Below are 72089 nucleotides of genomic sequence, written 5' to 3' on the forward strand. Positions count from 1 at the left end.
AGTGAGTACCCCTGCCACCACTATACATGAGACAAGAAAGCGAACGACCACCCCCGTCCATTTACCGAACCAAGCTTCCAACCAGTCCGTGAGGCCAGAGTCGATGCCCGAGTTTTCGGCCAGTTCGTCCGCCAATGTGGTGAGTCCATCCAGGGCGCGGGTGATGGACCCATCAGGGGCTGTGTTGTTGGGGATGAACGTGCAGCACTGAGTGCCTATCATGACACAAACACCCCCCTTCTCTGCCAACATCATGTCTAAAGCCAACCTATTTTCCCACGCCATCCTACTAGTGGCGTCCAGTTGTTCTGCTATTCCTTTCACTGCAGCCCGGGTATAATTAATGAACCTCTGCTGTTTGTAGTAAATATAATTAATCCAATCCAAAATCTTATTGATAGTCACCCACCAGAACAGTGACGACTCAAAACCCGCCGCTATCTGGTTCCTAGCCTTGTATTCGTCAGGAACACCCCTGGGGACCCCTATGGCATCTAAATATATGTTATCATCGAAAGAGGTCTCCAAAGCGCTCTCAGTTCTTCCACTAGAACGGGGTTGCTCTTGTTTTTCGAATGCCAGGGTGAATGGGATGGCCAATTGAACGATCGCACAAGTGCCCGTCCATTTTTGGGGCAGGGTCGGTCGCAGAACCCTCCCACCACAGTACCACCAGAGGTCTGCCCTAGGTACATGAATGTGGGAGTAATTCCCGCCCCCGGTAGTTTCATTGACCAGCCGGATTGATCCGCTGCACTTGTCAAATGTCCCCACATCGTCGTCCCACTGTAGTCCCGTCCGAGAGACGCAGGCCTGGTGTGTACCCGTTACCCCTGAGAATGATGGCGGGCGGGGCGCCCCCTCAGACCTGACGGGGGGAAACTTCAAACTCAAGGGTCGACAAGTGGGGTCGTTCCAGGCCTCTCGGTCCTGGTACAGCCTTATCATGCAGTCCATGGCTCGTGGGTGTTTCTCCCATCCCAGCGGGAATGGGACCACCTGAGGGTTAGGGCGGGCACTCGTGCATGCGTAGCAATCACTCTTTTTCATGCTCCTCACAGTATATTTGACCCATTCCATCCAGGCATTCGCCTCCCCGTATCCCGTTTCTATTTCAAAGGTCTTTTCCAAATCCGTTGTCTCAATTATTCGAATCTTTTCCTGCTTAACAGTGGTGGATGAGCCCCCAGACTCAGCTTCAATGACCGTGATATACGTGCAGCACAGCTGCATTCCCCCCCCCATCCTGCCTGGTCCCCAACTCTAATACCCAGTATTGTTCTATTAAGTCTCGCCTCGTTCTTTTCCAAGTTCTTTATGGTCAGATAAAGCGGATTGCACCGATTATGCCCACAATCTCGTCCAGGGGTGATGGGATCACGGACAACTGACACCATAGCCTGGACCCCGGGGGCTGGAAGCCTACTTAGGCCTTCCCTACCATACAATTGTAATACTAACGTCTGACCCTGGAATCCCCTTTCTCTCTCTAGATTCTGCTTAGTTTGATTCAGTTGACTTTTAGTCCTACAGGGCACCAACTCACATAGGTCTAAGCTAAGTGTCTGTGTTGATTGGTTGGCAAGCACGGAGATGGTGAACCACTGACGGTCCTCTATTTGTTTCATCCGGAGGCCAAATTGGGTAACACGCACACTATGACCCCGCCCAAGGAGAATGGCATAGCAAGTTAACAATACGATTGACCGCATTTTGTCGCGACACCCATAGCCCGAGGGCACAGTTTCTTTAGACTCGCCAAAGTCCGATTAGTTCGTTCTCAGAGTCTCTGTTCCTTCGATGCCTTTGTCAGAGAGGTTCGTTCGTCCTCCGTCGTTGTGGCACTGGTCCCTTGACTCGAGTGTAATGTGTCCAGCCCTTTTCGGCCGTACGGACAGCCGTTTCGGTCGTCAAAAGTACCAGGAAGGGACCGTCCCAAGTTGGTTCGAGAGTACGTTGCTTCCAGCTTTTAATCAGGACCCACTGACCCGGCTTGACGGTGTGCACCGCAAACTCGAGGGGCGGCGTCTGTGCCAAAAGTCCCTGTTGGCGTAAACGCGATAGAGCAGACCCCAGAGCCACCACATATTTTTGCACAAACATATCCCGAGACTCAAATACAGGAGGTTCCCCCTTCGGCCCATGGAACGGGAGGCCAAATAACATTTCGAAAGGGGAGACGCCCAAATCCCGCCTTGGCTGGGTGCTAATTTGCAACAGGGCAAGGGGTAGGCATTTGGTCCAAGGCAGGCCGATTTCACTAGTGAGCTTGGTTAGCTGCTTTTTGATGGTCTGGTTCATTCTTTCGACCTTGCCCGAGGAGGAGGGATGCCCGGGGGTGTGCAAATCCCAGTCAATCCCCATTGCTTGCACTACATTCTGGAGGACGGTCGAGGTGAAGTGGCTCCCCTAGTCAGAGTCAATAGCGCGGGGTAGCCCAAATCGTGGGATGATTTGCTCGAGTAGAATCTTGCTAACCTGAGTTGCCGTTGCCGTGGTAGTGGGGAAAGCTTCCACCCATCCTGTCAGGTGATCTACCACTACTAATAGATACTTCAGACGACCTATGGGGGGAGCTCAGTGTAATCTACCTGAACATACTCAAACGGCCTATAGGCCGGACTCCTACCCCCTTGTCCTGCATGCTGCCGCAGCCCCCTTTTGTTAATCTTTCGACATGTTATACAATTTCCTGTGACCTGCTTGGCTACCGTGTACAGACCAGGGTGAGCATATCGGCGCAGGAAGGCATCACACAGTGCCTGGGAGCCCCAGTGACCCCCTTGGTGTAAACGGGCAATAATGCCCCGCGTCAACGGTCGATTTAGTAGCTGGCGGCCATCGGGTAAGGTCCACTTGCCTTCCCTATCCTTTGTACCGCCCAGAGACGCGAGAAGAGTTTCTTCTTTGTCAGTAAACGTGGGCACTTCGGTAATTTCGGATATCTGTGGAATCCTTACCAGGCAGTTTATTACTTCTTTCCCCATCCCAGCCAATTTTGCCTGTTCATCTGCCAATTGTTTCCCCAGGGTCTCTATTTTATCGTCTTTCTGGTGTCCTTTCACGTGTACTACAGCAATCTCTTGTGGCAGCAACAAATCCTCCAAGATCATGGCTACTAGTTCCTCGTGGACCAACTCCTTTCCTCTACTATTTATCATTCCCCTTTCTTTCCAGATCTTCCCAAAGGTGTGTACTACCCCAAAGGCATACTTAGAGTCAGTGTAGATTGTCCCGGCTATTCCCTTTAAATTCCTCAGAGCCTGGTGCAAGGCGTACAATTCGCACGTTTGTGCGGACCAGGCATTCGGTAGCCGTCCACTTTCCACTAATTCCCAACCAGTCTCACTAATGACTGCATAACCGTTGTGTCTCTTCCCATCTATCACTCGAGAGGACCCATCAATGTACCACCGCCTACCTGCATGTAAGGGGGTATCCATCAGATCTTCCCTCACTTTACTCTGGTACTCTATTATGTCTGAACAGCAGTGTTCCAGTTCCTCCTCCCCTTCCCCTTTCCAAAGAAAGTCCGCCGGGTTCTGGCAGCCCCCGACTTCTATTCGGAGGTCTTCTCGGTCTAACAATATGGCTTCATATTTCAGAAATCTCGAGTCAGTCAGCCACCTCCCGGCCTTCTGATTCAGGATAGTTCTAACCTGGTGGGGAGTAGTGACTGTCAAGGGGGCCCCGAAAGTCAACTTCCTGCTTTCCTCTACCAGCTTTGCCGTGGCTGCCACCGCTTGGACACACTCCGGCCACCCTCGGGAGACTGGATCCAGAATTTTTGACAGGAAAGCCACGGGCTTCCTTTTACCCCCCCAGTCCTGGGTCAATACTCCAAGAGCGGTTCCCTTTCTGGAGTTCACAAAGAGGCGAAATGTCTTACTAAAATCCGGCAAGCTTAAAACAGGTGCGGCCATCAATTTTCCTTTTAGGATTTCAATTAACTTTTTCTCCTCCTTCTCCCATTTTATTCTGTTGGGTGCCTCCTCAATGAGTTTTAGGTACAAGTCTTTAGTAAGGGGGGCATAGTCGTCTATCCATAACCGACAATAGCCTAAGAGTCCCAAGAACTTCCGCAACTCCCTCTTGGTCGTTGGGAGGCCTCGTTCGATTATTGCCCGCACTCTTTCCGGACTTATTCGTTTCTCTCCCTGGCTTATCAAGTGTCCTAGGTACTTAACCTCTTTCTCGACATATTGGAGCTTCTTCTGACTCACTCTTAACCCCTTCTCAGCTAGGTAATTTAATAGGGCATTAGTCCCAAGTAGGACGTCCTCCTCCGCCGGTCCGGATAAAAGGAGATCGTCCACGTATTGTATAAGCTTAAGGGCCGGGGACAAGGTTCGTCCCTCCAATAATTGTTCCAGAATCTGCCCAAACAGAGTCGGGGACTCAGTGAATTCTTGGGGGAGTACGGTCCACCTGTACTGTTGTTTTCTGCCAGTATCAGGATCCTCCCATTCAAAAGCAAAAAGATCCCTACTGTCCTTGTCCAGGGGACACGCCCAGAAGGCATCCTTTAAGTCTATAACACTAAACCAGCCGTGGTCCGGGGCGATTCGCCCCAGAATAGTGTATGGGTTCGGTACCACAGGGTGCCGTAATTGGACAATTTTATTTACTTCCCTTAGGTCTTGGACCATTCGGTAGCTCCCATCCGACTTCCGGACCGGCAGGATGGGGGAATTGTATCGTGACATACAGGGCTCTACCAATCCATCTTTTATTAGGTCTTCCATAACTGTGTTCAGGCCCTGCCTCCCTTCCCAAGAGATGGGGTATTGGCGCACTCTGACGTCGGGGCTCTGGGGCTTTAATTTTACCTCCACAGGTCGAATTGCGAGTCCCCCCCGGTTCCCTTTGGCGACCCAAACCCTTGGGTCTATCTCTGTCAATCGGGACTCACTAAGGTATGACATGGTAACGGCTAATTCTTCCTCTCTCACTTCTGCCCCGTCTCGCTTCTCTCCCTCTCCAACTTTTCTTCGACGTTCCTCTTTCCACCCCATAATCTCCCTCCCCCATTCCGGTGGACTTACAAGCTTCCCGTATGGCTGCCACCATCATTTTTGTCTTATGTTTCTCCCTTATTACATCCCTCTGAACGTACACCTTCTGTGCTTCCCGTAATAATTCTGCAACATCCTTTTCAGCCCAATCCTCCACTTTCTGTAATTTCTTCTGAATGTCAGGCCATGACTTAGTCACAAAGTGCACCTTAAGCATGCTCTTGCCTATTTCCCCATCGGGGTCTAAACCTGAATACTTTCGCATGGACTCCCGCAAACGGTCGAAAAACTCACTCGGGGATTCATCCTTTTTCTGTCCAACTTCAAATGCTTTTGCTAAATTCCGCTGTTTGGGCACGCAGGTTTGGATTCCCCTGATTATAAGGCTTCTGAGGTCTGTCATATTGGCCCTTCCCCCCGCGTCGTTATGATCCCACCGGGGGTCCTCTAAGGGGTACTTCTGCTCTCCACGCTGAGGGCCGTCCTGATGCTCCCTATCCCAAATGGCCATTGCACTATTCCGGATCATAACAATTTCATCGTAATTAAATAGTATTCTCATCATGGCCTGCAGTTCAGCCCATGTGTATATACTGGGCCCCAGAAATTGGTCCAGTTGTATTCCCACACTGACGGGGTCGTCCAGTAGACGGGGTAGTTCATTACGGAGTTGCCGGATATCCCCATAATTTAAAGGTTGTACTACGAACCCGGTCCGTTCGTTCCCAAACAGCAGCTCTCGTAAGGGGTTCAGCTGTTCAATATTGTCACTCCTCCCAGCTCTCAATCCCTCTTCTCGACCTCTCCGCATCTCGAGTCGAACTGATTTCCTAGTGCCTGGGGTGAGTTCTGTGCCCCCTCCTGTGCCCCCCACCAGCAGTCCCTTCCTCACTGGTCGTAGCCTGCTGGGACTCGGAATTATCCGTCGCAGGAGGGAGGTCCGCGCTGGACGCCTGGTCGTGCGCGGGTGGTATATACGGGGGTGGGGAAGACGGTGGCAAACCGTCGGTGAGGATGTCCCAAGACTTCTGGGGCTTCCTCGGGTCTGTTTGGGGAATCAGAGGATAGAGACGCGTGGGACTCTCGCCGTCTCCCGCCAACCAGGCGGCGGCATATTTGCTCTCCTCTGGGTCAAACGGTTGTTTTCTGTTAGCATATACATTTAGGATTTGACACACCCAGTCTTCATCAGACCCATACTCGGGCCAAACTACCGAGGGGGCGCGGATAGGTTCTTTGGTCCATATAAAACAACAATATTTTATCATGGTCTCTTTCTTTAAGTCCTTCGTTCTACTACTGTCCGTCCATAGACTTAACTTCCGACCTAATGGACTATCGGGGGGTATTTCTTTCCCATTTGCAGTCTTCCCTGACTTTTCCTTAGTAAATCTAGAAGTCTGATTTCCCATGGTTTATCTTCGGTCCTGGTCTTAAACGCCCAAAGCGTTTTCACAGATGACCGTCAAAACCACAATTTCCCGTGGTTTATCTTCAGTCCTGGTCTTAAACGCCCAAAGCGTTTTCACAGATGACCGTCAAAACCACGCGGCCAACAAGGAAGAACAAAAGAATCTCTTACCTTGATCCGTGCACGGAGTTGTCTGGCCTTTTTAAATGTGTGTACCCCGTGTATAGTCACTAACCGGTCGTCCCAGCACTCGTCCGTGTGTTCCTTTTCCAGGATTCAAAATTATTTTTAAATGAGCCGGGTCACATCGTCTCTTGGCCGACGGCCAACGGACCAAGCCGATAAGTGAGAAGTATAAATATTTACTAGACGCGTCTTTGTTGTAATCAGGCTTGATCCGTGAGCCGAAGAGACTGCCCCCCCGGCAATAATTATTTCATCCCGGAGGAGCCCCCAATTGTGCGAGATAAGTGGCTATCCAGCCCCATCTACGGCACTTTTTTATTTCCCTTCCCAGGAACAAAGACACGGAGGAGTCTGTCTAAAACTTTTTCATTCAACTTTGCAAAGTCGGGTGCTGTTCCCAAAGGTACACACACACAAGCATAGTAATCTCCACACATTATATACATGTATATGTGGGCTGGGTTTACTACTGCTGCCTTGACCAACGAGTGCTCGGATTCCCCACTGTTTTCCTTATTTGGGTTCTGGTGCCTGCGATTCTTTTATCATTCACTTGGCCAATCAGTGTTTGAGCTTCCCGTTCTTTCCTTATATGGATGATGTTGTACAACTGTGGTTAAGGGCGGCCTCTCAACTATCGAGGAAAGCTGTTACAACTGTTTCATTCATATAAACGTGGGGGAGGTCCGGCAACAGTTGAGTGTCTGCTTGTGTTTACTATGAGGTAGAAAAGACTAAAAGGCAGCTAACCGTTTAAAAATTACACTACCCCCTACAAGCTCAGTGTTGAAATTTGTTGGAGAAAACATCAGATTCTATAGAGATGGCACGAATCCAATTGCAAATGCAGCAGTTTGAGTTAGAGGTGAGAGATAATGAAAGGACAGCGGAAATGAAACAGTTTGAGTTATGATTGAAAGCAGAAGACAGGAAAAAGGATAGAACAGCAGAAGTGAGAGAATAAGAGAGAGCAGCACAAGAAAATGAATAGAGTAAGCAGCAGAACAGAGAACAAAACAGAGCATTTAAACTTCCGAAAGTGGCACTTAAAAAGGAATTTTAGCTTAAAAGGCTGGAGATAAAGGCTGCAGATATCCTTTTCGAGGAAGTAGTAAGAAATCATATGGAAGAGCAGAGAGTTAAAACGGCAAGGTTAGCAGCTGAAGTAGCTGATAATTATGAGCTGGTCTATAAAACACGGTTTGGTTTCCAGAATCAATATCAGTCCATGATGGATAGAAATGGGGGCAAAGAGAAATCCAAAAGTGGAAAGGTAAAGGAAGTTATCAGTTAAGATTGGAAGGATAACTTACCACAGGGTAAAAAAGAAAACCGTGAGGGTGTCAAAGAAGTTAAAAAGCTCTGGTGTTTTCATTTTAATAAAGTGGGCAACACAAAATCAGTGTTGGTAGACTAGGAGAAATCCAGAGGTAGGAACACCGGACAAGTCTAGAAGTTTTGTTGAATTAATAACAAAGAGCAGAGCGGAAGCTAGACAAAAGCCTCAGAGTGTACGAAATGATCAGAGGATGATTAAGGAGGAAGTGCCAGGTTTGCTTAAAAAGTCTACTGGTGCATGCAATGGTAAAGTTTAGGAGTCACAGGTAAAGAGGTTACAATATTAAGGGATCATCTCAGTCTCTAATGTTGAAGGACGAGGGGACATACACTCCTGAGGGACATTCACCAGAAAATGTTATTGGTAACAGAAATTCATGGTGAGGCAAAAAAGTGCTCAATTATGTAAAATGAGGCGACAGAAAACAGAGAAAATTGGACTTCGATCTTATTGATTTACAGCAGAAAAAATGAAAAGTTAAAACAGTTGGATCAAAATGCAAACACAGAGAAGAAGAGTGACTGCATCCCTGTGTGTTATTTTTAACAAATTATGTCTTAATGAGGAGGTGGAGACTTGCAATAGGGTTAGTGTTGAGTGATTCATTAGGAGAGTATAAAGGCAGTAGAAATATTCTTAAGAGGAAAAGCAGGAGGACAAAAAGGGGACACGAGACAGCTTTGGCAAATAGAGTTAAGGAGAATCCAAAGGATATTTACAAATACATTAAGACAAATGGGTAACTGGGGAGAGAATAGGGCCCTTCAACGATCAGCAAGGTGGCCTTTGTGTGGAGCCGCAAAAAATGGGAGAGATACTAAATGAGTATTTTGCATCAGTATTTACTATGGAAAAGGATATGGAAGATATAAACTGTAGGGAAACAGATGGTGACATCTTGCAAAATGCCCAAATTAGTGAAGAGGAAGTGCTGGATGTGTGAAACGATTTAAGATGGATAAACCCCAGAGCCTGATCAGGTGTACCTGAGGACTCTGTGGGAAGCTAGAGAAGTGATTGCTGGGCCTCTTGCTGAGATATTTGCATCATTGATAGTCACATGTGAGGTTCTGGAAGGCTGGAGGTTGGCTAATGTGGTGTCACACTTTAAGAAGAATGTAAGGACTAGCCAGGGAACTACAGACCAGTGAGCCTGACGTCGGTGGTGGGCAAATTTTGGAGGGAATCCTGAGGGACAGGATGTACATGTATTTGGAAAGGCAAGGACTGATTCGGGATAGTCAACATGGCTTTGTGCGTGGGAAATCATGTCTCACAAACTTGATTGAGTTTTATGAAGAAGTAACAAAGAGGATTGATGCGTACAGAGCAGGAGATATGATCGAGATGAACTTCAATAGGGTATTCGACAAGGTTCCACATTGGAGACTGATTAGCAAGGTTAGATGTCACGGAATGAAAGAGAACTAGCCATTTGTATACAGAACTGGCTCAAAGGTAGAAGACAGAGGGTGGTGGTGGAGGATTGTTTTTCAGACTGGAGGCCTGTGACCAGTGGAGTGCCACAAGGATCGGTGCTGGGTCCTCTAATTTTTGTCATTTACATAAATGATTTGGATGCAAGCATAAGAGGTACAGCTAGTAAGTTTGCAGATGACACCAAAATTGTAGGTGTAGTGGATAGCCAAGAGGGATACCTCAGATTACAAAAGGATCTTGACGAGTTGGCAAAAGGGCTGAGAAGTGGCAGATGGCCTTGAAGGCCACCTTAATTCAGATAAATACGAGGTGCTGCATTTTTTGAAAGCAAATCTTAGCAGGACGTATATACTTAATGTTAAGGTCCTTGGAAGTGTTGCTGAACAAAGAGACCTTGGAGTGCAGGTTCATAGTTCCTTGAAAGTGGCGTCGCAGCTCGATAGGAGAGTAAATAAGGTGTTTGGTATGCTTTCCTTTATTGGTTATATCATTTGAGTACAGGACTTGGGAGGTCATGTTGCGGCTGTCCAGGACATTGGTTAGACCACTGTTGGAATATTACGTGCAATTCTGGTCCCCTTCCTATTGGAAAGATGTTGTGAAACTTGAAAGGGTTCAGAAAAAAATTACAAGGATGTTGCTAGGGTTGGAGAATTTGAGCTATAAGGAGAGGCTGAACAGACTGGGGCTGTTTTCCCTGGAGCGTCGGAGGCAGAGGGGTGACCTTATAGAGGTTTACAAAATTATGAGGGGCAAGGATGGGGTAAATAGACAAAGTCATTTCCCTGGTTTCGGGGAGTCCAGAACTAGAGGGCATAGATTTAGGGTGAGAGGGGAAAGATATATAAGTGACCTAAGGGGCAACTGTTTCACACAGAGGGTAGTACATGTATGGAATGAGCTGCCAGAGGAAGTGGTGGAGGTTGGTACATTTGCAATATTTAAGAGGCATTTGGATGGGTACATGAATAGGAAGGGTTTGGAATGATATGGACCGGTTGCCAGCAGGTGGGACTAGGTTGGTTTCGGATATTTGGTTGGCATGGACGGGTTTGACCGAAGTGTCTGTTTCCATGCTGTACATCTCTATGACTCTAAATAGTTTTGCCGATAGGGCATTGAAAGAAGGTGCTGCGAATGGTGCATGTGTCACCACTTGGAGGTCAATTAGGGGAAAACACTAGCTAAAATACTAATCTGTTTTGACTGGCCTGGACTACACAAGAACGTAATTGAATTTTGCTTGACCTGTCATGCGTGTTTGCTAATCGAAAATCCATATGCAGTAATAAAACCCTCATCTTTAATACATATTCCGGCATTTGTGGAACCTTTCACAAGAGTCCTGATTGATTGCATTGGTCCCCTGTATCAAACAAGAAGTGGTAATAATTATTTATTAACAATGGTGGATGTATCAATGAGATTTTCAGAGTCAATCCTGTTGCTCAACATCACAGTTAAATGGATTGTAAAAGAGTCACTTTATTAATACAGATTACCAATAGAGATCCAGTCAAATCAAGGATCAAACGTCACATCCAAACTATCCAAGGAGATTATAGATAACATGCGCCTAAAGGTATTCAAATCGACTGCTTACCATGCAGAATCGCAGAGTGCATAACAGAAATGGCATCAAACACGAATGACCACGTTGAAGGCATAGGTTCTGGATTATGACGATGATTGTTATAAGGGGGTTCCGTTTCATTTTTTTTGCGATCAGAGATACGCCAAATTAATTGCCAAATTCGGTCCATTTGAAGTAATCTTGGGCATGAGGTTAGAGGACTATTAAAATTTATTACAGAGAAAATGATAAGTCAGAATTCAGACACATTTGGAATAAGTGTCAAGTTTTATAGAACGATTGAACAGAGCTGGAGCGTTGGATGGACATAATTTTGAAGTATCACAGCATACAATGAAACAGCAAGTGGAGAGGAAACCAGAAATTCCCAGTTTTGTAGTTGGTCTTAAGTTATTGGTGTTACTTCCAGAAACAGGTGAGCTTTTAAAAGCAATGTTTCGTTGCCAAAATAAAATCGAGAGGAAATTGAGTGACGTGAACTACTTAACAATGACCCCAGACAGGAAGAAATCTCACTGAGTGTGCCATGTGAATATGCTCAAAAACTATTTTGAAAGTGAAGGAAAGCAAGAGGAGATGAGGTAAATGCTTACAGCACAGAAGGAAGAACCAACTTCAGAGGATTCTGAATTGGACATACCTCAAATAAAATTGGGCAATGAGGAAGTTGTCAAAATTGGGATAAACTATTGAGTTCCATTTCAGAAGAAAATCAAAATGACCTGAAAGAGATATGTGGAAATAAACTTAAAAGTATTTCCGTCATTTTGTATGCTGTAGAGATCGAAGATGATGTTCAGATTAAGCAATATTCTTTCTGGGCATAACCGTTTAAACTTTCGCACAGGTCCAGAAGGAGATAGAGGGAATGCTCCCAGAATGCAGAATCGAAGTGTGGTACAGTGATTGGAGCTCACCCATAGTCATGGTGCGAAATCAAGTTGCTGCCCAATGGTTACATGTGGACTATCACAAAGTCAAGACAATTTCACAGGCAGATGCATATTTAATTTCCCGGTTGGAAGACTGTGTCAAAACCGTGGAACAAGCAATTAACCTTTCTAAGTTAGACTTGCTCATACGATACTGGCAAGTACCTGCCAGAGACAGCAAAGGCGATTTTGGTTTTCGGATAGCCAAATGAACTGTATCAGTTCAAAGTCATGGCATTTGGTCCGTAAACCGTTCCAGCTATATTTCAGAGACTGACTAATAAGGTCATTGCCTGGTGACCCCATTGTGTTATTTACAGTCATGACCCGGTGATTTTTAGTATCTTGAGAAAGGTACATTTACATCATTTGTCGAACTTGCTCGATCGACTTCGGAAGGCAGACTTGCTGGTAAATCTAGCTAAAAGTGAATTAGCCAAAGCTCAAGTCACCTTTCTGGATCATGGTATTGGACATGGACAAATGGCCCCAAGGGATGCCTAAACTAATGTAATTGCGGAATTTCCTACACAGTCGCAGAAAAACACAATATTACGGTTCCTGGGATTGTGTGGGGTTTTCCCAGAAGTTTGTACTGAATGTTGACATTGGCTGGTCTGCTCAGTGAATTGTTAAAATAAGGGCATGAAGTTTCAGTGGACAGCGAACTGTCAGAACGCATTTGACAATCTGAACAATGTGTTAACCACTGCCCAATTATTAAGCCACTCCTGATGACATGAAGCCTTTCAAAGTGGCTATCAATGCCAGTGATGTAGGTGTCGATGCGGTGCTCCTGCAGGAGGATGACATGGGGTTAGAAAGACTCATCGGGTATTTTTCCAGAAAGTTGATCATTCATCAACAGGAATATTCAACTGTGGAGAGACATACTTTAATAGTGATGATGCGATTATGACATTTCACTGTTTATGTTACCAGCAATTCTTCATTTTTGGGAAATATTTAAGAACAAAAATGCCAGACTGTGAAATGGTGAGCTTGTTGCGGCCATACAATTTGACAATTGTGCATATGGCAGTTTTGGAAAATGTGATTGCTGGTGTGTTACTGAGACTCAAATGAGATACGGGAGCATTTGGTGGCAGGTGTGCCACGGCCTGAATTCGCATGTGATTGTGCATGTTTGCATGTGTATCGTTAATAGAGCGTACATGTGCGTTTTAGATTACTAACCATTTTGTTTTTAAAGGTTTTAAAAATGAAGCCATTTTTTGATATTGGTTGTTCTTTTTTTGAAGAGGGGAGATGTCGCTAAGCCGGTCTAAATTGTCAAAGCTGTTCTTCTCTCAAGGACACTGCGTGGTTGACTTTTTCAGGGGTTAATTAAACCTTCCTGTCTCTGACGTGTTTAGTTTGGCACAGAGATTAAAAAAGGATTTTGAGAGACCTTTTGTTTATATGCAGATAGACTAGACTTCTAGCCAAAGTGGTCATGTTTTAGCAGAGACCTGTATAATGAAAGGGATGTGGTCATTTTTCTATGTTAGCAATTCTGTTCAGAGCTAGTTAGGATGTCAGCTGTGTGGAAACAGGTTGTGAAAGTCTCTCTGTCTCTCCAGCTAGTCTTCGAAATTCAATCTAGAAAAATTTGTTCTATTTTCAAAGTTTATTTTCACAGGATTTACTTATTGGCAATGTTCTATAGATTGAGAACAGCAGAATTAAGTTCACTTTGCATAAATCCAGTTCTGTAGGGGTTCTTTATTCTGTTCTTCGTGTTTCATTTTGTGACTTTGTGAATAGAGTTTTGTCCGTTTTAAAACCTGGTAGTCAAAACAGCTAACTTACTCCAGGTAATTTTCACTGCACATCTGCCGAAACAATTTATCAAGTTATTCTCTGGGGTGCCTGCTTATGCATTATTCAAGTGGTTCGGCCCAGTCCATAACAAGGCAAATATAGAAAGTAGGCTGATTGAGAAAGATAGTGATGATGGGCAAATCCAACTTTTTAAATATATCCAAAAATTGCCTTATTTTGATGACAAAAATTTCGAAGACGTTTCGAAGACAGTTGCTAAATGAATAAAGTGTCCAGTGATCATGTGAGTATTGCGATCCGACAAACGTGGTAGTTAGTGCGATTGAGGTATTTGCATCACTATCAGGAGGAAACTTGGTCAAACGAATATTGAGTTTGAAAGAATAAAACAAACGTTTTCATTGGCAGAAAAGGGTATTGAAGACAAATTAAACGTATGACATTGTTCACAAGATGATATTTTGGAGGAGTTCAAAAATTCGCTTCCTGAGATAATGAGAACTCATGTGGAAGAGCAGAGAGTGAAACCGGTTAGACTGGCAGTTGAAATTACTGATGACTGATGAAATTTTGCCTTCCAATATCAATTTCAATGTTTATTGGGCAGAAATTGGGAATTGAAAAATTACAGGTAGTGAGGGAAAAGTAGATCACAGTGAAGATAATAAAGATCACTTGCAACAGGGTAACAAGAAAACTCATAAAGGCGAAAGAGAAGATAAAGGCTCAGGTGGTTTCACTGAAATAAAGTAGGCCACATGAAGTCAAGGTGTTGGCTTTAAGAAAAATGGCACAGGGAAGACAAATGTAAGAAAACAGGATAAACCAGTGAATTTCATTAAAATCGTAAAGGAATCACAGTGGGAGTTCAACAGCTCCACCAGAATGTACTGCCTGATCGGAGGCTGGTTCAGGTGAAGTGTCATACCTTCTGAAAACATTTCTTTCCGAAGGTAAGGCTTATACACTGAGGTGAAGAGCAACAGGTCAAGAAGATACAATATTAACAGATCCTGGATCATGTCAATATTTGATGATGACAGATGAGGACACATTTAACTCAGAAAGAGTATCAGCAGAAAAAATAAATGCAGCTAAGTTTAATTCATATCTGCTCCAGGAATATAGTTTATATTTTGTAACAATATAGCTAGATCAAAAGTCGGAGTGCTGAATACGATGTTTGAAAATCCAGTGTAACAACGGGCAACTGAGGTATTACAGGAAGTGTATCCTGAGACTTTCCTTGACTGTGAGAATACGAAGTCACCAAGCCATCCATCGAAACAGGACGATAATTCAAAGCATGCAGTTACAGAGTTGATTGAGAATTATCAGAGGTCATGTCTAATCGAATGTTTGAAACATAGCAAGAAAAATTGGAGGATAAAGTGGGATATATTTAGTTCAGAGCAATTGACTGAGATAAAGCAGAAAGATGCGTTCTGAACAACTGAAGGAAATGTACTGAAAAGCATACATGTAGGGGAAATCTGAGTGCAACCCACAAATTTACTATCTTAAAAAGCAGCGAAAAGGATTGTAAATTAGCAACTCAAATTATGTGCTCAATGCGAACTACTGAACTACGAACCCAGAAATACACTGAGATCAAGGGTCAGATTTTACATCAAAGAAATTCAGATAAGTTTTCGATTGCTGAGGAATGAAACAATTCAAATTAAATGCATACCGCACGGAATGGCAGGGACCATTAGACAGGTGATATCAAAATTTAAAACTATGTTGATAGTTCATAGTCAAAGATTATCCAGATGATTGGGATGAAGGGATTCCATTTGTGCGTTTTACCATTAGAGGGGCACCGACTGTATCAAGCAACTTCAAGCCATTTGTATTTCTTTTGTGCATGAGGTGAGATGACCACAGAAATTCATTAAGGATAACATAATGAGTTAGAATTAAGAGACCATATATTTGGACGACGGAACCAATTTTAGAGAATGATTAAATATAGTGGTCAAGTAGGGTCGACAGAACTTAAAATATCATAGCAGAAGGTGAAATAGGAAGCAGACAAGCAATCAGAAACTTGCAATTTTGCTAATAAAGAAAAAGTGTCAGATTTATTTCCAGTGATAGGTACACCGTTTTAGAACAAGTTTTAGTGGACTTTATCAAGTCTAACGGAAATTGAGTCATTTGAATTATTTGACAAGTACTCGAGATATAAAGAAATGTTACAGAGCGTATCATGTGAAGATGCTCAAATGATAGTTAGACATGAAAGGAAACGAAAAGGAGAACGTATTCCTGATTGCAACCACAGAGTGAAGAACCAAATTCAGAGGATTTTGAATTGGACATTCCTCAAATTAAAATTTTAAAAATCTGTAGTTCTCAATAAAAATATTCAGTTGTTCAGCTATTTTCCCGAGGAAAATCGAAATGACATGCACGAGTTATCATATGGGAAGTTATGTAGAAATATGCTGGGAAGTACAAATCTAATTATAAATACGTCGATGCAGGAAATGCTACTTCAGTTATGCACCATTCTTATCCGTCTAAAGTTGGCACAGGTTCAGACGGGATTGAATGCATGTTCAAAGACAGTATAGTCGAATCTGGTTGCAACAACTGAAGATCACCCATGGAGGTAGTTTTAAAAAAGCACAACGGTACCCCACGGTTATGTGTACACAAACAAAAAAGGCAATCCAGTTTCAAAGTTTAATTAATATCAGATTACTTATTGGAAAGTTAGACAGACAATCGACGAACAGAACCTTACGACAATTTCTGCAATTGAGTGGGTTTATCAAATAGTCACATTTAATGTTAGCATTGTGACTAATCGACTGAATGACTTATTGCAGAAGTGCACAATATTTCAGTGAATGGCACACTGTCAGAAGTCATTTCACAACCTGAAAGGTGTGTTAACAACTGCCCCAGTAATAGCCACACGTAATTTCATGAAGTGATTCAAGATCGCTATTGAGGCGAGTGATGCATTCTTGAGAAGATATAAAGTTCTGTCTAGGAAATTAAATATTCATCAACAAAAACATTCCACAACTGAGAACGAGTCCTCCAATTTGGTGCTGGTGCTGCAAAGTTTTAACAGTATTTTTGCCAGCAATACTGATGAGACAATTGTACGCACTCATCATGAAACATTAACATTTATTTTGTCTTAATTTTAGTTCAAAAACTCTTGAACTTAGGATCTTATCACTGCAGTCATTAAATACAAAATTATGCACATGTCGTGATGAGAAATTGGAAATGCTGAAATGTTGTCAAGACCGGGATGAAAAAAATGCAGAGGTGTTTCTTGGCAGAAGTAGACAGACTGAAATACAATATCATGTGAACTGTTTGGAATCATGCAATAGTTATGAATGGTCGTGCTTTAATAGTGTGAGACTGAGGGTTTTGAAATGAAGCCATTTTTAAATGCTGAATGCTGTTCGTTTTAAGGGGGAAGGTGTGACAATGGTGTCACTGGAAAAGGCAACTTTGTCATTTTTCGTACGAGAGGTTGCACAGTCAGAGATATCGAAGAGTTTCTGTTTTTTACCGGTTTCAAGGTGAAAGGGGAGTGAGCATTTCTCACAGTGCAGGACTTATAGATTTTGTTTTGCTGGAGTAGTCACGAGATGTTTGAGTGCTGGAGCTTCAGTAAAGGATTCCACTGTCTTTTTCTGAAATCTGTCTTTGGATGTTGTTCCTTCATACGTGTAACAACGTGTGATTGAGTTTACCTTTTTGACAAGAGGGGGAGTTAACGGGATGTTACTGCATTGGAATTGTTAATTAGTAATTTTTAATGTATCGGGTCGGTTAAATTTTCGAAATTATTCAACCAGCTTAGCAGGGGGAATGGGAAACTTCGGTGTAATTCCACTCCCCAAGGGATGTGAGTACAGAGGACATGGACAGGATTTCATGGTCACAGGAGTGTGCTGGCAGATAGCAAACTGGTTTGAAGTGTGTCTACTTCAACGCAGGATTATCCGGAATAAGGTCGGTGAGCTTGCAGAATTAATAGGTACCTGGGATTTCTATGCTGTGGGCATTTTGGAGACTTGGATAGAGCAGGGTCTGGAATGGATGTTGCAGAATTCAGGATTTAGATCTTTCATTATGGGGGATTTAACTTGCCACAACATTCACAGGAAGTGCAATAACTCTCGTGCATCATATGGAAGCTTTCTTTTGTCCAATACGTATAAGAGGGTTTCCTGACACAGTAGATCGAAGGGCGCACAAGAGGGGAGGTCACACTGGATCTGGTAATTTGTAATAAACCAGGCTAGGTGTTTGATTTAGTAGGTGAGCACTTTCAAGCAACTGACTTTAAACTGGTTATATCTAGTTCAGTGACAGAAAGGGGTAGTTACACGCCACAGAGAAAGAAATGTAGACGGGGGAATAATAATTATAATGCAATTAGGCAAGACTTAGGAGGCATAGAATGGGGTAGCAAAATGCAGAGAATGGGGACAATCGATTTGCGAAATTGGCTGAAGGAACAGACATTGCATGTCCCTGTCAGACAAGGAGGAAGTGATAAGGTAAGGGAAACGTGGTTTACTAAAGAAATTGTACCTTTTATTAAAAGGGAGGTTTATCGAGCATGAAGATAAAATGGTTCAGAGGAGGCAATGGAGAGTTACAGACTGGTTGGAAGGATTTTTAAAGAGTTAAGAAGAGCAAAGAGGGAACATGAGCAGTCTTTAGCAGGTACAATAAATTGGAACTATAAAGTTTTCTAAAGGTTTGTGAGAAATAGAATGATGACAATGATAGGAATTGGAAGCGCACAGCAGTTCAGGCACAATCGGAGGAGCAGTAAAATCGACGTTTCGGGCAAAAGCCCTTCATCAGGAATACAAGCGGAGAGCCTGAAGGGTGGAGAGAGAAGTGAGAGGAGGGTGGGTTGGGGAGAAAGTAGCATAGAGTACAATAGGTGAGTTGGGGAGGGGATGAAGGTGATAGTTTGGGGGCGGGGGGAGGGTGGAGTGGATAGGTGGAAACGAAGATAGGCAGGAAGGACAATTCAGAACAAATCATGGGGACAGTGCTGAGCTGGAAGTTTGGAACTGGGGTGAGGTGGGGGAAGGGGAAATGAGGAAACTGTTGAAGTCCACATTGATGCCTTGGGGTTGAAGTGTTCCGAGGTGAAAAATGAGGCATTCTTCCTCCAGGTGTTTGGTGGTGAGGGAGCGGTGGTGAAAGAGGCCCAGGACCTCCATGTCTTCGGCAGAGTGGGAGGGAGAGATGAAATGTTGGGCCATCGGGCAGCGTGGTTGATAGGTGCGGGTGTCCCGGAGATGTTCCCTAAAGCGCTCTGCTAGGAGACGTCCAGTCTCCACAATGTAGAGGAGACTGCATCGGGAGCAATGGATACAATTACTGATATTGGTGGATGTGCAGGTAAAGCTTTGATGGATGTGGAAGGCTCCTTTCGTGCCTTGGATGAAGGTGAGGGTGGAGGTGTGGGCGCAGGTTTTGCAATTACTACCCTGCTCATGACTCCACCCCCAATCCCCTGCCACCACACCCACTCCAGTTCCAGGCTCCACACTCACACCAGAAATCAGCTCCCAACCCTGCCGTGTTTTCACCATCCCTCCAGACCTTCCCCTCACTGAGGACGATCGATCAGTCCTCAGTAAAGGACTCACATCCCCCTCCATCCACGCATCAATGAATTTAATACACACCGTGATGCTGAACAATTCTTCTGCCGCCTCCGCCTACATACTGACTTTCACAATCAGGACTCCCGCCCACCTTCTGAAGACCCCTTCACCCACCTCCAACACACTGCATCCACTTGGACACCCCGTGATGGCCTATTACCTGCCCTCGAACTCTTCATTTCCAACTACCACTGGGACACCACCCACGCCCTCCACCTCCTCCAAGACTTCCGTTTCCCCGGCCTCCAAAACCTCATCTTCAGCATGGATATCCAATCCCTCTACACCTCCTTGTTGTGGTTCTGTTCGCCGAGCTGGGAATTTGTCTTGCAAACGTTCCGTCCCCTGTCTAGGTGACATCCTCAGTGCTTGGGAGCCTCCTGTGAAGCGCTTCTGTGCTGTTTACCCCGGCATTTATAGTGGCCTCTCTCTGCCGCTTCCGGTTGTCAGTTCCAGCTGTCTGCTGTAGTGGCCGGTATATTGGATCCAGGTCGATGTATAAATGCCGGAGGAAACAGCACAGAAGCACTTCACAGGAGGTTCCCAAGCACTGAGATGTCACCTAGACAGGGGACGAAATGTTTGCAACACAAATTCCCAGCTCGGCGAACAGAACCACAACAACGAGCACCCGAGCTATAAATCTTCTCCCAAACTTTGAACCTCTACACCTCCATCCACCATGACCAGGCACTCCAAGCCCTCGGTTTCTTCCTTTCCCGAGGTCCCCAACAGTACCCTTCCACCGACACTCTCATTCTTTTGGCCGAACTGGTCCTCAGCCTTAACAATTTCTCCTTCGAATTCTCCCACTTCCTCCAGACCAAAGGGGTAGCCATGGGCACCCGAATGGGCCCTAGCTATGCCTGTCTCTTGGTTGGCTACGTAGAACATTCAATCTTCTGTAATTACACCGGCACCACTCCCCACCTCTTTCTCCGCTACATTGATGACTGACTTGGTGCCACCTCGTGCTCTTGCGAGGCGGTTGAGCAATTCACAACTTCACCAACACATTCCACCCTCACCTTAAATTTACCTGGACCATCTCTGACACCTCCCTCCCCTTCCTGGACCTCTCCATCTTCAGTAATGACGACCGACTTGATACCAACATTTTTTACAAACCCACCGACTCCCACAGCTCCCTGGAGTACACCACTTCCCGCCCTATCTCCTGCAAAAATGCATCCTGTATTCCCAATTCCTCCGCCTCCACTGTATCTGTTCCGAGGAGGACCAGTTCCATCACAGAACATACCAGATGGCCTCCTTCTTTAGAGATCGAAATTTCCCTTCCCACGTGGTTAAAGATGCCATCCAATGCATCTCATCCACATCCGGCACCTCCGCCCTCAGATCCCACCCCTCCAACCGTAACAAGGACAGAACGCCCCTGGTGCTCACCTTCCACCCCAGCAACCTTCGCATAAACCAAATCATCCGCTGACATTTCCGCCATCTTCAAACAGACCCCCACCACCAGGGATATATTTCCCTCCCCATCCCTTTCCACCTTCCACAAAGACTGATCCCTCCGTGACTAGCTGGTCAGGTACGCGCCCCCTTCAACGTACCTCCCAACCTGGCACCTTCCCCTGCAACCACAGGAATTGCAAAGTCTGCGCCATCATTTCCTCCCTCACCTCCATCCAAGGCACTAAAGGAGACTTCCACATACATCAAAGTTTTACCTGCACATCCACCAATATAATTAATTATTTCCATTGCTCCTGATGCGGTTTCCTCTACAATGGGGAGACTGGATGTCTCCTAGCAGAGCGCTTCAGGGATCATCTCCGGTACACCCGCACCAATCAACCACACTGCCCTGTGGCCCAATATTTCAACTCTCTCTCCCACTCTGCCGAGGATATGGAGGTCCTGGGCCTCCTTCACTCCTGCGCCTTCACCACCAGACGCCTGGAGGAAGAACGCCTCATCTTCCACCTCGGATCACTTCAATCTCAGAGACGGTCTTTTATCCTGGGATTTGACTTCGGCTTTTATGATTGGGTTTGGCTGCAAATTGTGGTGGTGGTGGGGTGCGGTTGTTGATAGATTTAAGACATATATCTTTATTCAGACTGTGGTCAGGGCGTGGATCGCCCTGTCTTCCAATGTAACTCAGCCACATTCGGGGCATTTACACAGCTGGAAATGCCAACAGAATCTTTATAAATGGCTGGAATTCAATTACAAAGAAGATAAAGTGAATTTCTATGCAACCTTCATGAAATACTTTGAGGACTTTGGCATTATCCATATCATATTCAGATTAACCATTTTTACCCAATTGGAGAAGGTCGTTTTCGTCAGGAAGACGAAAACTCAATCATTTTCTCAGGTCAATGAGCTTGTCTGATCTCTTATATATTTATTTGTCATAATCACACCCTTATTATTAATTTCCATTCGGACAATGGTGAACAGATACCAGAGTGTTTAAGGCAATCGAAGTTAATGGGGCTGTAATTTCGGTCATTTTGGAGGCACATGACGAGAAGATCAAATCTGGGAATTCTATATGGAGAGGCATGTGAATTTTCAAACAGAAAGTTTTGAAGTGAGGGTAAGTGCAAATGTACGGTTCATACAAGTTGGAATAAGTACGATAACAATATCTCATACTTAACTGAATGATTTAGAAGGAACCTTGGTGGAGGAAGGAAAGGATAAACGGTAAAATACACTGATTGCAACGAACTTTCGGATCGAACAGTAGTTGCCCTTTCAGATAGAGAATAAATCAGAAGACAATTAATTTATATCAAAGGATGCACATTAACCGCGGGTTTCTTTAATTTCCACGTGGATTGCGGAATCAAATCAGAAAAACATAGCTATGTGAAAGACTTGCCGGACTGCACTCTGCAAGAATGAGGTGTCATTCAGGCGAGATAGATTTTTAATCAAGCAGAGAATCAATGGTTATGTGTATAAGGCAGACAATTGAAGTTGAGGAGAAGCCGACTGCCATAATTTCATTGAATTCTGGATCAGACGAAGCGAGTTGTATCCCTGTAACTGTTCTACAGCCTACCATATTATGATCTGATTGTACTGTGAAGAACAAATTATTCCGAATGATACCGCTTTCACCAAAATTCTCAGCAACTGACACTCCTTCGACGAGAATATTTAAACAGCTGAAAACAACATCAATAACGCCCATTTGAAACACAACTCCTGTTTCGAACTTGGATCTCCCAGTTGCCTGCATACATTGTTAAAGGCTCTTCTCTGTTTGTGACTTCCATGCAAAGAGTAACATTTCTCCAAACAAAAATCAAAAGAAGTGTGCATGCTGGGAATTAGAAACAAAAAAACCCAGAAATTGATGGGAAAAGTTCAGCAGATCTTGGAGCATCTGTGAAGTGAAATCAAAGTTAACATTTACGGTCCACTGACCCTCACTCAGACCTGATGTCCTTTTCAAGCAGCTTCTGTTTTTGTTTGTGAATAAAATGCCCCTACTTCTGTCCTCCTTACAATAAAAGGCAAACTTTCCATTAATATCCCAATCTCTAAATCGATCTGTAATTTTTTGTTGCGATTCTTGCACAAGAATGCATAGATGGCTCCCTATCACGTCTTTAAAACATATACTTATTATACTCTACTCCGACCACCGATCCCGACATTAAAGTCAACGAATGCGCATTTTCCTAAATAATATGCCAGATGAAAAAAAGAATTGTGCCCAGCCAGGTAATGTGCATTTATTCTTTTGCAGACTCTCTAACTTCTCTTAACAACTTACCTGCTTAATTTTTGAATGCGACCTAAAAATGTTAACAATACAATTGGCTTCAGAGCCAGGTCAAGTATTTAAGTGACCCTGCTCTGATAGTTTTAGCAACGCACTCTTGAAATATGCCCAACACGAAAGAGACTGATTTACCTGTTCTTTCTGCGTCTTTTCTGTTCGCCAATCACGGGTTAGGAAGACATTGTTCTTTGATTTGGAGATGCCGGTGTTGGACGGGGCTATACAAAATTAAAAATCACGCAACACCATGTTATAATCCAAGTAGCTTTCGGAGCGTTGCTCCTTCATCAGGTCGTGACCTTTTCTGTTGTAGACCAGAGCCTTTATTAGATCATGAGCTTTATATTTGTATCCTATCTTGCCCTGTGACGATGAGAAGAGTTTTACTTGTTAATAACTGCATTCTCAATTTCCGAAAACAGTTGAAATTATCTTTTGATGAGCTGATCTGTTCTCAGAATGCTTTTTGAATAGTGTTGATCGGAGAAATGCACAAGAACAAAATAATTTCAAGTAATCATTCAAACCATCAATCACAAATTCTGGTGCGAGCTTAGTTCAGTTCTTCATGTGATTTATTTGACTGCAGTAAGGTTTCTTCCAATATGGAGAAGATAACAGAATGGAATCCTTTGCCAAAAGTGTTTGTGGTGCATCGCAGCTGTTGACGATTACAACTTCTCAAATGAAAATTGAAAACGTTGCTCGAATTCCGATGAACAAATTATTTGTTAAAGTCTGACTTGAGAGTTTTGATAACTATGTTCATTCCTCGTCTTAATATCAGTAGAATGGATCCTTGAAAAATGCATTTCGAAATAATAAATGTTAGGAAATTTACATTGAACATACTGTTGAACAATAGTCGCCCAGAAACACAAAGACAGTAACTAGTACACGGAACATTATAGTACAATACAGGTCCTTCATCCCTCGATGTTGAGCCTCCCTGTGAAACCAAGCTGAAGCCCATCTAACCTACACTATCCCATTGGAGTCCACATGTCTATCCAATGACCACATAAGTGCATGTATAGTTGGTGAGTCTACAACTATCACAGAGACCGTGTTCCATGTACGCATTACTCTCTGGGCAAAGAAATCACCTCTGACGTCTGTCCTATATCTAACACCCTTCAATTTGAAGCTATGCCCCCTCGTGCTAGCCATCATCATCCGAGGAAAAAGCCTCGCACTGTCTATCCGATCTCAACCATCAGCTATCTAAAGAAAACAGCCTCAAGTCCCTCAACTGTTCCTCATAAGATTTTGCATCCATACCAGGCAACACTGTAGTAAATCTCTTTTGAACCCTTTCGAAAGCTTCAACATCCTTCCTATAATGCAATGACCAGAATTGCACACAATAATCCATGTGCAGCCGCACCAGAGTTTTGTACAGCTGTAGCATGACCTCATGGCTCCGAGACTCGATCGATCAACTAATAGAAGTTAACAACTGCGTGCATTCTTAACAGTCCTATCAACCTGGGTGGCACCTTTGAGCGATTTATGTACATGATCACCAAGATTTCTCTGTTCATCTACACTACCAAGCCTCTTGCCATTGGCATAGGTCTCTGCATTCTTGTTACTCCTTCCAAAGTGAATCACCTTACACCTTTCTGCTTTAAATTCCATTTGCCAACCCTCAGCCCAGCTTTGCAGCTTATAAATGTCCCGCTGTAACCTGCAACATACTTTGGCACTACCCACAACTGGATCGACCTTAGTGTCGTCTGAAAATTTACTAACCCATGCTTGTACACCCTCATCCAGGTCGTACATAAAAACGACAAACAGCAGTGGACCCAGAAAGATCCTTGCTGTACACGACAAGTAACTGAACTCCAGGATGTATTTTCCCATCAAGCACCAACATCTGTCTTCTTTCAGCGAGCCAATATCTGATCAAAGCCACTATATCACCCTCAGTGCCATGCCTCCATACTTTGTGCAGTAGCCTAAAATGGGCAACCTTATCAAATGCCTTCCTAAAAAGCGTGAACACCACATCAACGGCGTTACCCTCACGGTCTGCCCTTCAAAGCACCGTGCTGACTATCCATAATCAACATATTCCTATCGAGATGATTGAAAATCATGTCTCCTATAACCTTTTCCAACACTTTACCTCCAACCAATTGGTCCATAATTTTCAGGATTGTTTGTAATCCCATGTTGAACAAGGGAACAACATTTACTATCCTCCAGTCTTCTAGTACTATTGCTATACACAATGAAGAGATTAAGTACAAGGCCAAAGGCTCTATAATTTCCCCTGTGGCTTCCACAATGTCCAGAATTTCTACATTCTCTTCCTTGTGATCCTCAATTGCATCTGGTCTCACAGCCAGTATTCTGCCCGGCAACGTTGTGTTTTTGTGAATACTAAAGAAAAGTATTCACGAGCGCTTCCACTATCTCTTCTGACTCCAAGTACAATTGCCCACTACTGTCCTTGATTGGCACTACGTTATTCTAGGCATATATTTATCCTATAGAAAGCGTTTGGTTTTTATTTCCTGACCCTATCCATGAACAATTTCTTATGTCCCCTCCTCGCGCATCTTCGCTCTCTCTTTTGGTCGTTGCTGGCTACCTTGTAATTCTCATCCGCATGAAATGCACATTTCATCCAAATATAAGCCTTCTTCTTCCTCTTGACGAGATTAAACTTCATTCACAAAGCACAGCCCCTGTGCTCCACAACTTCGTCCTTGTCAGATAGATAGATACTGATCAAGGACAGACTGTATCTTTTCCTTGAATTAGCTCCTTCTTACTATTTTGCCCATCCCCTGCAGTTTCCTTCCCCATCCTATGCATTCTAAATCTTATCCAATCGCGTTGTAATACTGATAGTTCGGTTAACAGATTAAGGTCGGAACATTTTACGAACATTCAAAGTGCCATATTTTTCTGGAGCAGTGTGCCTTAGTGCGAGAATGGAAACAGCCTCCCTTGAACCGGTAATTGGAAATGAGGCAGGTTCAGTAAATGACCTCTGACCAAAATATAATGAGATAGACTTCAGCATAACATGGCTGAATTTAGCATTAAGTAGGAGAGTGAGTCGTTCGAGCTGAAATTAGAAGTTTTTGAAAAAAAATCACTTGAATGAATTTTTTTTTAAAAAGTAATTTTTGCAAAAGTGAAATGGGAATATAGATTAACAGGAACGAAAAGAAGCAAGCTGTAACAGTGTTTTAAGAAGGTAAAAGCTAAAAATATGTTCATGTCAAGATTAAAGCTTTTACGAGAGAAATAAATTAAAAATTGTTCACCAAGGAAGTTAGGAGAGTATTTTCGTGAAAAAGCAAGCAGAGAAGGAGGCCTTGGGACAGGTAACATGAAGATTGCTATTAATTAAAAATCCAGCAAAGGAGCACCAAAAAGGTGAATAAAGACAGATAAAATGAGGTCCGAAGTCAAAATGATAACGAAAATAGGAATTGATAGTAAGAATGTTTTTTTGAAATGTATGAAAATGTAAAGCGAGAGGTCAAGGTAAACTGAGCCAGCCAACAAAGCCTGAACTGAATCAGGAAGATTGTTTTCAGCTGCAATGCAAGAGAAGTTGAGCAGACATTTTTCATCTGGACTTAAGGTGGAAGATACTTCAAACAAGTCATTAATGGTGAATAATATGAGGGAGGAATTAAATACCATTACCATGACTAAATAGGTAGTATTACAAAATCTAATGAGGCTACAAACAACAATTCCTCCTGCCTCTGATAGTGAACTGGATAGATGAAAGGCCAGCAAATTGTGAAGTACCGGAGGAGACGTGATGTACTCATTGTGGGAGAAATTATTTTAAAAAGTTAATTCTATGAGTGAGATGAAGACAATGTTTTATTCAGAATGTAAAAGGCCTAAATGTCTTTGGGAATCAAATGTATTGCACAAAGCATATTATTTTGTGTTTCTCACAGATCAGTTCAGCCTCCAAATGATTATGAGGTAGGAATAAAACTTTCTTGCTCAATGCTCTTTCTTCTCTCGAAGTTTTGTACCTACGATCTAAGGAGATATAGCAGTTTTCTGATAATTGATGTCAAACGAATTCTGGCAAAAAACTTCCACAAATGTTGATTGAATCGCTTCTTTGTTCAAGGTGGTATCAGTGGAGCAAGTGATTTCCTAACAAAGAAAAGAATAAATGTATTCAAGAAGGTACTTTCTGTATCTCAGCTACTATATATCCCTGTAAGATGGAAATCTTCTAACAGAGTGGTAAATGGACAATGGATAACAAAGGAAGCTAAGGAGACATTATGGTGAAAGGAAAGAAAAATATATAAGGGGCCCTTACAAGGATCGCCTTTAAGGTCTGGAGTGCTGTGAGCTGTTTTGGTCCACCAATGATATGAAGTGCACAATTTCTTTCCAGACTGTTCTGAGAATTTTCACAAAATTGATCTTTTGTATTGGAGATTCTCTTCTGAGCAAAGATAAATTAGTTTGGATTTCGACTTCTTGCACTTCAGGACAATGAGCGGTTATCTCTTGAAACATAGATGACTGCTGAAGGGGTTGATAATCTGAATGCTGAGGGAGTGTGTCCCTCCATGGGAGAGTCCACGATCAGAGAAAAGACGAGTCTTAGAATAATGAGTAGCCAGGTTAGACTGAATGCCTTCTTTCAGAGAATTGTGCATTTTTGGCAGCATTTGGTGGAGGCGTTGTGGTATTATCCCTAGACTATTAACGTACAGGAGAGTTGGGCAGAAGATGGAATTTTAATTCAACACATATCTTGAGTTAAGAATCTAATGATTGCCACAAATCCTTTATCGATTGTTGAAAAATCCCACCTGGTTCATTAATGTCCTTCAGGGAACGAAACTGTCACCTTTCCTCTGACCTGGTCTGGTCTACACATAGCTCCACACGCACAACAATATGGTTGACTCTGAATTGCATTTTGGGCAATTTGGAATAGGCAGCAAATGCTGCAGAATCAGCGTTACCTTCATCCAGTGAATGAATAAAGGAAAAACATCTTGCCACATAGAGGTTACAGCAATTGTTCTTGTGTAAGGTCAGCATGAATTGTTCTTGATCAGTAGGGGAATTAAGCGTAACTGGGGAAAGGCATGAAAGTAGAGGTGAAGATATTCTGGTAAGGTGTGTTCATGCAGATTGGTTGAGCGGGTTCATGGTGATGAATGATCGAGTCGTAATTCAATTTCTGTGGTGTTATGGGTAACATGTTATGGCTTGGGGTATAGAGGAGAACAGAGAAAAAGAGAGGTCGTGAGGATAGTGTCGAAGCTGTACTAACGAATTTATGAGCCGACATACTCATTCATACAGATGTGGGCGATGACGGCATAAACACGTTCAGAAATACATATACAGACAACAATATCAGTATTCACATCTACAAACATGTACCTGCCTGTGTTTGATTTGCATAACTGAGCTGAAAAGTGTTGCTGGGAAAGGTGGGGGGAGGGGAAATGAGGTAACTGGAGAAATCTGAGTTCATCCCTTGTGGTTGGAGGGTTCCTACGCGGAAGATGAGGCGCTCTTCCTCCAACCGTCGTGTGGCAATGGTCTGGCGATGGAGGAGTCCAAAGACCTGCATGTCCTTGGTGGAGTGGGAGGGGGAGTTGAAGTATTGAGCCACGCGGTGATTGAGTTAGTTGGTCCGGGTGTTCCAGAGGTGTACTCTGAAACGTTCCGCAAGTAGGCGGCCTGTCTCCACAATATAGAGGAGGCCACATCGGGTGCAGCGGATGCAATAAATGATGTGTGTGAAGGTGCAGGTGAATTTGTGACGGATATGGAAGGATCCCTTGGGGCCTTGGAGGGAAGTAAGGGGGGAGGTGTGGTCGCAAGTTTTATATTTCTTGCGATTGCAGGGGAAGGTGCCGGGAGTGTAGGTTGGGTTGGTGGAGGAAGGGTGGTGTGTGGACCTGACGAGGGAGTCATGGGGGGAGTGGTCTTTTTGGAACACTGATAGGGGAGTGGAGGGAAATATTCACATAACTCGGTTCATAACAAAGTGAGAGAAATCTTCAGCTAAATTTGACTAATTATTTTGCTTTTATCTTCAAATCTGAAGAGGATGTAAGCAGGGCAGGATGTGAGGAGGAAGGAATGAAGCACTGTCTATTGGCTTTGAGTGACTGTGTTGCAATTGTTTTCCTCAATGAAGTCAAACACACGTTCTTTCAATAGTTATTTGCCCTCAGTTAGTTAACAAAATTATGAGATCTTTTTTTGAAAACCAAGGTTACATTAGATTCCCGACAGTGTGCAAACAGGCCCTTTGGCCGAACGATGTCACACCAAGTATCCAAAGAGTAACCCAGCCCCCTCTGACTAATGCACATAACAACTATGGACAGCTTAGCATGGCTGATTCACCTGACCTGCACATCTTTGGAATGAGGGAGGAAACCAGAGTACCCAGAGGAAACCCACAAATACATGGGGAGAATGTTCAAGCTTCACAGAGACAGTCGCCCAAGGCTGGAAGCGAACCTGGGACCCTAGCACGGTGAGGCAGCAGTAATAACCACAATGCCACCTACGCTTTTCTTTTCGGGAATTAAAAATACCATGTTCTTGGATAAACACATAAGAATTTTTTAATAAGTCCTATTGTTTTTCTATTGATTACGGTGTTCAAAGTGCTCCGTTATGGTCATTAATATCCTCCATTTTGCTCTGCAATTGCCACATGTGCTGGCCGTCTAACTTTGTTTAAAGGATGATAGTATGGCAGACACATTAAATAATGCTTTATTTCTTAATTTGTGCAGGTTATAGTTTCCTGCAAATTTCATGGTCTGTCCAGAGAACAAAGCTTTTCAGTAGCTTCTGTGCCACAAATTAATAAAGTAAGTAATGGCTCATAACAAATGAGACTCCCCAGAGAAATTTCAATGTCAAACAGTAAATCTCGGTTCTCCAAGGGTTTACACTTCTGAATACCAGCAACCTTAATATTCTATCCTAGCGCATGCACTATTTGGTGTGATTGGTACGCCTCTGTCTAAAGTTTTTCTTGTCACCTTTTAATCGGTATATCTTCGCATACAATGATCTGCCTGCACTGCTTGTAATTTATTTTCACTGGACATAGGTACACGTGAAAATATATCAAACAGTGAGTCGAATTAATCTTGTTTCATGTTACTTTCAGACTCAATCTATTATATTCCATGTCAATAGTATATATATACCAATTATTTTTACTTTGATTAGGTCGATAAATCTGATTTGAAAATCACGCAACACCAGGTTATTGTCTAACATGACAATATCAGGTTATTGTCCAACATGTCCTGATGAAGGAGCAGTGCTCTAAAAGCTAGTGCTTCCAAATAAACCTGTTGGACTATTACCTGGTGTTGTGTGATTTTTTACTTTGTACACCCCAGTCCAACACCTGCGTCTCCCAGTTATAAACGTGATAGAACATTAGTTTTAAAGCTCGAAACATCTTTACATTCGCCAAATGAAATGTATCTACTTGTATCCACTGGAAGTCACGACAAACCTGAAATTACTCTTCACTAAAAGCACACATTTTTCCATTGAACTGCGTGTTTCATGAATGAATGCTCATGTCTCACTGTGAGGGGAAGTGAATGGAATACATTCCAATGAATTAGCATGGGAACGTTCTCCTGATGTTGTGGATTTTTCGCTGTTTCAGCAGATGTAATTAAGAGGATAATTGATTCATGGTCTTGAAGAGTGCCAGTAAAGTCCCCATTTTGGGTCTGTTGACTGGAATGCCAGGCATCAAGTTGTCAGATATCAAAGTTCAGGGAAATTTTGGGGCTGTGTTTCACTTGCAGTTGGGACTAGCAGGCTAAACAGTCATAGCAGATTGGACAGGAGAATGGCTCCACCTCAGTGTGGCTTTAGCTGTGTCTAAACACGGGAAATGCAAAACGCAGCCAACAATGTATTTGGGGCCATTGAATCCTCGGACAACAGGGAGTTGAGATGAACCAGTATCAAGAGGATGCGAATGAACATCTTTGGCACTGGGAGACAACAATAGCCCAACCAGACACTAGTCTCTAATGACACGGGGAGTTAGGACAATTTGAAAAGCTTCCCGTTTTGCCCAAGTAAGTGAATTCATCCTAACGCGGACCAGACAGGGGACTTCTTATATCTATTCTAACCAATGTTAGCACAACAGTGATGGAAATCGACTTGGCTGTGTTGTGAATTCTCCTCAGCGTCATAAATCTTCCTGTAGATGTTTAATATTCAGCTATTAGCATTAAGTATGATTTTTCAAGTGAATCTGCACAACACTAGATTGTACATACATCCGGAATCAGTCTCAGGGATGCGTTAGCCACTCTGGAAAGGTACCACATGACAGTTACACTAATATGTGGCACACCAAAGGGAAGGTAGTTTGCAAGAATCCTAGATTCTTCTATGTCTTTGATGACATGTGATGAATAAAATATTTAGTTTTTCTCTCAGATTGAAGAAAAATTTATGAAAACTCAAAGAATTGCCAAGGAGTGGAGGAGACATGATGTTCTTGTCATCCTCAAGTGTATGAATAAAGATTGAGTTTGGATAAATGCGGTGCAATAAATAATTTTATTGGAAAGATAAAAACGGTGTTTCAGCCTGAATGATAAAGGCCAGGATGGGCTTGGGGGTCAAGCGTCCTGCACAAAACGTTTCCTTTTCATTGTTAGTATAAATCACTTTGGCCTCCAAATGACGACAAGTGAGGAATAAATGCTTCTTGCTCAGAGTATTGAGCAGTAAACTCAGAATGAATGTGAGTGAAGGGAATAAACTGGTCTGAATCTACGAGTATGCAGCCAATTTTGCGTTACAGAAAGTGGGCATGTTGTTAATTATGTATAAAGCTTCATGTGCGAATTATAATAATGAAATTTTAGATAGGCTAATGTGAAATCATGTTATACAAACCATGCTGTTACTTTGTTCAAGCAACGTTTAGTTTTAAATGTCTGGCAACAAATGGCCACAATTCGATCAAACGTGAAATCAACAAATATCCAAGCTGAACTGTCAAGTGCTGCAGTATTAAGGCAGTCTAGAACCTGAAAATGGGAGTTATATAGAGGAAGTTGGGTCCAAAGTAGGTTCTGAGAATACTTACTATTCTGAGAATACTTCTGAGAATACTAATAACAATGAGTCATATTACTGGAGTGATAGTCATCACCGAGAGAGGTGCCATCACAATGGAGACCAGGTAAATATTGATACATGTTGAGAGACAACAATGTCTTTGAGAAAGTATCACAATCACCGTCAAGTTAACTGGAAGAGAAGAATAGAGAAATTGAAGAGGAAACAAAAGAAACACATGACAAAGAAAAAGAACAGGAAAGTCTGCCTGCCAACAAATCATTGTACAGCGTTTGAGATGTGATTATATGTTTCAAATTCCCTTTAAAAGTAATCTAAGTAACATTGCTTCCATATTCAGCACAAAAATCATTGAAATGCAAAATAGAATCAAGAACATAGAACAACACAGCACAGAAGAGGCATTTCGGCCCTCGACGTTGTGCCGACCTGAGAACTAATCTAAGCCCATCCCCCTGCAGTATTCCATCATCATTAATTTGCTTATTCAAGGACGGGTTAAATGGCCTAATGTGGCTTAGTGAACTAAGTTGTCGGGTAGGGCATTCCACAACCTTAAAACTCTCTGAGTAAAGATACCACCTCTGATACCTGTCTTAAATCTATCATCCCTCAATTTGCAGCTATACCCTCTCGCACAAGCCAAAGCCATCATCCTCGGAAAAAACACTGTCACTGTCGACCGTATCTCATCCTTTGATCATCTGGTATGTCTCGACTGAATCCTCTCTCAGTCCTCTTCTCTCCAATGGGTAAAGAACCAACTCCTTCACCCTTTGCTCATAAGTCCTTCCCTCCAGACCAGACAACATCCTGGTAAATCTCCTCTGCACCTTTTCCAATGTTTCCACGTACTTAGTGTAATGAGGAGACCAAAACTGTGTACAATATTCCAAATGAGGCCACAAGACCGTTTTGTACAATTGCAGCATGACATTACGGTTCCGGATATCAATCCCTCTTCCAATAAAACCTAACACACCATCTGCCTTCTTGACAGCACTATCTATATGGATGACAACTTTCAGGGATCTATAGATATGGATACCAAGGGTCCTCTGCAAATCCACACGATCAAGAATCTTTCCATTGACTCAGATTTCAGCCTTCCTGTTATTCTTCGCAAAGTGGATCACCTCGCATTTATCTGCATTGTCACCACTCAGCCAAATTGTGCCGTTTATTCAAGTCCCCCTGCGACCTGCAACATTCTTCCGCACTGACCACCACTCCACCGAGATTAGTGTCATCTGCAAACTTACTAATCCATCCACCTATGCCTGCATCAGAAAATGAAAAACAACAGTGATCCAAAAACAGATCCTTGTGGCAGCCCATTAGTAACCAGACTCCAGGCTAAACATTTTCCATCAAGCAATACTCTCTGCCTTCTTACAGAAAGCCAATTTTTAATCCAAATTACTAAATCTCCCTAGATCACATGCCTCCGCATTTTCTCCAAAAACGTACAATTTGGAAGTGTTGAAGAAAGCTCTCGAGACTTGAACCTTGTGAACTGATTAGTTTATTACTTGATATATCATGGGAAATTCACCGTCCTAACTGTTGCTCTGTGTTATTCCGAAGTGCATCAGGATTCTAAAAAATTATGTAGAGAAAGCGGATAGGAGCAGATTGTTAATTACACAGTTTGGCATGCTTACAAGTTGGTACTAAATTAGAGGTTAGTCATTAAGTTCAAAACTAAAGCACTATTATGCATTCCACAAGTGGACAGATCAAGTGGTATCACCACTTGCTCTAGTTATGCAGATTCCAAAACTAAGCAGATATATCCCTAATTGGCTAAATGACCGTGAAGAGTCAATAACTGGAGAAGGAAGGGGGACTAATTGGAAAGTCTATGTCAGCTTGACTGGTTCTACAGCCTGCGCTGATCGTTCAGCAAATGGAGGAGACACTATCTTGAGAAGGAAGATCAGGACAACCATTCACATTACCTCTTAAGGAATTCATAGCCAGCAATGTTCTGGCTGGGGACACAGAATGGAACTCTCAGCCGAATCCGTAAAATGGCTTCCAGGAAAATAATGTTAACGTTTCCCCCACAGTAACCTTGTCAAAGGTTTCACTTAAGTCCATGTATACTATTTTCTCTGCCCTCTTCTCATTCACATGCTTGGCCACCTTCTCATAAAACACAATGAGGTTTATGAGACATGACCTGCTCTTGATAAAACAATGTTGACTATCTCCAATCAAATAGTTGCTTGATAGATGATTATAAATGCTATCTCTTATAATTCTTTCCAAATCTTTTCCGACAACAGAAATAAGGTTCACTGGTCTATAATTTTCTGGGTCTTTCTCCTGCCCTTCATGAGCAATGGCATATCATTTTCAATCCTCTAGTCCACTGGTACTAAACCTTTTAGAAAATGATGAATTAAAGATAATGACCAAAGGGACCGCCGTTTCGTCCCTATCCTCCGAAAGAAAACTTAAATAAATCCCATCCGGTCCAGGGGACATAACTACTTTCACATGTTCTACAATTGATAACACCTTCTCCTTACTAACCTCAATCCTTCCTAGTCTAACCATCCGTATCTCAGTATTCTCCTCTACAATATTCTCCTTGTCTTGAGTTGAAAAGATAAGAAATATTCAGTTAGCACATGTCTGATCTCCACATGTTTCACACACAACATCCCACTTCTGTCTTTGGCCGTATTCCTACCCTAGTCATCCTTCTATTCGTCACGTACCTGTAGAAACATTTAGTGTTCCTCTTTATTCTACCTGCTAAAGATTGCTCATGACCCCTCCTTGCTCTTCTTGACTCTCTCTATAAATCCGTCATAGCTAATCTGTAACTCTCCATCGCCTCCTCTAAACCATTTCGTCTTAACGTCACATGAGCCTCAGTCTTTCACTTAATAAACGACACCATTTGTTTAGCAAACAACGGTTCCTTTACCTTATCACTTCCTTCTTGCCTGACAGTGACGTACCTGTCAACGGCACACAATATCAGTTCTTTAAACCCATTCACATTTCAATTATTCCCATTCCCTGCAATTTGCTGTCCCATTCTTTGCCTCCTACATCTTGCCTAATCGCATTATAATGGCCCTTCTCCCATTTGTAACTCTTGCCCTGTGGCATGTACCTATCCCTTTCCATTGCTAAACTGAATGTAAGTGAACTGTGGTCAGTCTGTGCAGATGCTTACTTGCACTAAGTCAAACACCTGGCCTTGATTATTATCAAGTACCAGATCCAGTGTGGCTTCCTTTCTTGTTGGCTCTTCAACATATGGTGTCAGGAAACCCTCCTGAACACATTGGAAAATAAATCATCCATCTGACTCCTTTCACTCTGACCCAGAATCGTTTTAGCAATGCTGGCCTCCACATTCCTGGAACTTTGCGGAGGCCTACTAAAATCTCTCAGCAGTGTGATCTCTTGCCTCCTGATTCTAACCTCAGCTCTTACCAACTCGTTCGACGAGTCCTCGTGAAAAGTTCTTTCACCCACCTTTACAGTGTTCTTGACTAACAAAGCCACTCCTCCCCATCTCTTACCAACTTCCCTGATCTTAATGAAAGATCTAAACCCTGGACTGTGGAACATTCATTCCTGACCCTGATCCATCAACATCTCCGAAATTACTACAACATCGAAATCCCAGGTACCTATCCACGCTGCAAAACCAACTCCGTTATACCGGATATTCCTGGCGTTGAAGTAGGCACACTTCAAACCAGTTTGCTGTCTGATGGGACACACCTACAACCAGGAAATCCTGTCCATGTCCTCCATGCTCACATCCTCTGTGCAATAGAACTACACCAAAGGTTCCTTCCCCCTTCTGAGCTTGTTTAAAAGTTTCGAAAACTTAGCTGAATTTTTAGATTAAGTATTACTAATTAACAATTCCAATGCAGTGACATCCAGTAAGCACTCCCTTGCCAAAAAAATAAATTTAATCACACGTTGTTACACGTAGGAAGGAACAACATCCAAAGAGAGATTTCAGAGAAAGGCAGTGGAATCCTTTACTGAAGCTCCAGCACTCAAACATCTCGTGATTGCTGCAGCAAAGAAAAATCTATAAATCCTGCCCTGAGAGAAATAGTCACTCCCCTTTCATTGTGAAACTGGTAAACACCCTAGAATGTTTGACATATCTATCTTCACAACCTCTCTTTTTAAGAAAACTCGGGACAAACTAATAATTTTCAATTGACACGATGGTCACACAACCCCTTTAAAATAAGAACATTTAGTATTTCAAATGGCTTCATTTCAAAACTCTTAGTCTTACTGCATTCGTGCATTACCATATCTATTATTTACATGATTCGAAGCGTGCAAACATTTGCCACTATGTTCTATTTCAGTCTGTTTACTTCTGCCAATAAACATCTCTGTCGTTTTGCACCCCAGTCTTGACAACACTTCAGTCATTACCTTTTCTCATCCTGACGTGTATAATTTTGAAATTACTGACTGCAGTGCTAAGTTCCTAAAATCAAGAATTTTTCTCCTTACATTACTGCAAAACCTTGAATGTGTCATGATTAGTACATATAATTGTCTCAGCAGTATTGTTGGCAATAAAATTGTTGAGCATCAACACCAAACTAAAGGAGTCTTTCTCAATTGTGGAATATTTCTGTTGATGAAAATTAAATTTCCGAGAAAAATCTCAGATAGATCTTCCTGTCTTCTCGTCGTCCCCTTACAAGAGTCCAGCATGGACATCCAAATCACTCGCATCGATAGCCACTTCGATTCATTTTGTATATGTAGGTGTGGTTAACACACCTTTCAGGCTGTGAAATGTCTTCTGACAGTGTGCCATGCACTGAAATATTTCACACTTCTACAAGAGGCCATTCAATTGGTCATTCACAATGCCAAAATTGAATATGATTGTTTTTTAAAAAACCAGTCAATTGCAGAAATTGTTATAAAGTTCTTTTCGTCGACGGTATTGCAATTCAACAAGTAATCAGATACGGATTAAACTTTGTCACTGCATTGACTTTGCGATACTGCACACATAGGCATGGTGTATCATTGTGTTTCTTTTTACTACTTCTTGGGTTAGCATCAGTTGCTGCAACCAATTTCGATTATATTGTCTTCGAACACGCATTCAATCTCTTTCGAACCTGTGCAAACTTCAGAGGGTTAAGGATGTTGCTGGATTGGAAAAGAACTTCCTGTATCTGTGTCAGTCATAACTCGGGTTGGAATTCCCAGCGTATTCCCACATATCTCCCCATACGCTAACTCTCTTATGTCATCATGATTTTCCTCTGGAAGATAGCTGAACGCATTCTTTCTGTTATTTTTGAGGACAACCCCATTTTTGAATTGAAATTGAGGAATGTCCAATTCAGAATGCTCTGAACTTGGTTCATCACTCTGTGTTGTTATCAGTAACACATTCTCCTTCTTCTTTTCCTTCTGTGTCAGAGTATTGTTTCAACAGAAGCTTTCACGCACTCTGCAATATTTCTTTACGTCTGGGGTTCTTATCAAATAATTCAAATCACTCAACTTCCCTTTGACTTGATATAGTCCACTAAAACATGTTCGAAAAGGTTTACCTAGCTCTGGACGTAAATCTGACATATTTTCTACATTAGCAAAATTACGAGTTTTAATTTCTTGTCTGCTTCCTGTTTCAACGTTCGCTATGATATTTTAAATACTAACTACCCAACTCCCCCGTTCTATTTAATCGTTCTCTAAAATTGTTTATGGAGTCTGAATATGTGGTCCCAAATTCTGACTCACTAACTTCTCTTTAATTAATTTCAGTGTTCCTTTCACATGATGCACGAAAAATAATTCAAATGGGTTGAAGTTGGTCGAGCCATTTGGTATGCCCCGAATGGGAAAACGCACGAATGGAATACCTTCACCCTAATCGTTTGGATAATCTTGGCTTTGAGCCCCCAAGATGATTATTAAACTTTAATGCCACCTGTCTAATGGTTCTTGCAATTCTGTAGGGTATGCAGTTAATTTGAATTGTTTTATTCCTCAGCAATTAACAAATTCCCTCAATTAGTTTGATGTAAAATCTGACCGTTGATCTGATTCAATATCTCTGGGTACTTCGCATTGAGCTCAACATTTGAATAGCTGTTTCAGAATTCTTTTTGCTGAGATACTATGTCATAGTGTGGCTCTGGAAATACAGTGGAATGTCCATAAGCGTGAATGAATACTGATGAATACATTTTTTTTTGAGGTAGGTGTTTTCCAAATTCATTTAATAACCTTGTAAAATTTTACCCAAATGCAGGGTTCGGCATTAAGGATGTCGGCTTTATTATTTCTTACTGTTTTCCAGTTACCAAACATGTAAGTCATGTCCCATCAGATTCGATTGAATCCTTATGCAGTCTAGGCCAATTGAAAAATAAATGTTTTTGCGTTTTTGCTTGAAGTTTGTTTTCCCGATGTGACTTTCCATTGGCAATTCATGTGCTATCCACAAAATATCCTTTCAATTACTCACTGTAAATGCAACTTCAGGAAGTTCTGTGCATTTCCCATCGACTTGAATACGTGGTAGTCTCGATTTCGTCTTCACAACATAATTTTTAAAGATATCATCATTGTGAGATACACTCAGATTTCTCCTCTGTGTACGCTTTTCAGACAATTTGCTTCAGTTGTTCAGAACACATCTTTCTGCAGTATCCCAGTTAATTTCTCTGAACTAAATACAACCTCTTTGTCCTCCAACTGTCCTTGTTTTATTTCAATCATTCGATCAAACATGGCCACTGCTACTTCTACGTCAACTCCTTACCTGTATTCTTTGAATTCTCGTCCTGTTTCAATGAATGGCTTGGTGACCTCGTAATCAAATAGTTGAAGGAAGTCTCAGGATATACTTCCTGTAATACCTCAGTTGCCTGCTTTTCCACTGCATTTTCCAACACAGTAGACAGCACTCCTACTTTTGATTCAACTATATTGTTACAAAGGATACATTTAATTCCTGGAGACGATTTTTGCTCCAGTACTCCGACCACACTACTCCATTGTTCGCCAGATACTCCAACCTCGCTCTCCTTAATGGAGCTCTTGTTGTGTCACTATGGATGAAAACTCATCGCTTTTTTCCTTCGAGAAATAGTTCTTCTGAGTTACATACATCCTCATCTCTCATTATCAAATATTGACATGATCCCGGATCTGTTAATATTCTATCTCCACAACTGGTTGCGCTTGCTCTCTGCACGTGCTCCTTACCTTCAGAAATAAATGTTTTCAAAAGATCTGGCTCGTCCTTCTGAATCAACCTTCGATCTGGCAATACATTCTGGTGCAGTTTTGCACTTCCACTTTGCTTTCTTTGAATAGTTGAACTAAATTCACTGCTTTATCCTGTTTTTCTACATTCGGTTTCCCTGTGCCTTTTCTTTTTCTAAAATACCAACACTTTGACTTCATGTTGCCTACTCTATTTCAGTGAAAACACCTGAGTCTTCTAACTTCTCTTTCCCCTTCATGAGTTTTGTTTTATCCTGTGGAAAGCAATCTTCAGTATCTGCATCGAGATCTTATTTTCTCTTACGACCTGTGTATTTTCCTTTTCCCCATCTCTATCCCTTACGGATTGAAATTGATACTGGAAGCCAGGTCTTCATCAATCTTTGCCGCCTTCAACTGCTAATTTTGCTGTTTTAGCTCTCTGCTCTTCCACATTATTTCTCATTACATCAGGAACTCCTCCAAAAAAATCATCTTGTGGACAATGTCATATGTTTGATCTGTCTTCAATCTCCTTATCCACCTGTCAAATCTGCTTTGACTGATTCTTTCAAACTCAATTTACGTTGTAGGCTTCTGGCGCAAGATCATATGCACATAAGCTTGCTTTATTCACCTGCTCATACTCTTCTGATACCTTCCCTGATGGTGATGCGAATATCTCACGAGCACAACCTTCCACCGCTTTCAGATCAGCAAAACTCATATGATCACTGGTCTCTTTATTAGCTTAGCCACTGTCTCAAATGTCATGAAAACGCCTTCTATATTCTTCCCATCAAAATTAGGCAATGATTGAATATGCTTAAACAGATGGATTTACTTCTCATCACTCTTTCTCACTCAGCCTACTTTCTACCATTGTCTTGCTATGGACTGGGCCAGACCATTCAAAACATTGTTAAGCAGGTAGCTCAGACAACAGCTTTGCATTTTTTTGTTTCGGCAAGAGTACAATGAAAATTATCGAGAGTAAGTTAGCTAGGTTGACTACCAGGTTTTAAAATAGATAAAGATCAATTTATAAAATTACACAATGAAACATAAGGAGCATAACAAAGAACCCCTCCGTAACACAGCCTATCCAAACTTGACTGAATTATGCTGTACCACATACACACAAAAGTCTGATTAAGCAAATACCGCGAATAAACAGTGAAAATAGAACAAATATTTGCAGGCTGAAGTTAGAAGTGCAGTAGGAGAGAGACAGAGAGAGAGAGAGAGAGACAGAGACAAAGAGAGAGGGAGAGAGAGAGGGAGAGAGTCAGACACACACAGTGAGAGAGAGAGAGAGAGACAGACAGACAGAGATTGTTTCCACCCAACTGAAATTCTAACTAGTTTTGGGCTGAACTGCTCAGCTAGTGAGCTGACCACTCTCCTTTCGTTCAGCAGATCACTTTTAAAACATGACCACTTTGGCCTGAAGTCCAATCTGTTTACATGTAAGCATAAGATCTCTCAAACTCCTTTTACATTTCTGTACCAAAGTAGTCACCTCGGAACCAGGAGATCTTAATGAATCCTTGAAAAAAAATCAAGGACACAGTATCCTTCAGAAAAGGAACAGCCTTGAGAAAAAGGGCCAGCTTTGTGACACTTCCCACCCCCTCCCCCATAAATAAAAATGAGCCACAATAATAAAAGCTGACTTCATGTTTAAAACCTTCACAAACAAACAGGTTAGTAGTCTAAAATGCACATATGCACCATGATAACTGTACACATGGAAACATGCACAACCACATGTGCATTTAGATCGTGGTACAGCTGCCGCTGAATGCTCCCATATCTCATTCGCGCCTCGATCACGAACCAGCACACTGCGTTTTCGTGACCTGCTACATGCATTATTTTCAAATTGAATGGCTGCAACTCAAAACCATTTTGAACATCTGGGATATTTGTCCTTAATTTTTTCCACAAATGTCTGAGAGTTATGATCAGTGCAGAAGATTGCCTCAGGTCCATTGCTGGTAATACAAACACTGTCTCTTCAATATATGAATTCATTGCATTAGTCAAAAATATTTCAAAATCCAAAGTTTCCATCATGGAATCTCCTATTCCAAATATAACAGAACACTTACAGCATAGTACAGACCCTTCGGCCCTCGATGTTGCGCCGACCATCATACCAATCTGAAGTCATCTACCCTACACTATTGCTCTGCTGCAGCCAAAATGTAATGGTACAGCAACAGAACCCCGTGTGAAAATGTGATATTATACCGACAGTTCTGATTGCACTACAGAACAGGACTTCAATTACAACTGCGTTAATAGTTTCAGGTTAGATTAAAAAAAATGAATGCCACTTTCATGAACAAACGTCTTTTTCGTTATAATATTATTTTGATGATTTGCACATTTTGTTGTAGTAAATGCATCAATCGAACTGAATTAATACTTGAACAACAGAGTGTCTGTTGTCAAAAACACTAACTGAACCTCCTGAGGAAGGTTCACTTAACCCGAAATATTTAATCTGATTTCTCTCCAGGGATGCTGTCAGCCTTGCTCATTCGCAAAATGTATCTTTGTCTCTGATTTAAGGCATACACAGTTCTTTATGTCAATAAATACTGACTTGTTAGCTATTGCAGGAGTGTACTAAACAGTTGAAAGTGGCAAGTTATACGTGCAATCTAAATTAAATATGCTTAACGAGGCTTGAAAAGACAAAATTGCAAAACTGTCCAAAACGGTAAAAATTAGAATGTTTGAAATAATAATATTAAATCGAATAAAATGCTGTAAATGAAAATAAGTTGTGACACTTAAAGAAAATACTTCACACCAGTGAAGAATAACATTTTATCATGAAGTAGATGATGGAAAATCTGTGTGTGGAGTGGACAAAACTAGGCATGTCACACGGCTAAAGAAGAATATACACAGTAATTTCCATACTACAATACGTTACACAGAGCTCCAATTATTGCAAGAACAGTTAGGACATAAAAAAAACAACGGACCGTTGAATTGGCTATGCACTTGAATTAGATGCTATAGGCATTATCTCAAGCTCACTGAAAATGTTCAACTTAAAAATCTTGAACCTGCTCCAGAAAGTACATTGATTTGAATTGTTTTGTGCACTACATTTATTGGAACAAATATATTTAACTGTTGTTTTCTGATAATGTTTACTTGGAATAGAATGTGTTCCAAGCTTCGAAAGCAAAATGGCCAGAAACTGAATTATGATGCCAGTATTTTTTTCCGTCTAAGAATACAATAATAAATGTGAATTCCCACTTTAGGATCAGCCCAATGCAATAATTTTCACAATTAACCACGTCAAGAAATGTAATTTCTTTGCAGAAAAACAACAAAGCCACTCGTGATCAATAGTATGTCCTGTCGATCACTAATCATGTGTAATGACAGTTCAAATGGTTCTCAGATTACACACTCGTTGTATTAAACCAGCCTGAGAAACGATGCTAGGCGAAAGTGGGTACACCCACAGCTACCTGGATTACACCTCTTCACAGCCGACCTCATGCACAAATGTTATCCTGTATTCCCAATTCCTCCACCTCCACCGCATCTGCTCCCAGGAGGACCAGTTTCACCACAGAACACATCAGATGGTCTCGTTCTTTCAAGACCATAATTTCCCTTCCCACGTGGTTGAAGATGCCCTCCAACGCATCTCATCCACATTCCACATCTCTGCCCTCAAGCCCCAAACCCCTCCAACTGCAACAAGGACAGAAGCCCCCGATCCTCACCTTCCACCCTATCAACCTCCGCATAAACAGCATCATCGACCGACATTTCCGCCACGTCCAAACGGACCCCACCACGAGGGATATATTTTCCTCCCACCTCTTTCCGCTTTCTGCAAAGACCATTGCATCCATGACTACCTGGTCAGCTCCACGCTCCCCAACAACCACTCATCCCGACTGGCACCTTCCTCTGCTACTGCAGGAATTGCAAAACCTGCGCCCATACCTCCACCCTCACCTCATGCAAGGGCCCAACGGAGCCTCCCACATACATGAAAGTTTTACCTGCACAGCCACCAATGTCATTTATTCTATCTGTTAATCCCAATATGGTCTCTTTTACATTGGGCACACTGGAAGCCTTCTTGCAGCGCAATTTCGGGAACATTTCTCGGACACCCGCACCAATCAACCACCGCTACGTGGCCGAACATTTCAACACCCCCTCTCGCTCTGGAAAGGACATGCAGGTCGTGGGTCTCCTCCACCATCAGTCCCTCATATCCGATGCCTGGAGGAAAAAGCCTCACCTTCTGCCTCAGAACACATCAACCCCACAGCATCAACGTGGACTTCATCAGTTTCCACATTTTCTCTCCTCTAACCTTATCCTAGTTCCAACCTGCCAACACCATTCCCATGACCTGTGCCAATCTTCCTTCCCACCTATCTGTTCCACCCTCCTCTCCGACCTATCATTTTCATCCCCACCTCCACCCACCTATTGTACTCTTCCATACCTTCTCCCCAGCCCTACCCTCTTCTCATTTATCACTCCACCCTGGAGGATCCGTGCGTCATTCCTGATGAAGGGTTTGTGCCCGAAACTTCGATTTTCCTGCTCCTCGGATGCTGCCTGACCTGCTGTGCTTTTCCAGCATCACTCTAATGTAGAAAGTGGGTACTGCAGATTCTGGCGATTAGATTCAAGGTTAGAGTAGTGCTGGAAAAGCACAGCAGGTCAGGCAGCATCCGAGGAGCAGAAAAATCGAGGTTTTGCCATGTACAGACTCTCGTTGTGACGAAGGGACTGCTTTATTAAATCATTGTGCTTTGCCTGCTTGAGATCAAAACCTACTTTCATCATATTTCTTTTTATTCATTCAGGGGAATTGAGCATCTTTGATTAGATCGGCATTTATTACTCAAGCCTAATTACCCGGGGCATTGAACAGTCAATCACATTGCTGTGCGTCTGGAATTGCATCGAGGTCAGGTGAGATAAGGATGTCAGTTTCTATCCTTAAAGGGCAGAACTGAGCCAGATGGTCACTATTCGACGCTTAATGTTTATTAAATTCAAATTCCAAAATTTGCTGTGGCCGGATTCGAACCCAGACTTGCAGGGCATTACGTGAGTTTCAGAATTGATAGTACTTCGACAGTATCACTAACCGGACGTCTCCTTATCAAGGCTAACCTCAGGGCTCCGCCTGTGCACTTGTCTATTTCTGGTGTGAGCCTACTCTTGACAGCATTTCTCAAGAAAGAGCCTGGAGAGTTCGTTCCTTCAGTAATATAAAGACCATGAACTCGTTCATGTCATGAACATCTGTCAGACAAATGATTCATTTCCATTTCATGAAAAGCGCCAGGAATTTCTCTCCCTTCTATTTATTATAATTACTTTTAATGGAATTACATCAGTAAAAGGAAAATTAACAACAAATAAGCAGGCAACAGAAGCATAGGATTATCCTTTGAAATACGTTGAAAATTTGCCCTTTCTTTCTGGACAAAATGGAGCCAGATACATTTTGACATTCATGTTCAAGTTAAGCTATTTCTTTTCAAACCGTGGCGCTTATGTCCAATAGAAGGGACTGGCGAGTTGTACCAGAAAAGGGACTATTCGCTGAGTTGCAATCATCGTACTTGTGACACGCCCACTGTGCTGTTCATAGGAGAAACCTAATCTAATGGAGTCTATGATGGGCAAATTTGAATTGTTTTTTGTTCTAGTTCTCTTTTTGTTTGAACACTAACCAGAAATTGGCGCTGGAATAAGGCTCAATTTTTATATCTCCCGCTAACTATCGTGAGTAGTTCGTCATTCCGACTCCTGAAACTGTGTCACAGTCTTGCGATTGTCATGAGGTCTGCCATGTCGACATCATAGAATCTGAGTTCTCTGATTGGTGTGTTGATCAGGTTCAATCAGGAGGCTCTGTCTGACAAGCATAAAAAAAAGGAATGTCACAGATTCTGTTCACTCTGAGAACTGGCTCTGACAAAGCTGGATTAGTGTTACGGACACTCTACATGTAAGTAAAGTCCGATCGTTTGACAGATACTGACCTCTCTGGTGTAATGTCAGTTACATGGTGGAACCACGCAGATGTGCTTACTAGCTGAAGACCAACTGGACTTCAGACAGGCAACACAACTATCGTTAGCATTGAAATGCGGCAAGTCCAGCATATGAGTTTCAGGATAGTCTGATAAAGATGGAAACACTCACCAGTCTGACTGTGCTTCGGGAACACAACTTGAGTGAAGGCAATTGTATATAGACTCACTCAGAAATGTGGAAACGTAGGTCGCCCCTCAGAAAACCCCAAAACAGAACCAAGCTCCGGCCAAACTGTTGGAATTTTCGACAGGATCTGTTCTAGAAAGCCATTGTAGTTGCTTCCATTATGCAGACTCACGACAACAAAAGAGTCCCACTGTACTGACATTAATTATGAAAACCCAAAGGCCAGCATCCAGGGGAGTGCACACCATAGAATGTAAACAGGCATCTGGTTTGGAGCAATTAAATTCCTTCACAACATCCAAATCAAAAACAAGAAAAATAAACGTCTTGGTAAATGTTCATTCAGCTCTAATGGAGGCCGACACGAGCAAAGCTGTTTTCGTGACCAAAGAATCAGTCATTAACAAAATTGACTCTGCACTCCAACGCTTAAGTTAGCAAAAACATCTCTTCCAGACTGAGAAAGTACACCAAGGAATTTTTGTAATCGAAGGGAAAAACTTCAGTTCTGGTCTATTACCAGTAGCCGCTGTTTCCGTTACTGCAGAGTGTAGAAATGGATTGGACCCCAGCTTAATGGGGTGAGATTCATTGCAAAAGATTCAGCTAGATAGGCTCAACATTTTATGGTTTGAAATTAACTGTTGTGTGAAGTCATAATAAAATGCTCAGAAATTTTCCAGGAGGCCAAGCGACTGTAAAGGAGCGAAGATCAACTTACATGTTGTCCAGGGAACTATTCCATTTTTCTCCAAGGCCTGTCCAAAGCCATTTGGCTGACAGCCGAAAGCAGATGCAGAATGTCTGAAGACGAAAGAATCAGTCCAGTTTGTGAAATGGACAGCACCACTTGTACTGATTGTGAAGCTCCATGGTGGGTTCCCCTTGAGGGAATTTTGAACAAATGGGAAACTGATTTTCGCAGCTGCATAAGTAAACACTCCCTCGGATAGAGGACTTGTACTCAAAGCTGGCTGTCCTGTATAATTCTGGATATGAATCAAAGAATTATCGAATCCCTGCAGTGTGGAAACTTGTCCTTCACCAAACAAGCCAACGCTGACCCTCCTATATGTAATGCACACAGACTCATTCCCCGATATTTATCCCCTGACAAATGCACCCAAACTCCACGTCCCTGAACACAATGAATAATTTGGCAAGGCCAATTCACTCAACCTGCACATCTTTGGAAACTCGCGGAGGCATGTAGAGGATGCGCAAACCCCACATAGATAATTAGCTGAGGCTGGAATCAAACTTGGATCCCTGGTGCTATGAGGCATCACCTCTAATCACTTATCCACCGTGCCACAAACCCTACCGATGGTTTGGAATTGAGGGATTAATTGGCTCCTTCATGCTCCTTACAACTTGACTGAAGACCTTTCTCCTGTTCCTGAAAAACTCCCTAAAAATCTGAATGACCTATTTGCCTGTTTTATCTCAATGATTAAGCAAGCAAGAACACTCGGTGTGCTTTTGTATGAAAGATTTCAGTAGTTGAATGGCTTCTGCCTGTTCGTTGTAACAGTATGGAGAAGCCAAATTGACTTTTCCTGTTCCAATACAACAGGGACGAGAGGCGAAATGGCCTCCCCTGTTCCCCCGTAACGCGCTCGAGAATCTGAATGGCCTCCTTCTGTTCAAACCATTCGAATGATTGTATAATATCTTACTGTTCCTATGTATCAGACTCACGAATATGAAATACCTCCTCCTAACCCTCTTTAACCGGCTCGAGAGGCTGAATGTTCTTCTGCTGTTCCTGTTAAAGAGACTAGGGAGATTGTATAGCCTCCTCCTGTATTGCACAACTGTCCCGAGGCATTAAATGACACAGCAATCCATGGTTGATGAGCAGCCAGCAAACTGTATCTGATGGGGCTCCCTCCCTTCTCAGCTACAGAATTGCAAACAATACAAGTTACTCTGGATGTCCGCTCAGTAACACCGCGTGCAGCAACAGTGACACTTCTCGAAGTTTTGAATAATTCCCTTTGCAAAATTTGCCAGCGTTCTTGCTTTCCACCACTTCAAGGTTTAATAAGCGAAAGTGGGCTGAATGACATCCACTGTAACAGACACATGGGGACAGAGTTTCTTCCATTTGTTCCTAAGCAGCTTTTGCAATGCTCTGAATAATATCTTATGGTTTTGAAGGGATTTGAAAACAAGGCACTGACAATTAGCATCAGCATTAGACAAAGTCAATGAATAACACACATTGTTAACCTGGCTTATGGTTTCTCGAAATATCCCACAGTCATTTTATGCAACTGGCCAGTTATTTTTATCCCTGTCTCCTTTTTTGAACAGCGTGAACACATAGATCTCTGCAGTGTTCTGGCACTACTCCAACAAAACAAGAAAAAAGACTAAAAGACTAAAAGGATTGGAAGATTTATGGTTAATCCTTCATCAACCCTTATACATTCTATCCAGACCGAGTTAATGTTCCCTTTTATTGTGATCGGTAAAGTGATTTCAGGAAGGAGTTAACTGAACGTGTTTGGTGACTTTGATTAATGCCAGTCTCCATGGATTGTAAGTATCCCAGTAGAGGGTTGCCACCTTTAATTATAAATACGCTCCGATCAATGGATTATTTTATAGTGTGAGCAGGAGCATCACCGACGGCACTGACAGGGATCGGCAACTCCAAAGAGGGGGAGGAGAGACGAGAATCTGAGAACGTTAGACTGCCATGTTCCAACAATGCACAGGAGCTTATCCTGGGATGCTTGGTATTTTTCTACGTATTATGATCTTTTGCCAGTGTCAAGGCGGATCCAATATGCGCTTAACCTTATTCAATACTTTTATTATCCTATCCTGGCTATCGTTGGTGTCCCTGGTAAGTCTAACTGTCAATTTATTATTTCTATAAACCATGTGTGAATGTGTTCCTGTTCTCCTCATTTACTCTATACTCGCTGCCTTCATCATGTTTCCTGCTGAGACTCCGAATTCAGATATTCACTCTTCAAACCATTACTATCAGCAACAGGGCAATTCTTTATACAGTCTCTACCGTTTTGCTTCTGGCAGCATCCTTTGTGGGTCTGTATGTTCACCTTGTTCTGTTTCAGCTGCGAACCACAATTCATTGTGTCACTACCCATCTTATTTAAATAGTGGGATCATGGAGGTCACTGTCTTCTGTTCTGTTTACAAACTGCATTTATTTCCTCTTACTCCATCTCATCCCTGGCCAATATCTGAGTCTGAAACAGATGAGTCACAGCTGTGGTGATCCCGTTGGCCATGACCTGATTCCAGACACTATACTTTGATCATTCTTAATTTTCACCACCATCACCACCATAATATCCTTTCCTGGCTTAAAACACCTGCTGCTTGAATCTTGAGCTAGAATAGCAGTTTTAATAACGTCAAAATTCTGCTGCTGATACTCTTAGCTTCAAATCAACTGAAGCAAATCTGAGTTGAAACGCCATGACTCGTATCTGAATTCAGAAAAAAAATCCATCCATTTGACATTCCTGCACACACTGATCTGTATAGCTATTGGATCTGGAAATGCCTTCATTTTATGATTTTCTAAAAGATTATCACATCTGTTTACAACATGTCCCTCAGGCTGTCTCTGTCGATTAACCGAAGGCCTGACAGTTGTTCAAATTTAAACTGATTTCCTCCATGTGTGTTCTCCCTCACACAATGATTTTACCACATAACGCCCCCCACGCCTCCCGACGACTCTCTCTTTATTCCTCTTGCGATCTCTCTGCTACACACACACACACATTTACTGTCACTCAAAACATCAGCTGTGAATTTCCCAAAGCCAAGCAATCATGTCGTGCAAGTGCAGTGCATATATACTGGCGAAGATTGCAATGCTGTGTCTGTAAGGCAGTTTCAAAACTTAATGCAGATTTCAGCTGATCTGGCAATACCTTTAATCAATGTTCTACTTCTTGGGATTTGGACCTTCCACCGTGACACTTTTCCAGTTATTACCACACATTTCTTTTTCCCGCTGCCTTTCCACAACATGTTCTCAGGTAATTGATTGTCTGTTTCGATATTTGATGCAAATCTTTCTGTCCACCTGCATATTTCCTAGACTTTGGACTTTGCCTCTTTTGATGGCATTGTGAAGCTCAGAAACAATGAAATGTGATGTGTCGGGATGTTTCTTACTTATGTCCCATGTCTTGCTTTACGTTGCACCTCAGCTTTCAGCAGCTTTGACTGACTTTTTGAAACTTGGTCTGTGCCTGTCTGCAGAGAGTCTGTGTTTGTCCCTCTCAGCTGTTCGTCTCGTCAATAACACGAGGAAGCTCCTCGAATATTATTATAAAGGACAAGGCATCTAACTTGGAGTTGAGCGGCTTCTGACTAACTACTGTTATTGAATAGCTAATGAATGTGCTGGGGATGGTTTGCTGGAGGTTGGGCTTTGAGCTATCAGGATGCAGTGAACCAAGTCTGGATGCAGCTTGAGGACTCTCGTTAAAGCATCTACGAAAGCAACTTGAATAATAAAGGGACCAGTGGCTGCAGAGCTGGGAAGCTCTGAAACTACGGTGTAAATGTATGTAGGGAAAGGGAGCTGCAGTATCAACCTCGGGTTTTCCAAGAACAGCTTTCCAAATTACCCTTATCCTAGAAGCAGAGTGTGAGGGTAACCTGATTAAACAAGCTGATGGTCACAGAACGATGTCACCTCTTTCAATCCGACCTGCAGCTTCAGGTCAGATGGAAGACAATGCTGCCAGTGGCTGTTCGTGTCACAGTTTCATTCACCTTTTATGATCAGGACTTTTCAGGCAGGAGTGCAGTATATTTCAAATAGTTCCCAATATATCGACATCAATGTCACCATTCGGTGATGGAGTACAGACGTTGTACTCGGTGAATACAATGCTTTCTCCCTGAGAAAGGAGCTGCCAGGTGTATCCTTGTTTTTCCAGTGCAGCGTGATTCCCGTTTGCATACATGGTTCTGCGGGATCCCCATTTCAATATGGAGAGATAGAAAAAGTGAAGGAATTCTCACTCCATTAGTATTGCATTAGACCATGCAACACGTTATTGCATTACATTTCTCACAGAATCGTAAAGTTGTACAACAGTAAAACAAAGCCTTCATTCCAAATGCCGGCATGATATGCTAATTTAATCCAGCCCGATTGGCTAACATTTTACCTTCCTGTTCATGTACCCATACAGATACCTTTTGAGTGTAGTTATTGTACCAGACTCTTCTCCAACCTCTGGTATTTCATTTGATACGTGCACCATCCTCTGCATGACAAGTGTCACCGCTTAGGTGCTTTTTCTGTCTTTCCCCTTTCACATTAACTCTATACCCTCTAGTTCTGGATTCACCTACACTGAGTAAAATACCTTGGCGATTCATTCACTATATGTATCCCTCTCATAATTTTATAAATCCATAGCAGGTCACTACTCAGCCTCTAAATGTCCAGGGCAAGCCTATTCAAAGTCGCATTTTTGCTCTAATGCACCAAGCCTGGAAAGCCCCTTGCATATCTTTTGTTTTAACTTTCAAGTTTCACAACGTCTTTCAATGAGCAGCGAGACCAGAATGGAATACATTGTTGCAAAAGTGGTGAAACCAATGTTATATTCATGACCTCCCAACTACTACACTGAATGCATTGAACAATAAAGGCAAGTGTACCAGACGCCTTCTTCTGAACCATGTCTGCCTGTGACTCCACTTTGAAGGAACTACGAAACTGCACTCCAAGGTCTATGTTTTTGGGAACACTCCAGAGGACCTTGCCATTCAGTATATAATGTAGTTGGTTAGTATGCCCAGCTTCTGGGCTATCCTGCAGACGTTTTGTTAGCCTGCTGAGTAATATCACCAGTGTCAATTCTGTGAAGCACCCCGGTTCTGATCTGCTTGGTTTTAATATAGGTCCGGTCTGTTGGGGTGAGTGTCATTTCTGGGTCTTCTCTGCAAGAATTTGGATACTGGTTCTACATCTATGTATTTGCTGATGAACTTTTTAAAATTAAAAACCAGACTTACAAACAATCTTTTCCCTGTCTCTCGTTGGCCTATCATAGAATGGTTACTTGTTATACTGTAATTGACGGTGGTCTTGGGCTGTGTGTATGGAAACGTGGAAGAGTGGACCATGTTGTTTAGTTGCATGTTATAGTGTGTGAAGTCGGATAGCTAGTTTTCCTCCGATTTTTGCAATGTAATGCTTGCTGCAAGGAATTTGGTATACCATGTCGATCCTGCATGTTGTAATTATGGGGTCCTTAATACTGTGAAGTAGTTCGCATTTTGTAGCTTTTATTTGGTTTGCTACTATAATATCCAGTGCTCGCAACAACATTGTAATTAATTCTGCTATGTTCTGCACATAGAGATAGGTGGCCAGTGTGTTCGTAAGCACAGTGTCTTCTTGGCATTGTCTGTTAGACAGGCATCGGAGAATGAGGCTGATGGTGTATCCGTTGTTAGTAAGAGTTTGTGGAAGTCTTGTTCAACGTTTTGCAATCTGGTGTGTTGCAGTGTGTCACTACTCTTTTAAGTTATATCCTGGCACAGCTCCCTTTGTGGACTATTGTAATTGAATTGGGTCACGTGGGTGAGTTTCCTCTTTTCTTCGTTTGCAAATCTCATGTTGGTCATCCGTTGCAACATGACAGCTTGGAATGGGAGTCACGGTTAATGAGGTGGTGTGTTTCCTCTACTCTTATCCGTTTGATGGTGATAGTTGTGTCATCTACGCATCCATAGTTTCGGTTGGATCGAGCATGGGCTGTGTTTTAAAGTCTCTCCATGACTGCTTGTGCTAGTGGCCCTGGGATAGGAGAGTGAATTAGTGTTCCATTGGCTTTTCGGTATTTCTGGCCTTTCAAGACAAAGTGGCTGGTAAGGCAGAAGTCCAGTAGCTGGAGCATATTGTCTGTGCTGATGATGTTGTAGAAGCCATTGACACTGAATTCTCTAATCGTCTACTGATCGTTTCCTTGGCTACTTATATGTCAATGGAGTTGAATAAGACCGTGATATAGAATGAAACCATGACTTCATCCTCGGTAGTTTTCGTGTTCATGAAGCTGTCAATGAATTCCTGGCCCGAGTGAATGGAAACATCTGATCCACTGAGGATGTGTTTCAGTCTTCCTTGCAGTTCTCTCGCCAGTTGTACGTTGGCTTACGTGGTATCCAGAGTATGAGTCTTAGTGTATAAGTCCTGCCAGATTTGAGTTTCCAAAATGCAGCGCCTCATATTTATCTGAATTAATCTCCAGCTGCCACTTCTCAGCTCATGAGCCCATCTGATCAAGGTCCCATTGTATCTGAGGTAAAAGATCACCACGTCATCAATTTTTGTGTCAGCTGCAAACCTACAAGCTTTATTTCCGATATTCACATCGAATCTTTTGTGTACATGACAAAAAGCAGCAAACATAGCACTGGTCGTTGTGAGACACCACTTGTTATAGACCTTAATTAGAAAAGCAACCACTAACTTCCAGACAATTTCGCACCGACATGGCTAGTTGTCCAGTTGTTCTATGTCATCTAATCTTGCTCACATGTCAACGAAACAGAACCTCATTGAACGCTTTGCTGAAGTCCATAAGCTTCCTATTTCTGGAGCTGTTATCGCACACGAACCTCAGTTATCCATGCAGAAGGAAAAAAATACTGCTAACATAATTTATAGCGTGGACGGAGGACAGAGGCTCCTTGGAGGCTGCCTGAACTGCTCTGGTCTTTCAGCACCACTAATCCAGAGGACATTTAGCCAACTGGTTAATATTTTTTGTCTGCAAATTTTACTTTCTCCAAAACGGTGCAGGAAATCATCCAACGGTTATGGTCGATGTTAGGACAGAAGTTGTTGATGAGATGGAGACTGAGGCTCACGAAGCATAATGGAGGCATGTAGGAAATTAATTTATAAAATTTAACTTCAAAGATATAATCTTGAAACAAGGTGTCGGAGAATCAAACAGCTGAATCCTTGCTTAAATTGAATAGGGGCAGGGATTTAGATTCTTGAGTAGTGGGACTGATCCTGCAGAAAGTCAGATCTGTACAAAATTGACAGGTTGTACGACATCAGCAATAGCACCGATATCCTTGCAGGTGACTTTTTCTAGGGAGGAATTGAAAGCAGAGTGGGTGAGAGAGGGGATGTGGAGCTGGGAGACAGGAGCCAGGTGAGAAAAAATATAGAAATGAAAGAAAGGATATCAGAAAGCAACAGGCAGCGAAACAAGATGGAATCAATGAAATTTTGAATAAATAATTTAGAGCAGGAGATTTCGATGTGGCATCAGTCTGGGTGCACTTTAGAAGCAAAAAGGGGCAGAAAATATTCATAGGGTTCTTCATCGGGTTCCAAACAGTAATGATAATTTAGAAGATGACAGGAAATTTGAAATACATACAATAAGTATACTGCAGTGAACACCATTTCAATCTATTTGTCAACTGGAAAACCACATGCATAATAACACACTGACAATGAATTGCTGGACTGTGTACAAGATGGATGTTTCGATCAAGAAACTGAGAGGCAAACTTGGGAGCAGGCTACCTTAGATTTCCTTCTGTATAATGATGGGTGGTGATTGATAGTCTTGTCCTGAGAAGTGGTTGGGTGTAAAGTGACCGTAATATAACAGAATTGTTCATATCGACAGAAGGTTGACATGGTTCAATCCTTGGCGAAAGTGAAGACTGCAGATGCTGGAGATTAGAGTTAAGATGAGAGTGGTGCTAGAAATGCATGTCAGGAAGCATCCGAGGAAAATCGACGTTTCAGGCCCAAAACGTCGATTTTCCTGCTCCTCCCATGCTGCCTGAAATGCTGTAGGTTTCCACAACCACTCTAATCGTGATTCAATCCAAGTGAAAATGCTAACTCTCAAGAAACGAAACTGCAAATATATGAGGCATGAGTTGCTTGTGATCGACGAGATAATTTATTTAAAAGTTACCACAGTATCTAACGAATGAGTGAATGCATTTCAGCAGCTATGCATTTCTTTTGAATGAAAGAGCACAAACACAAACGTTACCCAATCATGGCCAACAACAACAACAAAATGAGGATGTGATTAGCTGAATGCAGGACATATATAATATGTTTCGAGAAAGTAGTGTTATAACGTGGATGTCAAACCACTCTGATAATATGGAAGTTATACTGACAGTTGTGTTGTTAACTTCGTTTTACAATGTATGTCCGGGATCATGTTACACGGCTCCAGGAAGAGATAATGGTCATGCATTCTGATAGGTTAGTTAAATCACTGGGAGATGAGTTGATGCTGAAGATGACGGTGTTGTAATGTAAGAGGTTAAGTGTGAAGGAGGGAATCGGTGTGACAGACAATGATTAGTATCGAAAGATAAAGCATGATTGGCGATGCTAATGTTATCCGACAAATGTGGGACCAACAAATCGTATAAACTGCAGATGAACAAAGAGACTGTGGGGAATCAGGGAAGATATTATGCTGGTTCTTTCAGTTTTGATTTTGCAAGATTCAAGTTTAAATTCGTGAAGGAATTTCTGCATCTCCTCATAATTCTTTCTCAAACATTGACGGATTCTCCCACAACACTACTTAACCGAACACACCCAGAGAAGATTGCCTCACCTTATCATCTGTGAAATGAAAGAAAATCCCTAATTTCCAATCTATAAATAAAAAGTACCCATTTACTTGTTTAACCCTAACAGTGAACACTAAGAAAACTATTAACAAAATGAACACTCCTTCTCCGACTTAACCATTATCCCTTAGGTGACCACAATTCAGTTAAAACGCTGTCCCAATAAGACAATTAACAATAAAAGTAAATTAGTACTTACTCTCAAAGTCCACACAGGTGGTCTTTCCTTCTTCCTGCAGTCTTCGTCCCTCTTCTTCCTGATATTTATTCCCTGCTTTGCATACGGGTCTCCTTCTTAATTTGTACTGCAATTATTTCTAGCTATCGAATTCGTTGGTCCCTTTTAAATAGATGGTGCTGATTAGGTATTTCTTCAATCGCTTTTCATGTTAGTTTTATTTAAGGCAGCAGTTAGTTCTGAGCAATTATCCAAGTCCCCGAATTCATAAACTCAGTTATCCCTGCCATCTCTGTGGTTCAACGTTGTCCATAAAATCGCAATGAAATTCAATTTGGTATCTGGGGCATATTTTAAATTAATTGATGAAATTCAAATTCGGTTACCTTAACTTTAGAAACAACTGACTTAATGTTAATAACTCTATTGCCAAATGTTGCATACTTTCAATTCACAGTGTTCTCTGTGACTCTGTTAGCTCCTCACAGACACGTGTGTTTTCAAAATCTCTCAATTCCGAAGAGAATAAAGGGATCATACACGTTTTTGTCTTCATAACAAAAGCAATCCTGAAGCTTAGAAGCAGCGTAGAATTCGCAAAGGAGTTTGGAGTAGTTGATTAATGTGGTGGAAATAAAGTATGAGAAGAAAATTTGCAAGGATATAAAAAAGCTTGACTGTCGGATCTTCGAGTAGTGAGTGTTATGAAGATGTGGGTGCACAGTATCTTTAAGAAACTTAAAAGCTAGTGGAAATACCTGACAGCACCACCTATTCTGAACAAGATACAATGTCACCTTTTGGGGCGACCCAGAGACATTCAGTCGGTCCAAGGTTCGCATTTTATTGCAAGGTTGTTGAACAAAAGAGATAGTTTAGGTAAAAAGCACTTTAAATGCATTACATGCTATCCTGAATCCCAGGAAGCTTTAGAAAATTGACATCAGACCTTGAAGTCCAATTTGAGAGCATATTGTTAGATTACCCAAATGATTGGGATAAAGGTATCTCATTCGTATTGTTTGCCATTAGAGATGCCTTAAACTAATCTACTCAGTTCATACCATTTGACGTAATATTCGGGCATGAAGAAAGTGGTCGTTTGAAATTAATTGAAGAAAAGTTGACGACACCAAAGTCGGAGATCTCTAATTTTAGATTATATATTGGAAGTAAGGGAGAGATTAAACAGAGTAGGTGATTTATCTAAACAGCACCTAAACAGGGCACAGTGCAAAATGAAGCAGGTGGCAGACAAAAGCTGTGAGACTCGGACGTTTTCCAGAAGGGACATCGTGTTAGTACTGTTACCAGTGATAATAGATCACTTCAAACCCATGTTTTGCCTTCCCTATTAAACTGAGAAAAGTTGAGTCAAGTGAACTAACGAGTAAAAATGCCAGATAGAAAACAAAGGTATCCGGTATGTCATGTAAACATGTTGAAACCACATTACACTAGAAAGAAAGAACTGGAGAAACAGGTATTAGTGACTTCTCCGCAGAGTGAGAAATCAAATCCAGATGATATGGACTTTGATATGCCTCAAAATAGATTTTAAAAGGAAGAAGTCCTTGAGGAGTGGGTAGGTTTGCAAGCCATCTGCCTTAGGATCAGAGAACACAGTTGGAAGATTTGTTACTGCAGTAAGAGCACATATGTCAGAAGCAGATGGAGAGGACTCATGCTAATGTACATGAAGCAGACGAAGTGAATAATGTTCTGAGAAAGAAAAACTCCATTGGCTTAATCCTTTCAAAACCAAACAGATACAAAAGGAGGTAGAGGCCATGCTTGACGAGGACACCATCGAACCAAGCAAGAGTGAGTGGAGTTCATCGACTGTCTCAGTTCCTAAACACGATGGGACTTAACGATTCTGCGTGGAGTATCGGAAGGTCAACGTCTTTACAAAATTGGACTCATATCCAATTCCTGGATTGGAGAACTGTATTGAGAAAATCGCATAAGCCAGTTAAAGGTCCAAGTTGGAATTAATGCGTGTTTACTGGCAGGTACCTGTATCGGAGATGGCAACAGAAGTTTTGCATTTGTAACCACCAATGCTATATATCAGTTTACAATGATGCCCTTTGGGATGAATAATTGACCTGGCACATTCCAATGACTCCTGAACAGAGTTGAGGCTGGGATAACAAACTGTGCACTCTATTTGGACGATGGGAGTGATCTTTCGTATGTCCTGGAAAGATCACATGGTACAGTTGGAAGACCTCTTTAAATAACTATGAGAAGCAAAACTGGTGATAAACTTAAATGGAATCAAAATCGCAATAACAGTGGTGATGTCCTTGCGAGCTAATTCGGTCATAGGAGATTGAACCCACAGAATGGGTTAGTGGGCGGCACGGTGGCATGGCAGTTAGCACTGCTGTCTCACAGCGCGAGAGACTTGGGTTCAATTCCCGACTCAGGCGACTAACTGTGGGGAGTTTGCACATTCTCCCCGTATCTGCGTAGGTTTCCTCCGGGAGCTCTGGTTTCCTCCATCAGTGCAACAATGTGTAGGTTAGGTGAATTGGCCATGTTAAATTGCCCGTAGTGTTCATGCAGGGGTAAATGTTGGGGAATGGGCCTGGGGAGTGGGTGCGCTTCGGCGGGTCAGTGCGGACTTGTTGGGCCGAAGGGTCTGATTCCACACGGTAAGTAATCTAAAAAAAATGTCAAGACGAAGGCCATTGAGGAACTTTCACGACCAACCTTGAAGAAAGAGTTGCTTCTATTCTGAGGACACTGCGGATTCTATCAGAAGTTTGTTCCAAATTTCAGCGGTGTAGTATCGCTTTAAACACTTTGCTGAAGAAAAACACAACGTTTCAGTGGACAGAACAATGCCAGGGTGCATTCAGATATTTGAAATTAATATTATCCACCAAACCATTACTAGCTACAGCAAACTCTTCGAAACTTTTTAAAGTTGCCAATGATGCTAGTGACATATGAGTTGGAGCCGTACTCCTGCAGGAAGATGAAGATGGCATTGAACTGTCATTTGGTTAATTTTGGAAGAAGATCAACATTCACCAGATGAAATCCTCCATGATTAAAATGAACTATTGAGTCTGGTACTGGCCTGACAACACTTTAATGTGCATGTCATGAACAATGTGTTGGAGATGGTTGTGTGCACGGATCACAATTTGCTTACATTTTTATAACGCTTTGAAGCCAGGAATATGCAACTATTTCGTCGGTGTCATACATTACAAGCTTTGAATTTAAAAATTCTACATGTTGCGGGTCATAAGAATGCAATTGCTGATGTTTTATTGTGGATTTAACTGATAAAATTTCATTGATAGCAGATAAGATTTGTATTTATTTGATATTTATATATAAATTTGTATAGATATATTGGATGACGTTAAGGTGAACATAGATTAACATTATCGATATGTTAGGGTAATGTGTTTAAAGAATAGAGGAATTGAGGCCATTTTTTCATTATGACGGTTCATATTTTCTTAATTTGAGAGGTGCTATGAAGAATTCAGTGTACTGTACCTTTAAGAAATTTAAAAGTTTTCTGAACTACATGATAGTACCAAGTGGCCTGAACATGATAAAATGTGACCTGTTGATCCAGCAGCTGGTGTAACCAGTTGCCTGAAGACAAAAGAAAAAATCTAGTTTGTCCATTCAGTTTAAATTATACGACCCAAAAATACCAAACTCCAATCAAGTTTGTATTGAGTATATTGACAATGTTAAATGCCAATGTCACAATCAAATGCTTTGAGGGTTTAAGACCTGGAAAAATGGAACATTTGGGGGACAACTGCCAACTCACCAGCATGTAAAAACTGCCTTAAAAATAGCTCTGTTCAAGGTCCCTTTATTGATCACGGACCTGTGAAACTGAAGTCTCTCAGAAGAATAAAATCTACAGAGAAGGTTCGACAGCTCGCGAATTTTCAAATATAAATTTTAGTAAATCCAAATTGGGGTCTTGATTGGACTAATATTATCGAAGGTAAAATAAACGCCAAGTTACAGGAACAAATTGTAAGCTGTCGTTATTTAATTAGTCTCTGTTATAATTTAAGGATCAGAATTGCTAATTTTTACTTTAACTAGTTCTTGGTCTCTCTAATTTTCACAGATTTCGGCAAGGGATAAATCTTTTCCGTGTTGGTGAAATAAACGAGCAGGGGTTGGAAGGGTGTGGTTACACCGTGTTGTAACATATGTGAAAAATATATGAACATAGATTCATAGCACTGACACACACCCTTCGGTCCAACCCGTCCATGCAGATGAGATGTCCCAACCTAATCTCGTTCCAACTGCTAGTACCCGGCCCATATCCCTCCAAACCCATATCTCTCCAAACCCTTCCTATTCATATATTGATCCAAATGCCTCTTAAATGTTGCAAATGTACCAGCCTCCACCACTTCCTCTGGCAGCTCATTCCATACATGCACCACCCTCTGCGTGTAAAAAAGTTGCCCCTTAGGTCTCTTTAATATCTTTCTCTTCTCACCCTAAACCTATGCCCTCTAGTTCTGGACTCCCCGACAACAGGGAAAAGACTTCATCTATTTACCCGATCCATGCTCTTCATAATTATGTAAACCTCTACAAGGTCGCCCCTTAGCCTCCGACGCTGCAGGGAAATCAGCTCAAGCTGATTCAGCCTCTCTTGATAGCTCAAATCCTCCAATCCTGGCAACATCCTTGTAAATCTTTTCTGAACCCTTTCAAGATTCACAACATTTTTCCGATAGCAAGGAGACCAGAATTGCACGCAATATTCCAACAGTGGCATAACCAATGTCCTGTACAGCCGCAACATGACCTCCCAACTCCTGTACTCTGTCCTCAATACTCTTACCAATAAAGGAAAGCATAGCAAACGCCTTCTTCACTATACTGTCTACATCCGATTCCACTTTAAAGGAGCTATGGACCTGCACTCGAAGGTCTCTTTGTTCAGCAACATTCCCTAGGATCTTACCATTGAGTGTATAAGTCCTGCTAAGATTTGCTTTCCCAAAATGCAGCACCTCGCATTTATCTGAATTAAACTCCAACTGCCATTCTCAGCCCATTGTCCCATCTGGTCCAGACCATGTTGTAATCTGCGGTAATCCTCTTCGATGTCCACTACACCTCCAATTTTGCTGTCATCTGCAAACTTACTAACTGTACCTCTTATGCTCGCAACCAAATCATTTAAGTAAATGACAAAAAGTAGAGGGCCCAGCACCGAACCTTGTGGCATTCCACTGGTCACATGCCTCCAGTCTGAAAAACAATCCTCCACCACCACCCTCTGTCTTCCACCTTTGAGCCAGTTCTGTATCCAAATGGCTAGTTCTCCCTGTATTCTGTGAGATCTAACGTTGCTAATCAGTTCTCCCATGAGGAACCTTGTCGAACGCCTTACCGAAGTCCATGTAGATCACAGCTACTGCTCTGCCCTCATCAATCTTATTTGTTACATCTTCAAAAAACTCTATCAAGTTTGTGAGACATGATTTCCCACGCACAAAGCTATGTTGACTATCCTGAATCAATCCTTGCCTTTACAAATACATGTACATCCTGTCCCTCAGGCTTCTTGTGTCGAAAGTGTGGTGCCAGAAAAGCACAGCCAGTTAGCCAACATCCGAGGAGCAGGAGAATCGACTTTTCGAGCAAAAACTGTCTTCAGGACGACGAGCTTATGCTGAAACATCGATTCTGCAACTTCTTGAATGCTGTCTGCCTGGCTGTGCTTTGCCAGCACCACACTCTGGACACTGATCTCCTGCACCTGCAATGTTCACCTTTTGCCTCTTTAATCTGCATGTGACATTTTCCAGATCCTGGGTGATTATTAGACAGGGTTGTGTAAGCGCTTCTGACTCGGAAAGTTATGATGGATGGAAGATCGTTCGTCTGCAGGTATTTGTGTCTCTATCACATCCGAACAACGACATGATCCAGAAGTATTTGTAACCGAGACTGCCCATAACATTCCATAAACGACATTCACTGTAATATTCCTTGTCCGACATTTTGCACAACATTCCATAACTGACATTACTTCTGAACAGCTGGGCATCCGTTAATTGCATTAAAGATGAGATGCCGAGGAAAGAGAGCCCATTCTAGGCAGAAGGAGAGATTGTTTAGAAGTCTCCTCAGGCAGTTAAGGAGGTGAATACGTTTTCCCTTCATTTACATTTATTCATAGTAGAGGATCAACAACAATTTGGACAAAAGACAGAAAGTGGCAACCAACATTTGTCCTCAACGTACTGGGTTAAAATTCTTCAGGTTGGCCACGTTTTCAACCTGCGTATTAGGAACATTAAAGAGTGACCTGTTTCTGCTTTTGAGTCAGCGAGTCTGCGAGATTTTTCTCGAAATCATCTGTTCTTATGGATATGCCTCTCTGTATTTGGGAAGGGAGGGTTTCTGGTGTTTTAGATCACATTTTTGTAAATAATTCAAACAACCTAAATTTTTAATTCAGCTCTCATTATTTCAATAAATGTCTGAATACTGCAACTAATTTGAAAATCTCACAATGTCCTCATTCAAACTGGTAACTTTGACCCCAGGCTAATGAATAATTTGTTTGTCTTCCTTCTTCACAGTTAACGTAGTGACGGTCTACGTCCTTCTTTGCAAAGATTGTGGATTGTCTCCATGTGTCAGCCGCTACCTGGTGTCCATGGCAGTTGCAGATCTACTGGTCGTTATCCTCGATCTGATATTGAGACACATTCCAATCGTTTATCAGGAACAGTTCTATTTCCTGAGACACATCTGTGTGTGTAATGTCCATGCTGTCCTGCTTTATGCAGCCACTGACTGTTCTGTCTGGTTCACCGTCACTTTCACCTTTGATCGGTTTGTGGCCATTTGTTGCCAAAACTTGAAAAGTAAATATTGCAGTGAGAAAACGGTGGCTGTGGTTTTGGGAACAGTGACTGTGCTTAGCTGTTTAAAGAACATTTTCTGGTATTTTATGCTTAGCTGCGTGTATAGCTTTTCCAATGCTCCCTGGTTTTGTGATGTAACAATTGTTGTTCATTACTCTCTTGTCTGGACATCAATCGAGTTCCTCCACCACATTCTAACCCCGTGTGTCCCATTTCTCCTTATTCTGCTGTTCAATGTTTTCACCGTCAGACACATTTTAGTGACCAGCAAAGCCCGCAGGAGACTCCGCACTCACACCAATGGGGACGTTCAGTGTGACACAGAAATGCAAAATCGAAAAAAATCCATAATTTTACTGTTTGTGATCTCAGCCAATTTCATCCTGTTATGGTCAACGATAATGCTTTATTCTATATCGTACCGGATGTGGTGGATTGGGTACGAGTCTCTGTATATAGATTCGTTTGTGCGGGAATTGGGCTTCATGCTGCAGCTCCTCAGTTGCTGCACAAACACCGCGATTTATGCCGTGACCCAAACGAAGTTCAGACACCAGCTGAAGCATGTGCTGAAATATCCCTTCAGCCAAATTTATCAATCAATCCATTTCACCCATTAATAAATCTGTCCAGAATTTTCTCATTTCAGTTCAAGGTTTCAGCAATAAGATGTGCCACGCAGCAGAGTTAAGTATATTTTATTTGTCTTGGTGTGAACAAAGGCGAACTGGAAAGAGACTCGGCCCCATTCCCCTCCCCATCACTGAGGACCAGGATTTGGAGCTGAATCCGCCTCTCTCCAACTCAGCTTCTTCACAAATAGACAAAAAAAAAGACATTTTTATCTTTGCTGCTTGGCACCTTGGTTCTGCTGCTGGTTTTATTTCACTCTGTACTTGATTTCAACGCAGAGTCAATAACTCCAGTCTGGTCTCAGCAGAATTCAACAATCTCCATTGATCGCACTTCCTCCACACTTCCCTCCGACTCTCACAATATCCCCTGTCGTTCCTCCTCGTCCTTTTGTCTCACACTTTTTTGCAGTCCGTCCCTGCATTATTCTCCTTTCCTCTCCCCCTCCATGTGGCCCTGTCTCACTCTTCACATTCATTGCTCAGGGAACAGAGTGTGGCGGGATCACAGGTCATGGAAAGGGGAACACATTGAGCATGGTGTGGAGCATATGGAAAATATTGTGTTCAACTCCTGCAAACCCAAAGTTTAGTTTTCAACGTCCTATTACAATACATTCACGTGTGAATGCTCTTGAAATGAACAGAATCAGTTCGAAACAGATAAGAAGTACGTGAGTGAGAGACTGTTGCCTATGTCTTGTGGTTCAGGTGTGGCAAAGTGTTTGCAAAAAGTAGTGTTGTATGTCGGAGAAAGATATCGTGGAATAGATTAACAGAAGGTACTCGCCGTTATCTGCAGCTTCTGGAGGATCAATTGAAAATATATCAATATAGTGCATGAGAAAGGTTGCAGTGGCAGAGTTCTCATCAGGCAGCCATGTAGTCTACACGTAAGAACAAATAAAGAAAGATATTTGAAAAGATCACGGACTTATTCATTATTTCTTAGGAATGCTAAATCCTGGCGTCGTCAATAGGATCAAAAAGATGAATGTTGGAACACAACAGGCTCCCTACATCTGATTGGCGCACAGAGGTAAGGGCACATATTGATTTTAAAGGCCCTTGGATGACAGTCAAAGTTCAGACCCACTTCAACCAACGCGATCCGGACCATGCAAGTGATATCCTACTTGAGCCCATGTAATTTGGAAGTCTGCTCTTGGCAGAAAGAGAGTGCAATTTCTGGCCTACGGCTCATTGAGTCTTATCAATCCTCAGTCCAACTAAATATCCAGAAACAATCTTTCTTGCAATTTTGAAATTCTGAGAGTGGTATACAACTCGAGTCCCCGAATAGACATGTAAGTCTGCCCCCTATACACACTGCCCCCGCCAAACCGCGGTTATCTACCTAACCTTAGGCTTGAGATCAATTATCACAGAAACTCATTACAAATAATGGCAGGAGAAAAGAAACAGGAATTTCCTGCAACAGTAAAAGGAGGGCGGGCCCCGCCTGATAGTTATGTGGATGGAATTATCCAAAAATCAATGGAATACAGTGAGCAACAATTTGAGTTCTCGAAAACCTTGACAGAAACCCGTAAACTCCATTAGAACAAGAGTACTTGCGTGATAAGGAACGTGTTTCTGGCAAAACCACCCACAATAAAGGTAAAGAAAGCATTCGCTGATCTCTACTGGGTAAGGCAACAATTAGACAGCAACAAGAAACAATGAAGAAAACTAACCATTACCGGAAAGTTTAGTATTTAAAATATTAATTAAAATCTGACTGTTAAGAATTTAAAATTGCAAAACAAAAATTAGGAGATAGAGAGAAGACCCAATTGCTGGAAGACAATTCACATTTTCCTGGCATGAACAGACTGATTTAAATCACTTTTCTCATCTTTAATGTCCCTCAAAGATAAAGTACCAATTCTAGAGAGAAGGGGCTGAACTGTTCAATTGCAGTTCTGACTCTCGTAATTCTGAGGACGGGAATGAACTCCAAGGATAAGATTTTGATGGATAGGAATGAAACAAAATGGAAAAAAAAAATCAAAGTAATCATTCTGATACATGCTATAAGTATTTACAATGGATGACATGTATGTCGGCAAATCTCATACTTGTGGAAATATTGTCCAAAGAACTATCTCACCCATAAAGGCAAGTATGAAAAGATGTGATGAAGTGGAACAGCTTAAAGATACATATGGTTTGCATCCTTTGGATGGAGTACAGGTATTGTCGAATATATTTGGAGACAATTCAGGAAGGAAACTGACCAGGAGTGTTGAGGAAGAATTAGTGAATCATGGCCAGCATATTAATGAAGGTTGGGCTGCAGGACTATGGCCCTGCTGAAACAGACGGGACTAAGACTGCGTCATGTCAGCGGAATGGAAGAACATTCGAAAGCTGTTTGGGGACAGATGTTCGCAGGTGCAGGGAGAGCTGGAAAATGGAAAGCCTTCAGAAATCAGATAATAAGAATCCAGAAAATGTATATTCCTGTCAGGGTTAAACGAAAGGCTGGTAGGTATAGGGAATGCTGGATGACGAAAGAAATTGAGGGTTTTGTAAAGAAAAAGAAGGAAGCATTGGTAAGGTATAGATAGGATAGATCGAGTGAATCCTTAGAAGAGTGGAAAGGAAGTAGGAGTATACTTAATAGTGTAATCAGGAGGGTAAAAAGGGGACATGAGATTGATTTCGCAAATAGAATTAAGTAGAGTCCAAAGGGATTTTACAAATAGATTAAGGACAAGAGGGCAACTTGGGAGAGAATAGGGCCCCTCAAATATCAGCAGGGCAGTCTTTATGTGGAGCCGCAGAAAGTGGGGGAGATACTGAGTGAGTATTTTACATCAGTATTTAATTTGGAAAAGGATATGGAAGGTATAGACTGTAGGGAAATAGATGGTGACATCTTGCAAAATGTCCATATTTCAGAGGAGGAAGAGCTGGATATATTGAAAAGGTGGTCAAGCACCAGGACCAGATCAGATGTACCCAAGAACATTATGGGAAGCAAGGTAAGTGATTTCTGGGCAATTGCTGAGATATTTTTTATCATCGATAGTCACACGTGAGGTGCCGGAAGACGAGAGGTTGGCAAAAGGGGTGACACTGTTTACGAAGGGTGGTAAGGACAAGCCAGGGAAGTATGGACCAGTGAGCCTGACGTCGGTGGTGGGCTATTTGTTGGAGAGAATCCTGAGGGACAGGATGTACATGCATTTGGAAAGGCAAGGACTGATTAGGGACAGTCAACATGACTTTGTGCGTGGGAAATTATGTCTCACAAACTTGATTGAGATTTCTGAAGAAGTGACAATGAAAATTGATGAAGGCAGAGAAGTAGATGTGATCTATATGAACTTCAGTAAGGCGTTGGACAAGGTTCCCCATGGGAGACTGATTAGCAAGGTTAGATCTCACAGAATACAGGGAGAACTAGCCATTTGGATACAGAACTGGCTCAAAGGTAGAAGACAGAGGGTGGTGGTGGAGGATTGTTTTTCAGACTGGAGGCCTGTGACCAGAGAAGTGCCACAAGGATCGGTGCTGGGCCATCTACTTTTAGTAATTTACATAAATGATTTGGATGTGAGCATAAGAGGTACAGTTAATAAGTTTGCTGATGATACCAAAATTGGAGGTGTAGTGGATATGGAAGAAGGTTACCTCAGATTACAACAGGATCTGGACCAGATGGGCCAATGGGCTGAGAAGTGGCCGATGGTGCTTAATTCAGATAAATGCGAGGTGCTGCATTTTGGGAAAGCAAATCTTAGCAGGACTTATACACTTAATGGTAAGGACCTAGGGAATGTTGCGAACAAAGAGACCTTGGAGTGCAGGTTCATAACTCGTTGAAAGTCATGTCACAGCTCGATAGGATTGCAAAGACGTCGTTTGGTACACTTTCTTTTATTGAGTACAGGCGTTGTGAGATCATGTTGCAGCTGTACAGGACATTTGTTAGGCCACTGTTGGAATATTGCGTGCAATTCTGGTCTCCTTCCAATCAGAAAGATGTTCTGAAACTTCAAAGGGTTCAGAAAAGATTTACAATGAATTTGCCAGGGTTGGAAAGCTATAAGGAGAGGCTGAACAGGCTGTGGCTGTTTTCCCTGGAGCATCAGAGGCTGATGGGTGAACACAAAGAGGTTCACAGAATTATGACGGGCATGGATAGGGTGAATAGACAAAATCTTTTCCCTTGGGTCGAAGAGTCAAGAACTAGAAGGCATAGGTTTAGGGTGAGAAGGGAGAGATATAAAAGACCGGAGGGGCAACTTTTTCTCATGGAGCATGGTATGGGTATGGAATGAGCTGCTCGAGGAAGTAGTGGAGGCTGGTACAATTGCAACATTTAAGAGGCATTTGAATGGGTATATGAACAGGAAGGTTTTGGAGGGATATGGGTTGAGTGATGGCAGGTGGAACTAGATTACGATGGGAAATCGGGTCAGCATAGACGGATTGGACCAAAGCGTCTGTTCCCATGCTGTAAATCACTATGACTCTCTGACTCTATAAGTGCAGGAACGTATGGAGAGATTTGTGATGACTTAAGGGCAGAAGACCATCAGACATAGGGACAGAATTTTTTTTCATTCACCCCATTCAATCTACTCTGCCAATTAATCATATCTGATAAGTTTCTCAGTCCTATTCGCCCTCTTCTCCCAATAACACTGATATCATTGACAAACCAGAACCTATATAACTCAGTCAAAAGTATATTAAATCACCTGCCCTCCACAGCTTTCTGGAGCAAAGAGGTCTAAAGATTTACCAGGCTGTGACTGAACACGTTTCTTCTTTCCTCCGTTCCAAACGATTTTTTCTTTACTCATAGGTTGTGCACTCGGGTCCTCGTCTCTTCTACCAATGAAAACATCTTGTCAACAAGCACTCTATCCAAGCCATTCAGCATTCTGAATTTTCAAACAAGTCCCCCATCATCCTTGCAAACTCCACCTTGTGTCGTTCCAGAGTCCTCAAACATTCCTCATATGTTAAGCTCTTCATACCTGGGACCATTCTCGGGAACCTCTTATGAACAGGATTCAGGACTAGTACATTGTTGCTGAGATGCAGGGCCCACAACTGCGCACAATATGCCAAATGCACTCTAACCAAAGCCTTATCCACGCTCAGAAGTGCATCTCCACTTTATATTCAAGTTGTTTCAAAATAAATGCTATCATGGCATTTACCATCTAAACTACTTACACAAACTGCATGTTGACCTTGCGAGAATCCTGGTAAAGAACTCTGAAGTCTCTTTGAATTTCAGTCTTGCAAATGTTCTCCCCATTTGGAATATAATCCATGCCTCTGTTCTCCCGATCTAAGTGTATGACTTCACCCTTTATCATGATATCTTCGTCTGCCACATCTTTGCTCATTCACTTAATCTGACCAAATCACTCTGCATCCTCTCCAACTCCTCAGTTCGACCTATATCTCTACCTGTCTTTCTATCATCTGCAAAGATAGGAATAATGCCCCGTGTTCCTTCATCTCAATCGTTAATATATAAAGTGAAAAATTCAAGTCCGAAAACGGACTTTTGCAGAACACTTATTTTCCTTAGTTTGTTCCTTAGGAAGACGCTTTTATTCCCAGTCTCTGCTTTTTTTCCAGTGAGGAGAAAGTGAGGACTGCAGATGCCGGTGATCGGACCTGAAAAATGTGTTGCTGGAAAAACGCAGCAGGATAGGCAGCATCCAAGGAGCAGGAGAATCACGTTTATGGCATCAACCCTTCTTCAGGAATACCTTTCTTCTGCTCCTTGGATGCTGCCTGACCTGCTGCGCCTTTCCAGCAACACACTTTTCAGCTTTTTTTTCCAGTCAGCCAGGCGTTTATCCATGTTAGCATCTTGCCTCTAATGCTGTGGGCCTGTACCTTACTTCGCAGCGTCCTGTGCAGCAACTTGTGAAAAGCCTTCTTGAAGTCCAGGCAGATGACATCTTTTGGTTCTCTTTGGTCTAACCCTGCTCACCACCTCCCCAAAGAATTCGAACAGATTTGTCAGGCATGATCTTCCCTTGATGAACAGATGTCGAAAGTGTGGAGCTGGAAAAGCACAGCAGGTCATACTCCATCCGAGGAGCAGGAGAATCGACATTTTGGGCATAAGCCCTTCATCAGGTATGAGAGATTATGCTGACTTTTACCATGCACTTTCAAGTACTGAGAAAGCTGGTTCCTCACAATAGATTCCAGGATGTTACCAACGGCTGAGGTTAGGCTAATATCCTGCAATTTTCCGTATTTGTCCTTGCTCCCATTTTAAACAGGGGTATCATGTCTGCAATTTTCCAGTCCTCTGGGACCCTCCCGAACTTTAGCAATTCCTGAAAGGTCACCTCAAATGCCTTTATTATCTCTTCACCTATCTTCCGTGAACTCTGGGGTGTGAACTCCATCTAGTCCAGCTGGCTTATCCACTTTTAGATCATTTCGTTTTTCGCACACCTTTACCTTGGTGATGGTCAATATACTCAGCTTTGCCACCTGTCACTGGAGTCTTCCATAGTGAAGACCGACGCAAAGTAATTATTGAGTTCTTCAACCGTTTCCTTGTCGCCCACTACTAAGTCTCCAGCATCATTTTTCAGTGCCCCAATGCGCACTGTTGCCTTTCCTTTACCCTTTCAATATCAAAAGAAACTCTTACAGGCTTCTTTTTAATTACTGGCTAGCTTATCTTCATATTTCATCTTCTACCCCCTTATTTCTTTTTCTGGCCCTCTCGTGGCCTTTATAAGCTTCTCAATCCTTTGGTTTCCCTCTGCCCTGCGCTGCATTATATTCTCTCGCTATTGGTTTAATGCTACCTATGACTTTCCCAGTCAGCCATGGTTGCCTCGTCCACTTTATAACATGTTCCTTTTTCCTGCGGATGACTCTCTGCTCTATCTCCTGTTTTAATCCCAGAAACTCCTACCATTGCTGGGACGCTGATTGTTTTTTTTTTCCTTGCTAGGCTCCTTTCCAATTAGTCCCACTTTTGTTGTGGGACTAATAACTGACATAGCTAGTCAATTCTACCCAACTCCTCCCTCATGCCTCTTTATATGCCTTTGTTCAGCTATAATGTTGTTGCCACCGAGCCTGTCTTCTCCCTCTCAAATTGCACAGTAAATTCAATCATGTTATGATCACTGCCTCCTTGGGGTACCTTCACGTTAAGCTAACTTATCAAACCAGCCTCATTACACAGCACTCAGTCCAGTATTGCTTGTTGCCTAATGGGCTCCACCATAAGGTGTTCCAAACGTCCATCTCATAGACGTTCCATAAATTGCTTTTCCTGCAACCCACTACCAAACTGATATTCCCAGTCCACCTACACATTGAAATCCCCCATGATCACTGCAACATCGTTTCTATTTCCTGGTGAACCTCGCGCCCCCACTGCTCTCTCCTTTTTGGAGACCTGTGCATAAGTTCAACACTGTATTTTTTCTTTTACCTTTGTGCTTCATCAATTCTACTCGCACAGATGCTACGCCATCTGGCCATGTTTCATCTTATACCTTTGATTTAATTTCATTTGTTACAAATAAGACAACCTCACCCCCTCTGCCCACATTTCTTTCATTTCAATAGGACGTATATTCTTGAATATTCAGATCCCAATCTTGATCCCCTTACAGACATTTCTCTGTGATGCTCACCACGTCATACCTGCCAATTTTGATCTGCATAAAAAGCGCATTGACATTTTTCCTTCTCCTGCGTGCATGCAAATATAACAATTTCAGTCTTGTATTAACTGTGCCTTTTCACATTGTCATTCGTTTGTTCAGTGTGCTTGAAGTTTGATTGCTAACACTTTCCACTCTGCTCTGTTTGCGTCTGTGCTGGAGATTTTACTAACCTTTTCTGAATTCTGCACTTCTATCTCCCCCTTTATTCGTTCACTCTAATTTCCCCTACAACTGAACCCTGCCCAAACACAGCCCCCCATCCACACCCCCTCATTTAGTTGAAAGCCCTGTCTGCAGATGTACTTATGCGATTTGCTAATACGTTGGTCCCGGCATGGTTCAGATTAAGACCATTCGATCAGAACAGGTCCGTTATTCCTCGGTATTGGTGCTGACGTCACATGAATTCAAACCCATTTCTCCCCACCAATCTTTGTGCAAACATGTTATCTTAATGACCCTCTACCAAAAAGCTCATGGCTCAGATAGTAAGTCAGGGATTTTTACCTTTTTGATTCTTCTTTTTAATTTAGATGCTAGATGTTCATTCTCCTTAGTTTTATCTGTGTTGTTTGTGCCTGCGTGGGCCACGACCACCAGATCTTTACCCTTCCACTCCAAGTCCCTCTACAGCCCAGATGAAATATTCCAACCCAAGAACCAGGTAGGCAACATAATCACCAGGATTCTCAATCTCGTTCAAAGGCAAGTTTCTGTGCTTCTAAGCATATGATCGCCAACAACAACAATATTTGTCTTCTAGATGGAGCATTCATGTCTTCTAATAGACAAGGACTTGGACGAAATTGATACTAACAATTAAGAACCGTTCAAATCCACTTTTGTTGTGGGACTAATAATTGACATAGCTAAGATGTTGTGGTTCTGTTCTCCGAGCTGGGAATTTGTGCTGCAGACGTTACGTCCCCTGTCTGGGAGAAATCCTCAGTGCTTGGGAGCCTCCTGTGAAGCGCTTCTGTGATGTTTCCTCAGGCATTTATGGTGAATTGTACTTGCCGCTTCCGGTTGTCAGTTCCAGCTGTCCGCTGCAGTGGCCGGTATGTTGGGTCCAGGTTGATGTGCTTATTGCACAGACTCAATCAATAAGCACATCGACCTGGACCCAATATACCGGCCACTGCAGCGAATAGCTGGAACTGACAACCGGAAGCGGCAGAGACAAACCACTATAAATGCCGGAGGAAATATCACAGAAGCGCTTCACAGGAGGCTCCCAAGCACTGAGGATGTCACCTAGACAGGGGATGA

Source organism: Chiloscyllium punctatum, chromosome 46, assembly GCF_047496795.1.
Source record: "Chiloscyllium punctatum isolate Juve2018m chromosome 46, sChiPun1.3, whole genome shotgun sequence".
Classification (NCBI taxonomy): domain Eukaryota; kingdom Metazoa; phylum Chordata; class Chondrichthyes; order Orectolobiformes; family Hemiscylliidae; genus Chiloscyllium; species Chiloscyllium punctatum.